This window comes from Ostrea edulis, chromosome 6 (assembly GCF_947568905.1).
Source record: "Ostrea edulis chromosome 6, xbOstEdul1.1, whole genome shotgun sequence".
Taxonomy (NCBI): domain Eukaryota; kingdom Metazoa; phylum Mollusca; class Bivalvia; order Ostreida; family Ostreidae; genus Ostrea; species Ostrea edulis.
In genome coordinates, this window is record NC_079169.1 from 88,286,208 (window position 1) to 88,358,296 (window position 72,089).

Here is a 72,089-nt window from a genome sequence, read left to right on the forward strand (position 1 = left end):
ACTATTTAAGCAAGTGCTTGTATACACTACCCTTTTCCCCGGAGTTGCCATTTTCTGACACCCTCTCTCTCTCTCTCATCGATTGTGACAGTATGTTATTTCACAAATATAAAAAAAAAATTGAAAATGAAAAAATAAGATACCGAAAAAGAAATAACCTTTCAAAAGTTATTTCTTCTCTGATTTTTTCAATTGCAACTTCTTTTTCTGTTCCTCAGCTGTTGGTTTTCCTCTTTCTTTTCTTGTGAAAATGTGATCGCCATTTGATAACTTATTATTTCCATTCTCTGCCCATAGATATTGCTGTCATAGTGCCGCAATTACAATATTCTTGTAAAACACTTTCTAACTTTTATACAAACTTTTACCTAATGCCTCGTTCACACGAAGAATTTAATTCGCATTAAAGGTTAATGCGAATTAAATCTGAACCGCGTTCACACGGAAATTTCAATGCGCATCCGTGTGAACGAGGCATAAACTTAACCAATTTATGGTGCAGAATATCTTAAGAAGAAATGTTTTTATCGCTTGTGAAGAAATTCCTGAAATTGTGATTTTAATGAAATTAATGTATTTGCCCGATTTAAAAAAAAAAAATCTTTTTAAACGTGTCGGCTGTCCTTTGAAACGAGGACAGTTCAAGGCATTAAAACGAAGACTTAATGGTTAGTGTATTTTTTCACCGTATGTGTTTGATTGTAATTTATTTTTTTAATACAGTGGTATTTGATGCTCACAATGCTTTTTGTTTGAAAAATTTCGAATTATATAGAATGCGCTAATTCCTGAATGTATGCACTTTATACTGTTAGTGTTGTGGCACAGGAAATTTTAATACATTGTGAAAAATGATTGAATAACATATCATATTTTCATTAATATGAATAAATGTGCATTGGTATTCAGTATTGCATATAGAAAGACAAAATCTACCTGTTATGAAAACTATATGATTTATATATTTTGAATTCCCCGATCCGATTATGTTCTGTTCCGTTTTCCGTTCCGTGTTTTGTTTTCGCTTTTTCCCCCCCAACGGACCGAGTATCCTACCTGTGATTTGTATGAAATAGACTACTGAAGACAAATTAACATTATCAACTGTTGACTGTACAAGAAATATTGATACGTCACATTTATTGTATTGATAATAAAATGAAGACAGTGATGAGGCCTGTGGACGTTGTTGTGTATTAAACTTTCGTTCAAAGTGTGTTCTGGTGTAGCAGTTTTACTGGTATTATACTATAATACTAAACAAACATATTTAGACCCTAACTTTCAATTCAAAGATAACGTTATGTTATTTTCAAATGATACAATTATCCTACAAAACCAATATAAAATTCAGATATTATTTTTCGTTCTAGTAAATTGAGAAGAATGAAGTTTTATATGAGAATTAAAGAAAATCACAACATTGTTTTGGAATCATTTGAAAAGTGTTAAAATCATACAGATCTAAGCCTAATTTTCTTTCTTTTATTATCAAGTATCCCATTTTAATCCTCGCCTAGAGTGCCAGGGGCCCCTGGATTGGACACATCTATAGCACAGTAATTACAAAATCATATACATGTGTCAATAATTACATGTATTAAGGAAAATAATGTTATATAGTACATTATTGTGTATAATTAGAAACGTATTAGCTGCGATAATATTGTTAAATTCAGTAATTTGATTTCAATGTTTTAGGTAAGCAAAAAGAGAAAAAAATAGATCAAGGTATTTTAATTCTACACAACAGAGTTCATCATTTCGCCTGCGCTACGCTACTAGAGGCAGGACACCTCAAATAATGGGTTTCTAGGTCATATATATAAAGGATTTATTGTTACATGATAGTATATAACATATATAGAAACACATAAAGTACAGTGGATGTAAAAAGGGGCTTCATCATCACATAGGACACCAGGGGCTTCATCATCACCTAGGACACCAGGGGCTTCATCATCACCTAGGACACTTCATCATCACCTAGGACACTTCATCATCACATAGGACACTTCATCATCACATAGGACACTTCATCATCACATAGGACACCAGGGGCTTCATCATCACCTAGGACACCAGGGGCTTCATCATCACCTAGGACACTTCATCATCACCTAGGACACTTCATCATCACATAGGACACTTCATCATCACATAGGACACTTCATCATCACATAGGACACTTCATCATCACATAGGACACTTCATCATCACATAGGACACTTCATCATCACATAGGACACTTCATCATCACCTAGGACACTTCATCATCACATAGGACACTTCATCATCACATAGGACACCAGGGGCGTCATCATCACATAGGACACCAGGGGCTTCATCATCACCTAGGACACTTCATCATCACATAGGACACTTCATCATCACATAGGACACTTCATCATCACATAGGACACCGGGGGCGTCATCATCACATAGGACACCGGGGGCTTCATCATCACATAGGACACTTCATCATCACATAGGACACTTCATCATCACATAGGACACCGGGGGCTTCATCATCACATAGGACACTTCATCATCACATAGGACACTTCATCATCACATAGGACACTTCATCATCACATAGGACACCAGGGGCTTCATCATCACATAGGACACCAGGGGCTTCATCATCACATAGGACACCAGGGGCGTCATCATCACATAGGACACCAGGGGCGTCATCATCACATAGGACACCAGGGGCTTCATCATCACATAGGACACCAGGGGCGTCATCATCACATAGGACACCAGGGGCGTCATCATCACATAGGACACCAGGGGCGTCATCATCACATAGGACACCAGGGGCGTCATCATCACATAGGACACCATGGATTGTATACATTTATATACAAGTTCTAGGCATAATTAAGAAATTGTTTAAGAAAAGAAAATTTACTTTCACAGTTCTAAAAAATAAAAGATACATTATGTAAAAATATAAGTGGGATTAATTTGATTTAACATTTCCTTAGAATGTGAGCTACATGTATATTGAGATTATACACTTAGATTTGATTTAGATAATGAGGTACATGTACACATTTGAGATTTCATCAGGCGAATGAAAATACCTTCGGAATCATTTGACAACAATGGAATGTTATGAGGCACATATGTGAGAATTTATCAAATTATTAAGAATTGTTTTCGAATTATTTGAGAACATTCTTGCGATTGTCGAGAAATACAATTACATTTGATCGAGATGAAATGATGAAACATATTTCTAACATTTTATCAGAGGAATGAAAATTCTTTTGGGTTAATGGTTTTTAATGTTTCTCTGAGTGATATTGTGTGGTAACATTAGCTGAGGAAAACCAAATATTCTTCTTCTTAGATGTCATTTAATAAAAAGGTGCACATTTCACATATCAAACGAGTTTGTTATTTATTCCAGCGAACGTTTTATGCATAATATGTATATCACTGCAAAATGCAGTCATTTCATTAATTTAACCGTCCCATATGGCATGTCAAACGTTGCAATATTTGATCTTTTCCATTTGTATTGTATAATCTTCCATTTGTGTTCTATATTTTCCATTTGTATTATATATTTTCTTCGTTTGCATTGTAAAATCTTTCATCTGTATTGTATCCGAGGGATTGTTTATTTTGATTTGTTACGAAGGATTTCATTAGTTTAGGTCCCACTTATATTTAGCCGTCACCAGCTGTAGGTGACGTACCACAAATAGACTTACTATGTTCAGTGCACAGTGGCGTAGCAGGCTATTACGTTATAATTCCAATGTTATTTATTACAAGTGTTTTGATTGGACAAAAATATAGCTGAACAAGAGTTTAGACATCAATAAATCCGAAAATGCGATGTACTCATACACGCCTGAAAACAAATAACATAGTGCGGGGAAACTATTAAAATTTTTGCAATTGTTAATAAAGTGAATGAATTGGAATTATAAGAATCAAACATTCTTTTTGAAGAATTTATCGATGTGTAAACTCCGGACATTTTACTCACAAACTTAACATAAAAGTGCTTCGCACTTTTATTCAGTTTGTGAGTAAAATGTCCGGAGTTTACACATCAATAAATTCTTCAAAAAGAATGTTAAATCCTATAATAAATCATTTTTAAAATAAGGATTGAACTAAATCGAACAACAATATGAATTACTATAAAACATCATTTTTCTATTTCATGAAAACTATTTCATAAGGAAACCCCCATCTAAAATACTAGAATGGCAATTGCGTAGAAAAGTGTTCCAAACTTCCAATATTCTATTCTTTCTTTTACTTAGCCATTGCAGCAAATTATTGAAATTTTGTTTTGATATGTAAATAGTACTATCATAACTAATATATCCATACAGCATCATTACAAGCCAAGCCTAGAAATTCTCAGTACTATCAGTACTTTGATATGATTATATAAAATGTCTCTTGCATATATACAAGAGCACTATTTTTTAATTATGTCTTCCCTTCCCAGAAGGGAAACATATTGTTTTAGTGTGTATTCTTCTTCTTTTCATTCAAAGTTTGTCCGCGCCATAACTTTATAAAGCTATTGTCTTTTGACATAGGCCTTTAATATTTGGTATGTCTATTGTAAGTTTTATTTACTATCATATGTTCACAACACTGTTCCTTGATTGAAACACATATAGGTGACTGTTCATCGTCGGAAAGCCGCGGTTGATTACGCTTCGTTCCTCTCCATCACCCGTGGGTCCATTCATTCCTACTCGCTCGTTCTCGTGAATAAATATTTAAAGATATCGTCCAATCAAAGTAATCGTTATAGTAACGGAACTCTTTTGTTTTTAAAGGTAGCATTAACTTAACTTTGATATCACAACAATTATACCGAAATTGGGCTGAAAGCGTCTTGTTGATTGGACAAATTCGCTCAGGGTGTACTATGGCCGCCTAATCAAATTGCCTCATTTTTAAAATTATTCATGAGAACGAGCGAGTAGGAATAAATGGACCCACGGGTGATGGAGAGAGGAACGAAGCGTAATCAACCGCGGGTTTCCGACGATGGTGACTGTTATGTACAGTAAATTTTAATTTTTCACTTTAATCATGATCCCTTAAAAAAGTTATTTTAACCATGGAAAATGGAAGTGATAGACATCAGTTTTAGTGTGCTAAAAATCCTTCCTAGTTTCTTTTTTAAAAAGTCTCCACAACCTGGCTCCAGGATATCTAACGGAACTCATTATTCCATACAACCCGACAAGAGCCCTGCGTTCAGAAACCGCAAATCTGTTAACTGTACCATCAGTCAGCAGTCATCAGTCACCTACGGTGAACGCAGATTCGACAAGGCTGCATCCACACTCTGGAACAATCTGCCTAGCCAGCTCAGAAACGCCAAAAATTTTGAATGTTTTAAATGTCTGTTAAAAACTCATCTTTTCTGTCAATCCTATAACCTTTAAATAGCTATGTACTGTTGAATTTAATTAACTTTGGGCACATTTGTGTTTTAGATTCCTTTGAGTGGTTTTACTTATTTGTTTTTCATATATTTAGGACGTTGTATGCTTGCATCATATTTTATACTTTAAATTGTCTTGATTTGTATTTTTTATCCATTATGACATAATGTTGCATTCATGCTTATATGTGTAAGGATTATTCGTTGTGTATTCTATGGTTTTTCTTTTAATTATCAATTGTAAATTTTAGTATGTTGTACAGCGCTTTAGAGTATTTTTAGATAAGGCGCTATATAAGTGTACTTTTATTATTTTATTATTATTATTTTTATTATTTTTTAATTTTTATTTATTTATATTTTGTGTGTGTGTTAAATTTAAAAGGGTCATCCTGATAGCTTCTAAATAAACAAGATGTATTTGTGAAACAATGATGCCCTCGTATGGCAGCAAAGAGATTATTTCTGGTACACAGAAAGATCTTGTCACAAGGAATATACACGTTAAAATATGAAAGCCCTATAACCATCCATTCATAATGACGACCAAGGTTAACGTTTTGCAGGGACATAAAAAATTCTGGATGGATTGCAAAATGTAATTAGCGCATGAATTTAATTAACAGATCTGTATTGAGAAATATGAACATCAAGTAAAGACAAAAGTTTAGCTTTTTGTATAAAAAAAAAATTAAAAATAACTTTTTGTTGGTTCATAAATTAATTTTATGTATTTTAATGAGTAATGAATGTCCCATTACCCCCCCCCCCCCTTTCCTATCACTATGAAATTCAGCAGAACGATTAATAAGAGCATTAACACGCGCTAATGAAGGAACAGTGTAGTAAGATATCACACATATGTCGTCTGCTGACGGCCAGGCCGCGAAACGAGGTTCACTCTCACTGGCCCACTGATCTACACACGAGCTTAATTACACTCGAGCTAATTAAGGGCAATCATAACTATACTTTTAATATTAACTATTTCATTCATCTCGGTCTTTTTGTCTTTGCAACAAAAATAAGCCTCTTGAAACACTTTCTGCAATTAATTAAGTTCTTTATATCCCCATTAGGATTCACTAAAAGATACGTAAACATCGTATTGGGTGGGATCGATTGGAGTAAGTTACAGGGTACGTAAACATTGTATTGGCTGAGATCGATTGGAGTAAGTTACAGGTGTATTTGCTGATTTGTAAATGAAATCATAAGTAACGGGTAGTTTGTTTTTAGTTATCGCAGCCAATTAATTTAGTATATCTTGGTTATTACGTCATTTGTTTGATTATGATAATAAATAACATGTCCACTTAAACAGATTTGCTATTTGATCATTCAATCATCAGTCAGTGACCAATATGGAGCTGCGGAGTGCAGAGTTGTTGGGTTTTTTCTCTCTCTCAAATGGGTGTTTTCATCTCAAATATTTGGATATAACATAAACGTGAATAATTTTTGCAACATTGCATAAATGAATTTTAAAACAACATAATTCAAGGAAAATAATTTTATAACTATAGCTAGTATCTTTCCCATCAATTATGAAGATTTAGATCCACGACCATATTTTTCCATTAATTATGAAGATTGAGATTCACCACTATATGTTTCCATTAAGCTACATTGCAAGCATTGTGTTTTACTCCACAGAAAAACTGAGTGCATTTCCGTCCTTAACCCACATTTGGTCACATGATTCTTTCCACATGGTTATACTCACTATAGTATATATTGTTACTTGATTATTATATAACAGTACCATACCAATGATATGTCTCTCAAGGTTTCAATAAACCAAGCTAAACTAATCCGGCCTTCCTGTGCTTATATAACAAGGAACAACTTAACCCGCCCTTCCTGTGCTTATACGAGTATATCAAGGGACAACTTAACCCACCCTTCCTATGCTTATACGCGTATAGCAAGGGACAACTTAACCCGCCCTTCCTGTGCTTATACGAGTATAGCAAGGGACAACTTAACCCGCCCTTTCTGTGCTTATATAGTAAGGAACAACTTAACCCGCCCTTCCTGTGCTTATATGAGTATAGCAAGGGACAACTTAATCCGCCCTTTCTGTGCTTATATAGCAAGGAACAACTTAACCCGCCCTTCCTGTGCTCATAAAGCAAGGAACAACTTAACCCACCCATCCTGTGCTTATACGAGTATAGCAAGGGACAACTTAACCCGTCCTTCCTGTGCTTATACGAGTATAGCAAGGGACAACTTAACCCGCCCTTCCTGTGCTTAGGTGGCAGGGGACAGTTTCTTTGGTTTTGAAACATGTGGATAGGGGGTATACACCAAAGTCAGATTATGACAGACTAATGAAAAATCATATTTCCCTTTTATGTCAATACTTGTATTTCATATTAGTGTAGTTAATAAATTATGACCCTAAATTACATGTAATCTATAAATACTGGTGCTGGTGCACAAAACATGCTCTGAGCAGGTTCCCCTTTTTTGCTTTGCTTTTCCCTCATTTGGGCTAATCCGCACCACCCCCACACCATCACAGTACCAAACATGGGGATTTAGACACTGTGCACAATCAAGAACCCTATCTGCCCTTCTCAAAAATCTACCTCTCATATGGGGCCATCCACCTTCCCTCACAGCTACAGACCTTTTGCTAGACCCTGCATGTTTTCACCAGAATTTCTTCAGCAACTGACCACGTGTCTTAGTTTCGTATTTGCACCCATCTATATGCTAGGAATCATGGTGACACCTACATGTTGTATATCAACATTTTTACTAAGCACTCAGCTACATTTGACATGCATCCTAAAATTATTGTATACATTTTTACACATGTAATATCATTTCAAATACGGGGTAATTCCATTTTTTTTAAAAGTTGACCGGGCCTATAGTGCGAAACTGTCCCCTGCTACCTTATATAGCAAGGAACAACTTAACCCGGTCCTCCTGGTTTATATAGCAAGGGACAGTGCCCCCATCCACGTATTGTTCCAGAGGAGTGTCTAAGTTTGAAAGGCAATGCACCAAATTTCTTTTAAGGGTCACTTTATATTACTTCCAAGATACCGTAAATGATTTTTTAAAAAACAAATTCAAGGTACAAAAATATGTAAACCAGTGTACATTATTTCTAAGAATCTGGATCCCAACCATCATGTAAGGTTTTTAACCACTTTACTTTTTTGAAAGATTAACACCCCCCCCCCCCCCCCCCCCCCCCCAATCTGATTAATTTTTATCTTCGCAAGGCAGACAGCACTACGAAGATGAAAAAGACAAAATGAATCTACTAAGTCATGCAAACAAAACCAAAAACAAGGAACACCACATAAAAAAACTGCACAGATAAATAGAGCACAAGCAACATATAAAGCTACTTACACTGGACCTAAGATCTGCATGATTTACAGTTACATTTGGGATCAGACCAAGTGGCAATAAAACTTTTAAACTGACATAAGGTTGTAAGATTCCTCGCTTCATTTGGTAGAGAGTTCCAGATCTTGGGAGCACTGTACCTAAAGGATGCCTATGGGAGAGGCTAAATCGCCCGGATTTGGCTTATCAGCCACCTCCGAACTCATCAGCCACCTCCGAAGTCATCAGCCACCTCCGAACTCATCAGCCACCTCTGGGCACACCGCAGCAATTCAGCTAGAGACGAGAGGTCCTGGTCAACTTCAACAACGAACAGCTAAAGGATTAACGACAGCGAACAGCTAAAGGATTAACGACAACGAACAGCTAAAGGATTAACGACAACGAACAGCTAAAGGATTAACGACAATGAACAGCTAAAGGATTGACAATGAACACCTAAAGTATTGACAATGAACACCTAAAGGATTGACAATGAACACCTAAAGGATTAACGACAACGAACACCTAAAGGATTAACGACAACGAACAGCTAAAGGATTAACGACAACGAACAGCTAAAGGATTAACGACAACGAACAGCTAAGGGATTAACGACAATGAACACCTAAAGGATTAACGACAACGAACAGCTAAAGGATTAACGACAACGAACAGCTAAAGGATTAACGACAACCAACAGATAAAGGATTAACGACAGCGAACAACTAAAGGATTAACGACAACGAACAGATAAAGTATTGACAATGAAAACCTAAAGGATTAACGACAACGAACAGCTAAAGGATTAACAACAACGAACAGCTAAAGGATTAACGACAACGAACTGCTAAAGGATTAACGACAACCAACAGATAAAGGATTAACGACAGCGAACAGCTAAAGGATTAACGACAACGAACAGCTAAAGGATTAACGACAACGAACAGCTAAAGGATTAACGACAACGAACAGATAAAGGATTAACGACAACGAACAGATAAAGTATTGACAATGAAAACCTAAAGGATTAACGACAACGAACAGCTAAAGGATTAACGACAACGAACAGTTAAAGGATTAACGACAACGAACAGCTAAAGGATTAACGACAATGAACAGCTAAAGGATTAACGACAATGAACAGATAAAGGATTAACGACAACGAACACCTGAAGGATTGCAATGCATGCCTGGTTGTCCTTACACTAGACATGTTATTGGGGCTGGTTTGTTTTTAATAATGGTTACATTTTCTAAATTATTATTATTCGGGGGAGGGAGTCTTGTTATTATTTTTAAACATCAAAACAGATGGTCAATTAATTTTTGTCTTGATTAACACTGCTAAATAGCCAGAGAGATATCCGTTCTACATACCTTGAATATTTTGGACTTATTAGCTTGTACTTAGTTATACAATTCTATACCTTATAACATTATTTAATAACGTAGATATTAATGTATATACACATTGTAATACTAACTTACATATAATAATACATGTATATACACATTTTAATGCTAACCTACGATGTTTTAGTGAAACAAAAACACCACACAGGTGTGTGTCTACGGTCATAAAAAGAGGGAATGAGATGTAGGCGAAGTCATAAATAACAATGGCTGTTTGTATTATGGCTATATCGACATTTTCTATATATTTTATATATATATACATATATCTTTGTGGTGAAAATGTTCTGCGTGTAATCGCACTCGACTAATCATGTACAACACATTCTATCGTTAGGTTCGGTAAACCACACCGGAATAATCACGTGAGAATACATGTATATTTCAAAGGTTTCTATAATTATGTAATTGTCGCTCCTTACGTAACACCTGTGTGGACACCAGGTGTGTCAAGGTAGAAATATACCTCAGAGCACGAATTGTAAAATAAATAGCTAGGTCCATCCACTCCAAGTATGTGCCGTCGGTCAATAACAGTTACGAAAATGTCTTCAAATAAAAAACTCATAAATGAAGCTCTTTCTAGAAGCAGTTTCAATCTGCGCTAAGGTCAGCGTCAGTCGGTGACGTTTGTGCATGACACTGCCTCTCCTGGAGTCAGCAACATCTCTCCCCAACATCAAACTGTAATGGTGCATCTACTACATAAACCATACCAATTATTGTTGATGTACTCGCGATCTCTCTCTCTCTCTCTCTCCCTCTCTCTCTCTCTCTCTCTCTCTCTCTCTCTCTCTCTCGCACAGAAAATGCACCCTCATAATTTAATGAAATCAATGCAGATAATTTGTTTCAAAACATTGCAATCTCATTCGTTAAGGAAATGTTGATACATTATCATCTTTTCATGGTAATGATTTAACATTAACAAATGGTTCTTTTTATTGTTATTTTTAAACATAGCTTTATTTCACTCAAAACGTTTATGTACATCTTCAAAATTCCTATTACAAGTGTGAAATATTGGATTATTCACCATTGTTGGAGGTGAAATTGTCTTCAGCAAGATTCAACAAAATGAACGGGGGGGGGGGGGGGGTACCTAATGGTGACTGACTTTACCAGGAGCACGGTCTTGGAGTATCATTACATGTTCTGTACATTGCTGACATGGGGAAATGTTGTCACTTTACTTTTTTTTTTATTTTTCCAAGAGCAGTGTGTGGGAAAATTATCGTCAAATTCCTCTGACTTAACCTATTGCGGTGTCTAAGGGGAAAATATCGCTGGATGCCGCCGACTTCACTACAAGTACAGGTTGGAAGAAATGTTGCTAAATGCCGCCCAACTTAATCTGAAGCACAATTTGTATACATGGTACCACGAGAGACTCAATAGGATCAAAGAAGTGGCAATATTGTAATGAGGTTTACATGAAAATGGTTAATAAGAGTTTTGCTGAATTTTGCTATGAAATGTTATTTTATAGATCAACAGGTTCTACACATACACTTACAACACCCTCCACCTACAGTCACGCACATACAAAGAACATAGATCAATACTAATATAGATCAATCCAGTCCGTTGGAAGAAAAAGGAGAATAAATAAATAATTTTGAAAAAAGGTGCAAAAGTTAACATGCATAAAAGCACTTAGATTTAATGTAGTTATGAACATAAGAAATAATTTTGCAATTCAAGTTATATGAATATTCAGAACTATCATGCAGGATATAGTTCAATTGAAAAGGAACACCAATGTCATGAAATTGCTGTAGAAGAATATCTCTTTGATGATTATATTTAGGACATTCAAGGAAATAATGCACATTTCCTTCAAATTCATAGCCACAATGCAAACAGTGAGGATCATCAGTCAAATAATCTTTCAATAAATGAGCATTCAATTTACTAGCTTTAGTCCGTAATTGACAGGGAATAATATGTTCTTGTCTATTGCCAAAACTAAAGTGCTTTTTGATATTTTGGAATTTGCTTCTCGCTTAGCTGCAGCAGAACTGTCACTCTCGAGGGGGGGGGGGGTGTCTTGGATATTCTAGGGTATACGTATATTCCATTTTCCTCGTTAAGGTACGGGTCTGCAGTCACATCTCACAATGAGGGAGTTATTCACCCCATCTCACAATGAAGGTGAGTTATTCACCCCATCTCACAATGAAGGTGAGTTATTCACCCCATCTCACAATGAAGGTGAGTTATTCACCCCATCTCACAATGAAGGTGAGTTATTCACCCCATCTCACAATGACGGTGAGTTATTCACCCCATCTCACAATAAAGGTGAGTTATTCACCCCATCTCACAATGAAGGTGAGTTATTCACCCCATCTCACAATAAAGGTGAGTTATTCACCCTTGAAAATTAAAATCCATAGGAGTTTAAAAATATCGCCAGGATTTTTAATTCTCATACGAGGTTTTAACAAACTCCCCATTGCACATAAGAACACCACGTCGGCGTTTTACAAGAACGGCCTACGTGGAAATTAACTTTTTATAATAAGATCTCCTGAAGATATTGTGTACTGACTGAAATACTAATTCCTTCACGTAAATATCTAAAACTCGTGAATGAGATTTAAACATTAAATAGAATTTACTAAACTCCTTTAGAAATGAAGTTTGGAATTCAAAATCATAGATAATTTACACTGTGGACAACATGTGTACCTGAATCCATCGTGATTTTTCACTGTGCATGTTAATCCTTGTAACCAAATTTATCATCAGTATTTTTTATTCATTTATTTATTTAGTTTTCGCAGGTAAAATAAATGATGGGGTGGATTTTGCCGCCTGAGATTTGGACAGATTTATATGAGGATGCGTTATTTGCACTGCAGTACTGTAAAGAAAATCCTAAACAATGCATATTTTTATCTAACCCCAGAAATCCTAGATAAGGATAGCTGTACATACTATAGTCAAACATTTGTGTCGTGTAGATTTCAAAACTACCAAGAAGCTGTTTTACGGAGAGAGAAAATTTCACAACAACATACTAGGCCGTGTTAAGTACAGGAATTCTCTGACATAATGTATTCAGTGGACACGCCCAGATGTACTTCATTGCGAGTTAACCATTTATGACAACTATTGATTAAAATTCCTAAAGTGTGGAATTTTTACACGACTGGGTCGAACTTTTTGAAGAACGCGTACTTTTGCCGATTTCTGTAAGTTAGCCTGTCACGTGACACAGACAAAGAGATCTTCGCTGCCACTGTCAGTTGATCGCCTCCAGGTATCGTTCTACATTGTCGATAGTCACTCAATCAGGCAGGTTATTACCTGTATATATTTAATGATTATTCGCTGCGGCCCTTACATTGCATGCCATCGCAAGCTAATGATCTAGATATTGCAAAAATATTGCATTCCATTGCAAAGTGTTCATAAATTGTCCGTAATTCCATAACAAAATCAAAAAGTGCTTATATTTTTTTTAAATATTAAGTTTACATTTATGAGAATCAACATAATTAACACTACGCATTTTCTGAAAATTTACATTAAGCTATCTCGTATTTAGTTTATAGCATCTGGCCTCAAGACCATAAACTGAGAATAAGACTGGAGTCTAAATTTCAGATCCAACTAACTTTTGAAATAATTTTCATCAACAAATAAATCTCTGCTAGATAAATCTTAAGATATAAATTATCAAAATTTTGACTTGAGTCTAGATCTATTCTCAGTTTATGGTCTTGAGGCCTGGTATTGATGCCGTTTGCCGTCCGTGGTGTTTCGTTGAATTTTATCCCCGTGTTTGCAGCATACCATTTCTAGAAGGTGTATTACTCGACTGTATTTCTAAGGAATGCGTGTACTGTGGAAAAAATGACTGCTATCATAGTGAAGAAATAGAAGACACGGGTCACTGCCCTTTATAAAACAGGAACTGCAATACGCGAACTAAAGGCATGCATTTCTAACAAAAACTTTTAGAATATTCTAGGTTGAAATAAAAAAATTTTTTAAAATATTTCTTTTAAATCTTGAAACATTTTAATTCTATTGTTAGAGCTGTAATGATATATAAGCTTAATGGATATGAAAACATTTAACCTCAGAATTAAGAGTCATCCTTGTATTTGATTTTGACCTTAAAGTTCAAATTCAACAGGGGACACAATCTTATCAAAATGATTAATTAACATTTGAGTTTCATACATGTACCTAATTCAGTTATATAAATCTGCCAACCAAATAATGCTCACAATTTTTCGTTTCAAAACCAGAGTGCAATTTCAAAAATAATTCCCATTTTAAGATATGAACAACAATATATTATTTTCTTTGGTGGAAATCCCGTGGGCCCCGGGTTAGAATAGGTCCTCATTACCCCCCTGCTTGTCGTAAGAGGCGACTAAATGGGGGTGTCCTTCGGATGAGACTGCAAAAACCGAGGCCCCGTGTCACAGCCGATGTGGCACGATAAAGATCCCTCCCTGCTCAAAGAACGTAAGTACCAAGCATAGGCCTAAATTTTGCAGCCCTTCACCGGCAATGGGGACGTCGCCATATGAGTGAAAAATTCTCGAGTGGGACGTTAAACAATATGCAATAAATCAATCTTTTTGGTGGGCGTTGATGAGGTGAATATTTAAGCAATGAATTATTATTTTTTGAAAGATGTAGTCTCATAACGGCAACGATGTGTGCATACAAATTTAATAACGCGCGTTATGAAAATTTGTTTGCAAACCTTAAAATCCCCTGCCTAATTCTTTGGGTAAGTAGCGATTGACGGAACAGCAAGGGAAAGCAAAATGTGATGTCATAACGTAACAGAAAAGAGTGCGCAATGTCGAATTTTTTTAAATTTTTAATTATTTTATTGGGGGGGGGGGGGGTTTGGGGGGGTTGAAATATTTCAATTCTTGAAATTGATTTTTAATTAAATATCATAAACATCAACTTACCAACAAATTTTAAAATCTGAAGTGGATTTAAATAGTTCATATCTTTTCAAATCTATCTCAATGTAAACAGCGTAGGTATAGTCAGTATAGGCGTTGGTCGGCCATGTTGTCACTTTGAGAAATCGAAAGTAGTTACTGAAATAAGAATTGTTGATAAATCCCGCACTTGGATTAATTCCTTGTGTTTGTTCACATTATAGGCAAGAATCCCGAGGGGATCCGGGTTACAATAGGTCCTCAGTGCCCCCTTCCTTGTCGTAAGAGACGACTAAATGGGGCGGTCCTTCGGATGAGACCGCAAAAACCGTCTCAGCATGTGTGACACGATAAAGATCCTTCCCAGCTCAATGGACATAAGCGCCGAGCATAGGCCTAAATTTTGAAGCCCTTCACCGGTAGTGGTGACGTCTCCATATGAGTGAAATATTCTCGAGAGGGACGTAAACCAATATTCAATCCATCAATCATCTTCTCTGGTATCGACTGAGACGCACTTGCGTTGTCTGAGATGGGAATGGACAACAAAGCTTTATTTTCATTCATCACACGTGAGACCGAGCACAGGAACTAGTAATTTTGTCTGCAGATATAATATTAGGTGTATACCATACCACTCTTTGATGTAGGAGTAATAATAATTTTATTAGGAGATGGTATGGTATAGACTTTTCTGTCAAATCGAGAAGTTTTTCTCGACTTGACACACGACAGGGGATGCTTACTCCTCCTAAGTCCTAATCCCACCTCTGGTCCAGGGGTCCGTGTGTGCCCAACTCTCTGTTTTGTATTGCTTAAAGGAGTTATGAGATTGATCCTATTCGTTATCTTCGCCTTTCACAGCTCCAATTAGTTCCGGTGAAAACGTACCCTTGTGTATGCGCAAGCTGACTGTTTCCATAACATTCGGGTTAACTTTGCTTTTATATATATATATATATATATTATATATTTTCTGTGGTGGAAACCGGGGTCCTGAGCCTACTCTTTGATTGTTTTATTTTTGGCTACATTGCATAACAAAGTATTTTACACCCAATGAAATGATCCGATAACCTCCAGTATATAAACACCATACTTTTATTGTGAAAGATGATTGATTGATTGATTTAACGACTTACGTCTGTCGCGGCCGGGATTCGAACCCCAGCCTTCTGTATGCGAGGCAAACGCTCTAACCTCTAGACCAACGCGGCGGTTTGTGAAAGACGAAAGTAAGCATAAAAATTAAGGAGATATACTACATCGTCATAATGGCTGACTTCCTCTGGAATGTAAATACCAGAATTATTCGAATGTTCCTTTTAAATCTAATTGCCAAGATTGTTAGCTCAAACGGTTAACGTGTCAATATCTATAATAATGATTCAAAAATAATAATAAACCACGTGTAGACTGCTGATCTGTAAATCGTGGATTCTAGTCCAACAGGGTTTTTCACACACACACACACACCCGCCCCACCCACCCCCGATACATGCAACTTTCTACTAAAACTGCATTTTTTTTTTACTAAATAAGGTACATGTAAATGTGAAAGTTGACAATTTCAGAAATTATCTTAGAATATTCTTGTACATACCCTTTCCTTTTCATCTGATGTGTTATCCCGCCTTAAGGTGGCAAATAACAACGTACATGTATATCTTCTCTTTATGTAAAACTTTAAAAGGAGGGAAATATGCTGTACATAATAATAATTAATAATAATTTTGGCGTCGGTTAGGCTGTCAGAATCTCGACCGAAAGGTCGTGGGTTCGAGTCCTGGCCGCGGCAGGGCGGACGTTGTGTCCTTGGCAAAGGCACTTTACATGAATTTCCTCACTCCACCCAAGTGTAAAAGGGGTACCTGGCCATAGACAGTGAAAGATATTATTTGAATGTTAGTGCTCTAGCGCTTGTAACGGCAGCTTGCACTGTATGCTTCCCAGGAAGCTGAGAAAGTTCTAGATTGATATAAGGTCTGCCGGGTTAATAATGTATTGTAAAGCGCTTTGAGCAGCATACGCTGGAAAAAGTGCTATATAAAACCAATCATTATTATTATTACATATCCTTTATTTATACAGGATTGCACAATTAGTTGTATAAACTAGTTTACATTGTGGTCCTGTCTATAGCATATATACATATTGAGAACATATATCACAAAACATGGAAACATCACAGTTTATATACATAGTACAGATAAGAACTAAATGAAAGGAGGCAATGAACACGTGACTAATCTTCTGGATCAGAATAATGTTTGAGATAAATGTCATATCATTGTTATATATATTTGACCTACACCAGAACAAGAAAACAAACGTTTACAAGATCATCCCAATAATTTCAAATTTGTTTCATTGTGTACGCAGAAAACATTTAATGAATCTAAATTTGATCATGTAATAATGACTTGCACTATGACTAATTTGTAATTATGTTTTAGGCTGGTACCAAATGCTTGACATCAATACATTAAAGCTGATAAATGTCAAGAGTTTTTGTGACCTCTAAAACAGCCCTAGAAATTCCTAAAAAGGCATTTGGAGAGATCACAGCAGCAAAAAAGTACATAGTTTGCGTCAAAAAGTGTGCACTTTGACTTTTAAGTTCAAGGGTCACACTAATGAAGTAAACCCGATACAGAAAAAGGAAAACACAAAATATATTTTGTCTTTATCAAAGCGATCAAACATTCATGCCTACCTAAGTGCTTCTTTCAGCGATGATGATATATTGATGTATTATTTTATGATATCAATGCGATGAAATTCAGGATTTTCTTTATCAAGCTTCCTTTTAAAAAATATAATCATTTTGAAAATATTATAAATATTATTCGCTGTATTTTCTTTTCAGACTGCTTGCATGGAATCAAATATGCTGATTTTATTTTCAAAAAAACATTTTCAAAATATGAAGAATTCCAAGAGGAAGGGGTATATACATGTATTGACCACAACTCAGACATTCAAAGGGTCAAACCACGGGTCCATGTTCCATGGCTAAGGTCTTTCATTATGTGGGCTAGGTAGAAGTGTCTCGCTACACGTGCATTTCAACCCTATAATAAAACTTTAATTGCTCTGTCATTTCAATCGATTGATCATTGTCAAATCAATCACCAGTGTATTCTCTCTGGCAGTGTGCATGTACCACTGTTGGGGGTATACTAAGGAGACGAATGCTTTAACTCCTGCCAAGATAATTATACAAATTACAAAGTTTTTCATGATTGTGACTAATAACAGTTCCAAATTGATTAATTGGTTTAAGCGTATTTTTATAGAACGTTGCACCCAACAATCTAGATCACTGCTTAGTATATGAAGTAATAAAAAGAAAATTTTAGATATCGTCTTTATTAATGGAACTCATAATCTAGAGTAATATTTAGAACTGAAGGAAAAAAAGACTATTGTATAGAGAAATCTCACGAATAACTATCGCCGGTTGTTGTTGTTTTTTTCAAAAGTGATTCCCGGATTGATCGAATTTTCAAAAAAGAGACAATCCCTGGATTATTTCTCACGCAATCGTATCAAAATATTCGGCCAATAATTTATGTATCTTTTCTTAATCAAAGGAGCAATGGTAAAACAAATTTGTTGCAAAAATTAGAAAATTGCTTGTTCCTCATTTCATAATTCAGGGCCCCTTTCTTTAAAAAAAAAATCAATATATGCACCCACGGGTGCATAAGCCGAGTTGCATGGGGTATATTGTAAAGTCAGGAATGATGTGGCATATTCATAATTGTGAAGAATTAATTTCAGTTTTAAACTTTTCGAGTTACTGTCCACAAACCATATTTGTCTGAAGTTTTCAATCTATTTTCGGTCACTGTGACCTTGACCTTTTTTCTCCAAAATCAAAAGGGGCCTTGCATTGCTGGTATCCAACAATATATCCAAGTTTCCTTTGATTCAAATTAAAAAAATTCGAGTTATCCTCTGGAAACCAAATTTTTTTGGAATTTTAAATCTATTTTTGATCACTGTGACCTTGACCTTTGACCTATTTTCTCCAAAATCAATAGGAGTCTTCCTTATCTGGTACATAACAATATCGTTAAGTATCATTTGATTCGGATTTAAACTTTCTGAGTTATCATCCAGAAACCAAATATTTCTGAAATTTTCATTCTATATTCGGTCACTGTGACCTTTTATCTTAAAAAATCAATAGAGGTCTTCCTTACCTGGTACTCAACAATATATCAAAGTTTCATTTGATTAGATTGTAAACTTTTTGAGTTATCACCCGGAAACCAATTGTTGACGCCCGACCGCCCGCCCGCATCACCAAACCAATAGCCGAGTTCAACTTCGTTGCAACTCGGCTAAAAATCCCCAAATTTTTCACACTTATATCATAATCTAACATGAAATGGATCGATTGTGAACTTCACCCGGTCCCTGATGAACATCTGGTTCCTTAAACAACTCTATACAATGAACCTTTGAAAATCTTTTGTTTCAATTCTGAATTCTCTTCTGGACAGCAGGGGATTAAGATTTGGATAAAATTAATTAAACTTCCTATTAGCATGTTTCCAAATTCCTAAAACATCGTTAGAAAAATTGAATGGCTGTCATATTTCCATTGTGATCCCTTCTAAGATCCGGAGGGGAATGGCGTCAACCTAGCAAAAAGATACAATGTACAACTAAACTTTGCATCAAAATTGCTTATTCTCTTCATTTATATCCCGTTGGGATCCTCAGCCCCCCCCCCCCCCGAATCTGGGTTAGAATAGGTCCTCAGAACCCCTTGCTTGCTGCAAGAGCTGACTAAGTGGGGCGGTTTTTCGGATGAGACCGCTAAATCCGAGGTCCCGTGTCAAAGGAGATGTGGCACGATAAAGACCCCTCCCGTAAGCGCCGAGCACAGGCCTAAATATTGCAGCCCTGGTGTCGTCTCTAATATGAATGAAAAAATTGAGAGGGATGTTAAACAATATGCAAACACACCGGGAATATTATATCCAGCTTATTACTATATTACTCAGGGTTATCTTCAAGTTTTCATCCCGTGGGGATCCGAGTTAGAATAGGTCCTCAGTACCCCTTGCTTGTCGTAAGAGGTCACTCAGTGGGGCGGTTTTTCAGATGAGATCGAAAAATCCGAGGTCCCGTGTCACAGGAGGTGTGGCACGATTAAGATCCTTCCCGTAAGTGCCGAGGACAGGCTTAAATTTCGCAGCCCTTCAACGGCAATGGTGAAGTTTCCAATTGAGTGAAAAATTCTCGAGAGGAACATTAAACAATACATAATCAATCTTCGAAATTTTTATTCTGAATTCAGGGACTGACTTTGACCTATTGTGAAAATAGCGAAAACTAAACTGAAGCGAAAATTAGGCAATAAACGTTATCTATAAGTCTATGAGCCAATCACGATCAAGATAATGGCGTGACGTAAAACATAATTTATACAACGTACCATTACATTTGCAAAATATCCCGACGAACAAGCGAAAATTTATAAGCAAATATTCTTTGCTATGAAAAAATGCATGTATGTATTATTCATTTTTATGAGCATCTTAATCCCCTTTTACATGTAGAATAAAAGGAATTATATTTAAATCCTGTCATTTATTACCAATACTTATAATTCAATATAACTACTTTTAAAATCGCTCTCAGAATGTGACGCCCTTGAGGTGACAGAGACTTACGGGGACATTTCTCGGAACCCGCGATTTGGCAAATTAGCTGTAAATTTAAGTGACGTGTAACTAATTACACAAAAGTATTCTTTGAATGCACCTTTTCTCATTACATATTCATATGCACCGAATTACACAGAAGAGGAAAAAAACGAAAACTCGAAAATCAGATTGCTCTCATTTTGCATTTCATTATAAGTGCATGAGTAACGCCGAGATGTTCGTTTATTTTATTTAATATTTTTATGAGGATTTATACCACAATCTATAAGAATGATAAGGGTAAACCCCTGAACAATTATATAGAGGAAATTCTAATTCAGTATGACAGTTTCAATTACTTCAGAAAAATTATCAATGAGGCGGTTGACTATCTACAAAATTCATTATCTATACTGACAATATACCATTGATCAAACATATGCAAAATGCATTCATAATTTTACAAATTGGTTTATTCTTACAGGAATTTACATTTAATCGATTTTCTTTCTTTTTATCTGTCAATCAGTTCTCTGAATATGACATATAAAGATGGAAATTGCCTGCATCACATAAAAAGCCTAGAGACTGTACGCCAACATCTTGTTAACATCTAAAAATAACAAGAGATCTTTTTTTTTTTTTTTTTTTAAATGTATCTGTGATGTGGCGTCATAAATCTTATCAATCATAGAAGAAAAAACTAATCAGCTCGCATTTAGCAACATGTGAAATGAAAACTTTCTCGGAATGGATCCAGTTTTCTCTCCGATAAATGTTGTAACAAATTTATACGAAGAGAGAGAAAAAACCCCAGGAATTCCACCAAGGACAGCGGATTACACACGTGCTACAATATACAATACTATACGCTGTAATTCACGAATGTTTTAATCTGCAGTGTGTATGTAAAACACTCCAAGAAATCAGGAGTCTGTTTTACAAAACAACTTGGGGCAAAGTCGCAAGTCTTAAATTGTATTACACTGTTATTACCTTGAGTGAATGAAGTAAAACTATTCTGAGGCTTATTTTTCAACATTTTTTGAAAAAGTATTTTGCATTTAGAGTGAATGATCTCACAATAAACTGGAAAATTCCAGAATGTAAAATTGGTTATAAGTCATAAGTTCTTTTGTAAAACGCGCCCCAGGTCCCCACAAATTTTGTTATTTTTCTCTCATTACGAAATTTTGACCTCACGAAAATAAGACATTCTACGGTAAAAAGACATTTTTAATTGATGTCAATACAATAGATGTACGTCCAGAAGATTATAGACAAACTGCAATATGTTTTTTGAATTACACATTAAAGGTAAGAAGTAATTTAACTCCCCAGGTATACCGGCGTTGTCCTTGAATAATTCCTGTGTGGTGGCCTTGACTCTGCCCACTGTCTACTGTAGCTCCGCCCACTATCTACTGTAAATCCGCCCACTGTCTACTGTTCTAGTACATATCCACTGTCAACAGTCTTAAGGACATACGTCACTTACTGGGTACTGTTTGATTTACCATGGATCTCAATATGAGTGGGGAAAAAACCTCGACGAGACTTAAAATAAACAAATAACTAAGCAACCTTGGATGTGTTTTAAACGATTGTTTTAAGCAATATGTAATGTCAATTGTTCTCAGTATCAATTATTACCTACACCGGAAGTCAATTTGACTGATAAAAGTAAACACTGCTCACATTTTTAACGACTGTTTCTATCAAAATGTGGTTGGGGTAAATTTTCAGCAATATCATTTTTTTATGGGAGTCAAAAGTGATTTTACACCGGCAATACAAATAAAGTCTGTATGAACATTTAAGATTTGGGTGTTTTGGTTGTTTTTTTTCAACGTCCGCAGAGAAAGCTGTGACCTAGTGGTTAGGGAGCGCGCTCTCACTTGTGAAACCGGAAGGTCCGGATCTGATTCTCGATCCCGACTGAAGGCGTTTAACATTGGTAGTGACTGTTTCTTTACCAAACGTGAAAGTCACGGGTCTTTCGGATGTCAATTTGATTAAAACCAACTTCCTTCTCCAAAATAAATGGATGGGACAGTTGGTCTTGGCACGAGAAAAACCTTTAACAGCTACGACCTTGAACGCATGCGTCAAACGTTGCTAACGCATATACCGCTCTGGGGGGAAAAACCGTCCATTGGGTCGTAAAACAATAAAGAAACAAAACATCTTTAAAATTACGTTATCACCCTTAATATTTCTGTGTGTCCTTAGCGTTACACAATATGCAGAAATATCCTCAGACTAGGGAACGCGAGACTGCAGAAATCTTTAATTCAAATTTAAAATTAGTTAGCCAGAATTACGAACGTGAAAATCGAAATTACATTATTTCTTTATTACATGATTACTTTCTGGTTTTGATATTTCTATAAACACGATAAACCGAAAATGGCATGATTAATGCAAGGTAATTAATATCAATAATAGTCAATATATATGACACTTCGTCGAAAAGAACCCTGAACTTAAAAGTAGTATTTCTCGACTAATTGCTAATAATGACCCGATACAGTATCTCAGAGTTTTAAATTAAGGCATTGATATATACTATGGTGTATTAAAATACTTTTTGACATGACCTAACCACAATGCATTAGGATTTTATTTCTGAATTTCCTTTCGCGTAAGAAAATAGGATGAATGAGCCACATATGATGCTGGAATTTTGAAACAGGACACTGCTTGACTAGAACTTCTATAATTAATTTTGTCATTTGGCAATAATTCTTTAGTTAGAAATACGTACGTTAATTTTCACTCTCAAATTTCCCCAGGCTTTCAAGCCTTTCTTGTGTGCTGATGTGATCGTTATAAATCACAAAATGAACACCGTGCAATCACTAATTTTCAATATTTTCTTGGAAATCAAGATCTCATAATATGCTGGGGTTTTTTCTTAACATTAAAAAAAAACTACGAAAATAAAATAGCATCCTTTTTTTTTTTAATGCAGATTTTTTTTTTTTACCATGTTACTATATACTTCAGTTTGAAGTAGTTTCTCGGTAGTCCAGTGGTAGTACGTTGCCAACATAAACGGGAGGTCGCGAATTCGTAAGTTTGAGCCCCGCTCGTGCCATGGCCGCATCAAACCTAAGACGTTAACAAAAGCAGTGATTGCTCCTTCGCCAAACACTCGGCATTTACAAGTGAGAATCACAGGTCTTTCGGATATGACCTTTAAAAAGATCGGAGGTCCCGTATCGCGGCAGACATTGATCCGATAAAGAACCCTATCTGCTACGACTGTAAGCGCTAAGCATAGGTCTGACTTAGTGGTACTTCACCTACAGCTGGTGACGTCTCCATATGAGTGATTAATTCTTAACGGAGCGTAAAACAAACAAACAAACAACCACCAACAATATGTTTCTTTCAAATTGCAATGCGGTTAATATTAAAGCATAAACTGTTCAAAACCAGGATACATGTGTATTGAATGAGATAAATGGCAATATTTAATATTGGTTTAATGTGCTCATCTATAAATCTTGGGGAACGCCGTAAAATCACCCAAATATTTCTCAGCAGTTCTAGCGGTTAACAAGGGATGCTTACTCTTCCTAGGCACCTGATCCCACCTCTGGCGTATCCAGGGGTCCGTGTTCGCTCAACTCTCTATTTTGTATTCGTTATAGGAGTTATGAGATTGATCACTCTCTGGTATCTTCTCTTTTTCATTGACTAAAATTATTTTTAAAGCTAACAATGGAATAGTTAATCACGATCTGAAGAATGTATATGCTTTGAGCAAACAATCTACTTTCTTACATTACATTTCTTACCTGTGTTCCTTGTTCATTTATGAAACGGGAAATCACATACAATGATATAAATGTATGTATTTCTCGTGTACAAAAATTTACGTAAAAGTTTGCAAAATTTAAACTATAGTTAATTTTGTTTCTTATCCAATATCTTGTATATATGTGTGTATTTTTTATTTTACTGCTAACTTACATGCTTTCAAATAACGATAACTGTACACATCTTATGTAAAGTAACCCTAAAGTTAAAGTGTGATCACGTACACCTGAATTAATGCAAGATCACATTTTTGAGCTAAACTGACAAAAATCACGTGCACGTTGATGTAATTTGTGACATCATAATGACGTATAGAACCAATGAAATCCTGGAGTCGCACCTTTGTTATGTAGGCAATATTTACAGCTTTAGTAGGATATATTTACCATTAGGATTAAACAAGTGCATAATTCTATATAAAAGATGGGTCCTTGTGCAAGTGTCTAAAACTGTGTTCCAATAAAAGATTTTTTTTCAAAAGAGAAAATAGATATTGCTTGCGTTCTAAACACCAGTAAAATGGTCTTTATCTGTGAGAATATGAAGTGACACAACTGACGATAGATACGTTTTAAGGATACTAAAACAGAACATAACTCCAATAACGATTTTCCATATTGGGAATGTTGCAGCATTTATATTCAGAATTCCTCTCGTGGTATGTAAACAAAGAACGCATTACTCGTGGGAGCCACTGAGAGGTGGATTTGTAAACAATAATTCAAATGTCACGGGGACAAAAGTGATGAAGCCGCTTAATACTACCATGTTCATAAAATCCTATACAATGATGTTCTTTTGTGGTCAAGTAACCGCAAACACCACGAAATGTCACCTTACACAAGAGTCACGCTCCGGACTCTACTATCCGGAAGAAAACGTACGCGTAACATTACAAGAAATTCCCTCTACGTGCTCAACTTAATTATGAGTCAGTGAAAAGACGGATTAAATCGTAGATTAATGTTCCCATTGTTGATATAAATACACTGACGTTACAAATTAATGAATAAGAAATTATATATAATTAGCACTGTCGTTTTTGATATAATTTTTTTTTATCTCATTCTATGTCGTCCGCATGGTTGATAACTTAATATTGGTGCAATTGTTCCAAACAAAATAATTCAGTAATTTGACCAACAACAAAAAACACCAGACCTTTATTAAGGTAATTCGTATTATTATTTGATAAAAGTATAGAAAGTGTATTTATTTCCATTTTATAATAGTTAACTAATAAATTATCAAATGCAATATATAGGTCACCATGCTTTTTAAGATGCGAGAAATTACCATTTCAGCATCGTTCTTCGTTTTTTGCAAGCGATATAGAATACAAGAAATCATTCATACGTTAAGGTAGCTCACTACACTAAAGCCTATACTCTGTATAACACCACGTCACAAGATGACGATTTAAATGTTTTGTATCGATCGATTTATATGTCTATCATCGTAGCTCGGTGGTTAAAGCATTGGGCTGGTGAACCGCAGATCTCGAGTTCAAATTCGCCAGTCTTTTATTCATATGTGTTGAAATATTTTTTTTTGAAAATCATGTTTTTATCCCAATTTGTATATTTTTTTTGCCTTTTTGGCATATATACTTATTGCATATTATCATATCTTTTATAATTAAATCAATTCGTACTGATATTAGAAACTATTTCTGGGTGTAGTGAGCCACCTTAAAATAACATATACTTTTTACTGACTAATAAAATGGCCTCGGAATATTTCCTACTAGGAATCTACATTTTCAGGAATATTTGTGAGTCTATTATCTCATTAGAATTGAATCATAAGGAATAGGTTAAGACAAAGCTTAAACGTTTTGCTGTTTGCATATATCTACAGGGGATGCTTACTCCTCATAGACACCTGATTCCGCCTCTGGTATATCCAGGGGCCCGTGTTTAACCTACTCTTATTTTCGCATTCTTAATATGAGTTGTGAGATTGATCACTGTTCGTTATCTTCACCAGTACAATACCAGCCGAAGTCCAATTTGAAGCCCATCACCGGCAGTGGTGACGTCTCCATATGAGTGAAAAATTCTCTCGAGAGACGTTAAACATGATACAATCAATCAATCTCATATCCAGAAATGGATTTTCTGCTTTGTCATTTCAGCATCTTACGTTGGTTCAGAAAGTAGTAAGTATGATTAATTCTTATTTTTGTTTGTCTTATCTTGACAGCTTCCTTTACATTCACGTGTTCTTGGAGCTCGAGAAGTCATCGATGCCAAGGACACTAGAATCAGAACGATCCCCATGAAAACGCTAAATCAATCAGCTGTATTCCCAGCAAACTCATCCTTCATCATATAATTTGATTTGTGACATGTGACGATCTTTAATTTGTCGCCTATGTGTTTATAGATTTGATAAAACACTAAATTTTACACAATTATCTACTCTATAGATAGTATATCAGCGCTGTTTCCTGGTTCGAGTTTGATTAAGTTGCTGGACATAAATCATCATATAATTCCCTCTGTGTAACACACGTCGGCGGTTATTAACATTTATAAAAATGTATTCTAAATCAGAAGTGATTTTGACATGTAAGTACCAACAACCTTGTTTCCCAGATGTAGTAGCCCCGTGAAGATCCGGGTTTAGAATCACTTGCTTGTGGTTAGAGGCGACTAAATGGGGCAGGCCATCGGGTGAGACCGCAGAAATCCGAAGCCCGTGTCACAGCAAGTCTGGCACGATAAAGATCCCTCCCTGCTCAAAGGCTGTAAGCACCGAGTGTAAGCCTAAATTTTGCAGCCCTTCACCGGAAATGATAACGTCTCCATATTTGTGAAAAATTCTCGAGAAGGACGTTAAACATTCAACCCAACCCAGATGTAGTTTGGAACTTATGAAGCACCTTCGTGTTACTTAGAAAATCTTATGCTGAATATTAAGCAATAGCGACATCAGCAAGAAATTTCATTTCAGAAGAATTAAAAGAACAATACCCTTCCCCTCAACAAGATTGGATCCTAAATGATTCTAGGTTTATGAACCGGGTTTAATATATAACCTACCTTCTATTATCTCAACATTCATGCGCCTGCACAAGTTGCAATTAGTAAATATATTAATGTACGGGTAATTGCAGAAATATATAAAAATGTAATTACAGGAATATATAATTGTAGAAATATGCAACATATTTAAACCAATGACTCTACTCTGGGGAGTTTTGTTTTCGAAAAACTCAGGGAATTGTTATCCAGTTTGAACTTGTTCACGTCGATTAAAGAAAGCAAAAAATAACCAAACAAATAAAACTGCTAAATACAAATGTAGTTTGATTTCGCTCAAATTGCAAAATAAACTCGATAAAATATCATTCGTTCGTATCAATGAATACATTGATAAATACATATTGTTTTGATTGCTAAGAGAACTTATGGGCACAACTCCAATTCGGAAGAGGCAATCCCAAAACCTGGTATCCCCTCGCAGAGTTGTGGGGGAGAATAATATAAAACTAGGTCATTGTTGTAGAAATTACACAGTTTAAAGCTCCTCAATGGACGATGTACTAACACTCTCTCACAAACTTGGTTTAATCAAATCCTGGCGAGGTTCGTCATTGGTAACTCTAGTTAACCACACAACAGATTCTGTCACGGGTTGTAATAGTTGCGATGATTTATTAAGCAATGTCATTCCTTCAGCAGCCGTAGCTAATTTCAAACACGTCTCATTGTGAAGTGACATGGTGTGTATTGTACAGTTTAATTTTCTCTCCTGAACAAAACCATGAAATTAAAACTCGGCGAATATAACCTAATCATAATATGTATATTAGGTGGATACTAAAACCGTAAAATTAAAACCCAGTGAATATAACCTAATCATAATATGTATATTAGGTGGATACTAAAACCGTCAAATTAAAACCCAGTGAATATAACCTAATCATAATGTGTATATTGGATGGATACTAAAACCGTCAAATTAAAACCCAGTGAATATAACCTAATTATAATGTGTATATTGGATGGATACTAAAACCGTCAAATTAAAACCCAGTGAATATAACCTAATCATAATGTGTATATTGGATGGATACTAAAACCGTCAAATTAAAACCCAGTGAATATAACCTAATCATAATGTGTATATTGGATGGATACTAAAACCGTGAATTGAAACATGAAAACGCGTTTTGTTTTGTGGTTGCTGTAGAATTGCATATATATGATTACCACATATTTCACAAGCATAAAATTTATAACCAAAACGATGGATGATCAGACGAGCATTATGAATAAAAGTAACATTGTTAACCATTAAACATTAAATTTATTCTGAAGTTAAAGTAAAAGAATGTGTCAAATATATTTATTCATGTGTTCTTCAAAGTCATCAGCAGATTCCAGACCGAATTTTCTCCCATTAACGTCAAACATTCTAAAAGTATTGTAAAACGATGTTGTGATGTCTTGTTAGAAAACACTTCAAGCAAACTTGAGGCACATTACAATTGTCAGAAGGTCAAAATAATACGATATTTAACTGGAATTTGTCAAAGCTTTAGCTTTATTGAAATTTATAAATACATTCTGATGGTTTTTTCTGGTATAATTACAGCCCCGTGTTACTGGCACGGAGTCCGCGATCCATATTCATAGAAGGACGACTGTATTGTTCCAATTCTACTAAATACAGCTGACGGCGAAACAGAGGGTGATGTTGTAAAACGACTTCGTAATGCCGGTACATGACCGCATGTATCCCTAACAATTTTAATGTTTTATGAAAATTATGTATGTCAAGTTGTATCGTTTTTTTTGTAATTAGCCTTTCAATCAGAAGTTCATTTACATAACAATGGTTAAATTCTACCGCCCAGATTTAGACCGCTGTTCCCTATATGGATATGCAAATAAAAATTTCAGCGTATGAGAAGGAGTTTTATTTCCTCATAATAAAAACTCCTGACCACGTGACCCGTGATGCAGAAATGTGAAAGACAAAAATCATCGAGATATCAAACAAGCGAAACAATGCAGCACAAAGTAAATAAAATCTTTAAAATATCTACATTCCAATTCTGAATTTTAGTAAAACACTGAAATTTTATATAAAACTTTCAAATGAATGACTTCAAGTGAAATTTAATGGTCTTAAACAAGGCTTATGGTTCCATTTGATACCTACTGGCTTTATGATAAAAAGTCTGAGATGAATTTTTACTTTTAACGCATGCTTTAAATCATTATTATACACCTTTATGTTAAACGTAATCTTATTATTATTAAAATTATCATTCCACGTTGTGCAGACTACGAGAGTCTGGGCAGATCTTTTACACCTTCTACTGGTAGGACTTGGAAGTTTTTAATATAGTGATAGCATTTTTTTTTTTTCGTTTGAAATTTTTGTTGATGCATGTTTCCCAGCTAAATATTTTAATTTCAGGTCTATAAAAACGCAGCACCTGTCTGTAGATGAGGACAGCACATATCTGTAGATGAGGACAAGCACCGGGTGTAAGGCCCGTCGTTATTTATTGATGCCACGATACTATTTTAAGCTCTTTGAATTTAGACACGACTGTTTACTTCGTCTGACATTTCATAACTGTGTATATCTTTAGTTCATAATTAATTATTGGTCGGCCAATTGTTATTATCGTATTATTTTTAGATACTTGCCTGATCTTAGCGTCTTACCCAGGTGGTTAATTGTGAACTTTTGAATGCAATAGCATTTAACGTTTTATAGACATTTGAATATATATATATATATATATATATATATATATATATATATATATATATATATATTATTGCCAATAGCATCCCATCCAAAAAAAGTCCCGTTTTAGAAATTGGTTTCCTTTTTCAAATTTCGTATTTATATACAATGCCCTAACCTCTACAATACAACAATCATGTCCATATTGTACTATCACAACATTTATGACAAAAGCTGAAATTGAATATGACATCAAACAAAATTTTAATTTCAAAGACTTGATACTAAGCTATGGCGTCAGGACTATAAGACTTCCTGAAAGAGTACGAGGATATTTTGGTCGGTACCATTCTGGAGAAAATGAAATCAAGTGGAACAATAGCTTGCAAATGTGACAGGTCGGGTTTTTTATTCGTCAAGTCATCCCGCGCTGACAGGCACACGGGCGCTTACTATATAATGTGGATAGCTGGTCTTATTTCGACATGTATTCTCTCAGTCCGTCTCTCCGCTAGGACGTATGGTGTTGTCCGCCAACAGGTGTAAACCGAGCTTTTAGCATTGTACTGTCGGGAGTACAGCGCCATAGAAAGTGAACGACAATAACTGTTTTGTCAATCTCCTAGTCGTATAGAGAGAAATAACAGAAGAAAAACATTTTTAAACAAAGAATTGTGTTTTTTTTGGATCTCCCTGGTCGTGCTTCTTTTTTGGATACATTTAATGTGATTATTGGACGGAACATTATGTCGAGGACTTATTAATCTCTAGAGGAAGTGAGTGAAATTTGAACTGACTGTGTACATGGTATGAAAGATATTCTTTGCCAAATGAAAACTACTGAAGGAAACAACAACTGTCTGCCTGGCAGACGAAAACCCCGCCAAGGCTCCAGGTAAGTGTAACTACATCAGTAAACCGGAAGATGGGAAGGAGGCTGAAAATGAAAGCATGGTTCTGAAACAGCGTCAAAAACCGTAGTTCTAGAACGTGTGATAGATGACATCTAAGTAGACTTGCAACAAACTTTTTGCAGTGAAAATTCACTTACGTTCAATGAATGTTATTACAGAGTCGATATATGAATTCTAAATGAACACCACAAAGCAACAGATGACGAACTCCAATATTAAATTTATATAACTTTCAAACTATTTTAAGATGAATCTTAAATAAGACAGATAGAATATTGTATAGGTGTATACATAGTGAAGATGGTATGTCCAGGAAACTGTAAAAATTTCAATCTTCATTTCAATTTTGAAATATTGGATAAACCCTAAGTTTTCTAAACACATTACGAGTCATTCATAACCATAACGTTTCGCTGTTCTTAAACATCTTACATCAAAGTTGAATCATACGAAATGTGTCGACAACTTGCAACACGGATTGACAATTCTCTGAAATTAGTAGTGAACGAAACAATTGTGGCTGAATACGTCAGAAAGTCTTATGTCTTGAAATGTTCATTATCGCGAAAGACATTGTTTGCTGGCTCTATCGTGACCTTATCTATTTCTATTACTTCCTTCAGGAAACCTCTCGCGAGGGGAGGCCCGGAATCGATTTGTAGAAGTATCTGTTTTCTTGTACCTGTCCTTCATGGTTGCAGTGTCGTCTGCATTGCATAAGAGGAGTGAGACTCTTTTTTCCCATTAAGATACACATAATTATGTCAGTTCTTGTCACAAAGAGTCTGATTGTTCAAGCTTCTCGGGCTGAGTAATGTCTGTGGGTGTGTGACTAAATTAGCAAAAAACAATACCGTCCACAGTCAAATTTGCATAATTTGACGTTTCTAAATGTTTTACTTTTGCAGCAGTCTTGCGATCTTATAATGAGGTAGTTAATCGACACTGTTTTTATTAAGCTTAATAAAATACTCTACAAAACAATGATATGACGTCATTTGTGTGTTTTTGAATACACACAGTGTGAAGATCCTTTTGGTCATTACACTTAAACCCCCCACAACCTACCAGTAAACATTTAGACTTATGTCAAAGTGAACATGAAATCCTCTTGTAGTTTATCCGGTTCACTCTTGTTAGAAGTTCTTATTTACGGCTTTGCATTATCCCCGAAACACCTTTCGGGAGAAGGAAATTGAATCTGGGGCTTTTCGGTTGCCATTTGATACAGCAGTAGTGCACGATATCACGTGAAGCCCACGTTCAACGCCTGCAGATGATTTACAATTCATGTTTGTCGTAGTTTATGAAGATGTTGATTTAATGTCATGAACAAAAAGTGTTGTGACTTGTGTTAAAGTTTACAACAACACCAGTGCCACCTTTAGATAATATTGAATCTATTTATGGGATATGAAAACACAACAGAATGAAAATAGACCTTATCAACCTAGGAAAGTGCTCCCGAGCGGCCGATTCATCACCCGTCTTGTTTATGCATTTACACAATCATAACTTTACTGTCAAAAGTGAACTCACTTGGAACATTACTATGTTCCTTAAATAGCAACAAGTTTGAGTCGAACATTCCTTAAATAGCAACAAGTCTAAATCGAACATTTCTGCCAAAATGAAAAATATATGTTATATTAAACATCAATTTCCACAATTCTGTAACAAAACATATTCGTATGTGTCCGAGCATTTCTCCAATTGTAATTTGTGCAATGGTTTACTGGTCTAATTAATTTTTTAAAGTATGTGCTTTTGAAAACTTCCTTCCCCACGGCTATCTTCTGTAGACAACTGTTACACATAAAGAATGCTAATGGTGAAAATTAACCTGTTTAATATTCCAGAGTAGTAGAGGCAGAAATTATTTCTCCTATTGAAAAAAAAGACAGAAATAGTCTGACATTTCGTATGTGTTGAGAGTGAGACAATGGCTTTGTATTTCCAGAAGATTTATGTTAAGATCAATTTTGCAGATTCAAAAAGCGGCTTTCCATTCTACTGCACACACACGTCGCTTTGATTGGTCTGTGTACTCTCAGCGTGTTAGATGCAGGATGTGTGATTGGTCAGATCATCAGCGACATCCTCATCATGAAAGGTAAATATACACACAGATATCTGTTTAGCATATCATTTTGAATTCGTTTCTCTCTCATTGTGGCAAATGTCAAGAAGGTTCGCGTTTTCTCCCCTGTTTCTTTAAATTTGCTTCAGAAAGTCAACAACAAAAAAACTCGAAAAATTCAGAACAAGAATGATTTCTTTGATTTTAATGTGGAATAACAGATTATGCATTATCGAAGTCACTGTGATAATACTAGCCAAGGAAATAGCACGACTACTTTATTATTCATAAATGTATTACAAGATGGCAATAATTCCATCACGGATGACATGATAAGCTCTCAATTTGTCATCGAAGTCGTCTATCCATTGTGTTAAATCACTCGTCACGCATGATTGGTGGCGGTAAAGTGGAACCATGTCGGAAAATGACCACGTACCTGGCCCGTGTCCTGCCTTGCATCATAAAATGTGCATTGCAACAGCACGAATGTGCTCATTATGAATGCAGCTGATAATATATATTGGCAATTAGCCATCAATTTTACTGACCATCTCTGACCAAATGTCACGACATAATTGCATCGATAATGTCATTCCTTCGGATTTCCCTTTTCTAATCAAAATTTTGAAATTTTCTTCACACGTCTTTTTATTTGTCTATTCTTTTATAATTATTGGATTCATATGATTATCCTATTTCAAATTGTAGCAACTGATAATTATTATGCATTGTGTGGTATGTATATAACCGTGGAATGAGGTTTAAATTGTGTAGATCGGTTCAATTAAAACCATAGCAAAAATATGATGAAAGTTTTAATGAAATACGAATGCTGACTAACATTCAGAGGTATATTAATTGAAAACGCACGCACGTACAGGTCATGCATACGAAGAACAAATATATGACATTGGCTTAATATATTTCCTCAAGAATAAAAATTCATGCCATTTTTTATTTGTTTTGTTTGTATTTTTTATTTGGTTTCGTTTTGGTTTTTTAACCTTTACCATGCTCGCGTCATTTCTTGTATTTCATCGTCAGAAATAAGGCACTTGTCATCAGCCGCCGTTTGTTTAATATATTTGAAATTTTTGTAAAGTGTGTTTGAAAGTTATACGTACAATACAACTGTTCAACGTTACCAAAAACCCCAATCTATATAAAATATATTTTTAAAAACATCACTTGTATTATATCCCATTTTCAACTGGTGTGATTTTTTTATATTTTTTTTTTTTGGTAACGTCAAGAGTCTGCGTGTATGAATGAAGAGTATTTATAAAATGTGATCATTTATTTGCTTTATCAAACGAGTTGAAATAGTGTATCTATTCGATCAGCTGCCAATACACATACTATTTCAACGAGTGGGATCAAGAGAGTATAAAACCACACTATTATAAATGTTCTATTTATCTCATACTAATTACTTCTGAATTTCTTCCTCTCTCTTTCACTTATTTAACTGCACGTAAGGTTACTTCAGGGCTCTGTTTTGTGCACCTTCTGGTTATACCTTTATCCAACAGGTGTTGAATAAAGGTCTCGTTAATCCAATGGTAAATATATTAATTCAGACAGTATTCTATCATAACATGATAAGGATATACACCATAGGTATGAGCTAAAGTAGAAATATTCACCTTCTTCACGAAGTCGCTCTAAACTTGCCACAGAGGTTAATAAGAAAAGAAGTACGCACATTTTACAAAATTTCAAAAACTTGGAAGACATAATTTATGACGCCATATCTGAGGACCCACAGCATTCCCTTACAGCAAATAATCCATATAAAGTTGTGCATGTACTCATTATCCAAATGAAGAAACTAAATTACATTAAAAAGTCATTTTAAGGGGCTGTATTAGATCCATACTACATGTACAAATAGGTATATAAACATGTTTTACTTAAGCAAACTAACTTAATTGTTGCACTTTAGTAAGTTTGAAATTGTGATGTCGTACAATCGAATTACGATTAACCATTCTCCTTGTAGACGAGCTCCAAGAGAAAACGTTAATGGAAAAGCATGCAAAAGACACTCTGCTGAATCTGTTCCCTGAACGATTCAACAAGACGACATATGAGAAAGCTAGTCTAGAGGAGATAATGGTCATAATGAAAGAATGTTTCGATGAACTCAAAAGAGATGGCAAAGTTACGATGGACAAAGCCTCGTTTCCGCATATCCACCAAACGGATGGTGGTGGACATCACGTGCATGGCAAGCGGCATCGTCGCGCCGCGGGAGGAAATCACCAGCATTCTTTCAAAGACCAAGAGAAATATATAAACCACCACATTCTGCACGAACTCACGCACGCCTTCCATCTTGGAAGCATGGTCATTTTGACGGTGTTACTAGTTGAGGTAAGGGCATACTTGTGAAAACTTTGCATATGTCAGATATCATCTGGCCACGAAATATATCATTAAAACATTTTATATTTTGATAAAATACTGGTATAATCATACATTTATAATGCATATATTTAAAAACAAAGTCATTTGTATTTTTACCGCCACCACCAAATTCATAGAAACAAAGAAATCAAACACTGCATATTTTCAAGAATATATTTACTGCTGTCAGTTAAAATATTCAATTTGATAGTGTGTGTGTACGTGCATGTGTGTGTGTGTGTGTGTGTGTGTGTGTGTGTTTAATGTCTAATTAAACGGCATTTATATGTATCGTAATCCAAGTTGATGTGTACAACATGTCCATTTATTTATAAACAACGCTTCGTCCACTGTCCTAATATAAATCATATCTGCCGGAGGAGTGCATTACACAATTTAATAAGGTCAAGCCGAGGCCTCCCCTATTTAAGTCTACCGGAGCTCGTCAAAATGCGCTCCTCTTCTCAACAGCCCGTATGCGACTCGTCACGGTCCATTAAATCGCAGTGCAGTTGGACCGCAACCCTACACACTAGTGCAGAAATCATAAAAAAAGAAATTCGTTACGATTTGGACGTTGAATGATCACAAAACCAGAAAGAAAAAAACACTACAGTTGTTACTCTGTCAGAAACATTAACTTGGTATTTTGAACAATTTTTATAGATGATTTATTTTTCACAATTTTGAATTTTTCGCCCCATTTCTCCTTTTAATTAATTTATTGAACACCAGCTAGTTTAAATGTTAACAGGGTCTTACTACAGTTTCTTTGAATTCTGAAATACAAATAAAAATTAACAATATCATGTGTTCTAATATTCCGAGGGAAAAGCACGGTATAATCAAGCTGCACCGTGATGGAGCACAATAAAATATACAAGATTCTATTATAAAGACCTAATCGTAAAACTAAGACATGGAATGTAATATTGCAAAGATATCTTAATGTGGAATTAACTGTTTTAAACAGACAATCACTAAACATAGCCTTCCAGGAGAATTTTACGTCGTTTTTATAGATAGCCATTCGAACACCCCCTTTTAATACCGTTCACTTTGATAGCGCAGTATTTTATCGTGCTGGTACATAAAGTCGCGGACTATTACTTACAGCGCAGAGTCTAAAGTGACCTCAAAACGGCAAACTGCTTATATAGACACAAGCAGAACAATTAATTACACCCAGGGCTTGATTTATGTGTCCGTGCCTATATGTAATTTGTACAGAATATTTCACTTACCTAGTACACAGGGAACAACTTCTGATTCATGCAATCATTTTTATGTTTTGATAAAAAATAATAAAGATAAGCTTTCGTTTACGACACATGGTTCCAGTGATACAAAGCAAGTTATGTTTTCCGTTTATTTTACAGACCAAATTAAAGATTCTAGCTATGGGAAAGAAGTTCTTGAATCACAAGATAGAGGTAAAGATTTGACTCGTTCAATGCTCTCCTGTAAAACCATCGAATGGTTAATAAGAAAAACAATGAATCATGCCATAACACTAAAGTCGGTAACTAGCTCTTTAGAGCTAATGTTGTATTGCTTTTACCATGTCCGACTTTCAATAAAAAATATTTGATTTGATTTATTTGAAAAGAGAGAAGAATATAAAGATGAAATGTTTTTCACATTTTGATTTACTCACCCTTTAAAATCGTCGTCAGGTTTTCGATGCTTTCGTGATCACCGTGTCTTGGGCTCTGGACATAGCTTTCTGGGAGGGACTGTGGGCACACCCAGAACAGGAGGCGGCCAATATCATGATCTTCATCCTACCCTGGAGGGTTATAAGGATTGTCAACAGTGAGTTATTACAGACATCTATAGCAACAGCTCCAACTCTAGAATAACAAAAATACCTTCTAAGTATGCCATAAACATATACATATGTGTGTGTTATTTTATTTCAAGGTTTTGTCATGGTTATACAAGAAAAAGACCAAGTGCAGTTGAAAATCGTGAAGCAACAGTACCGTGGTTCCGTAAAGAGAGCCAGCGATATGAAAATGAAAGTAGAGTTATATAGGGTAAGTCTGCTCATCTTTTTCGTTGAAAAGATAGGACATTTATTTATTTTTTCAAACCACTTGCACCTCGTAAATTTTAAGTTGACTCAGTGGATTGGTGAAGAAAGAAATGAGTTCATTTAAGTCCTCAGATCGACATAGAAGGATTGCCAGCGGACATGGCATACATTAAACAGAAAACTGAAATCAGTAATTAGACTAATTAAACGCAGGGCGTCGTCTAGACATTAAAAAAGGGAGATACTCTTCAAAAATATTTTCAAAGGATCAACGCTTCCTTTGTTGTGTCTCTTGGTCAATACAGAATCGGGAGCTTTGAGTCATGCTATATGTAATTTTTCGGGCAAAATATCTCATACATCATATTCACAATTCTATGCTGACAAATACTCTAATCAGAACATAACTTTCTGATCAAACTAATTCTCCTAAACTTCATCCTAATGTAGACGAATTACGTATCGATGGTCCCGATAGGTGACACGAGGTTGCACTCGTCTCTAAACGTCGCAACTCACATGTTCGACATGGATTAATTAACGCGTAAAAATGTCCGATTGTCTGAGCTCTGTGGATGTTAGTGGACATATTTGAATACATTACCTGGATAAACGCAACGATTCTCACCTGTAAACGCATCAAAAGATGTACAAAAACACTCGTTTGTTTCCAGAACGGTGGTCAGAAAGAGTCATTTCTCGTTTGTATTTTTGCCGTTGATCACAGAGCGCCGTCAATCATAATTTATACGTGGTAACTTTTTTACCATCTTCTTTGTCCAGCATGCGAAAATAGACTTGCACATTCCATTGATAGACAATGTTCGGGAAATATATGAGTTCTTAAAATGAAATAATATTCTCTGTATAAAGATTTAATATCGTCTATTATTTATTTACGGATTTATTTTGTATATCGTCTATCTATTATTTATTTACTCGTTTATTTTTGTAGATTGAATTGCGTCATCTGCAGAGTTTGTGCCGAAGACGAGGCGCTACAGAAAAAGAAATCCAAGGCTGTGCCCCGGAAGGTACACACACCCCTTAATAATCACATACACGTGTACTGTGTGATCCGCCTCACTTTGTATGACAAATTCATAGTCATTGATGTCTATATTTTGTGACAAATGATTAAAAAAAATACTGAAAAGAAGCAAACAAGTCTGCATGCATGTTATTATGTTAAATGATCTTTTAAAGAAAATATCAGAGCTACTTGCTAATTCATGAGTGTTAAATTTCAGGCAAGAGGAGAAGAAGTAGTTTATTACCGGTGTTAACACGACTAGCCTCAGTGGGTCTCCTTGGTTCAGTCAGCAGCAGTGCCGATCTCACCAAGGAGGCAGCGTCCAACGATACCTCGGACGAGGAGGACTCCGCTGTCGAAGTCACCAGCCGTCCAAATAGCAATTATAGCAACTACAGCAGCGACTGTTTAAGTCTGGCTAGAACAGTGTCTACTGCTAGTAGCGTATCAGCCTTCCCAGCCAGCACTAGTCTGGAAAACCTAGTGCACGATAATCTGGCTTATGTTGATGAAAAGCCACCGAATTATAAGGAAGTCTCCGAGGAAATAAAGAGTGAAGATGTAAGAAACACATTTTTATTGGAATTTATTATTTGATAGATTCATAATACTAGAAGAATTTAATGATAAAAATTATTTACCCTTATGTAGTTTTATCATTATTATATTTTCGTTATTATTCTCTAATCTTATTATCCAAATGTACTCACTTATATTGTATCTATTCCATGATAAAAAAAAATCTACATCAGTTTTAAACATATTTAATCACATTTCACTCACCATGTTTTATACTGAGCATTTTCAAACATTGAGATCCATTCATTTCATCTTTCAGGACTTTCATACCAAGCTGTGATTCATATATACATATAATCTGAGGACTTTTGTTGAAAAACGAGTGCGTGAATAAAACGTCACTCTCGCTGCTCGATCTGTGTCTGCAGACGACGACTGCCGACGAGGGCAACATGTATTGTGATATTACCCGCACCTCCTTTTATGTAGACGGTGGGAAGAAGTGTCCCGTGCTGTGGTGTATTGTGCTTGTACCGTGTGGTCACTTGACAGTTGAAATTCACAGATAAAATATCAAAGTTGTCGGAACGAAACCTATGCAACAGAGTCGACAACATCTTGTGCTTGGAATAGTGCCTTTGTTTCCTTTATTTAGCGTTTTAAACTATTTGTAGACTTTTTTTTTGAGAGAATGGAAATAGCAGTATTACTTTTATGCATTATTTTTATTTCTTTGGTATGATTAGACTTTGATGATGCAACAGAAGGTTTAGAAGTTGACGCTGCAGATCGATTTGAAATTGCTGAAGTCTGTTAGCAGGGATTTTAAATTAGTTATTGTTTTCAGGACGTTTATGAAAAGAACTGAATTATCAAATTTCGTGTTCTTTGTTTTCTAATCGATGTGAAGCTGTGATAATCTATTACTGAACTAGATTCAGTGTTGTTGGTTTGTTGTTGTTTTTTTTACCCGTGATGCACTATTGAATTTGGAGAACATTATTTTGTCACATGGCTATGAATGTTGTTCAAATGGCTTCATATTTCCCAGTGCACTGTCGATACATTTATCACTGTCTCAGTCGGTTAATGATACCATGTACAGCAGTACATGCATTCCGTTACTATCAATTCATTTGTTATCTTTAGAGTTTGTTGTTTTCAAACAGTTTAAAATATTCTGTACAGCAAATAGTAGTACCTGAAGATTCAACTACAGCACCATCCTTATTGTGATAGAATGTATCATAGATTATATTTTAACTTCATCAGTACTTTGTAATTGTTTCCCGTATAAAGCAGTGCTACCATACATATTGTGTGAATGATTTAATGCCTTGTTAGAACGTGTGATGTTTCATTGATATCATTTTTATAATTTTGTGTTCAAATTATTTATATTCAGACTCTGAATAAAATCAAACTTTGTAAAATTAACAATGTTGCAAGCTTTATCTGTTGTAAATACCTCTTTCGTTCTACGGTAATTAATAATCTTTGTAGGAAGTATAAAAATTCATGTCTACCCCCAGGCCATGAGGCCTTAAATTTCCCCGGTCCGGGCAGATTTTGAACACTATGGCGATAAATGATATGCAACAAGATGTCACGAGACCAACACTATCCACAGGATGTTTGTTTACTACACTCAGAAGATGTTACAAGTTACAATGTTTAAGATAGCGTCTTCTGTTATTGTTAGCAATATCTAAATCCGGATTATCCCCTTTGCGAAACCCTGTAGTTTTGTTTAATTACGGCAGTGGTTGTTTTAGCAGAAAAATGAAAACATAGCTTTCTGCAATAAAAATCTCGAGTCCCTTTGAATAATAAATTGCACGACAGGTTAAACACAATTTCTTCCACAGATCAACAGATGTGTAAACAATCAAGGAGATAGTGGACAGCCTTGCGATATACTTTTCACTGATGGTTATTTTGTCTGAGACAAAAATCATGATTCCTAAAGATCAATGTTAACCTTCATAAATGTTTAAGATATGCATCAATAGATTACTAAACACAATGATGATTATCGTATTTATATTTATCAATATTATACCATGAAAAGGTGAAAAATAATGAACAGTGATCAATCTCATAACTCCTATAAGCAATACAAAATAGATAGTTGGGCAAACACGGACCCCTGGACACACCAGAGGTGGGATCGGGTGCCTAGGAGGAGTAAGCATCCTCTGTTGACCGGTCACACCCGCCGTGAGCCCTATATCCTGTTCAGGTAAACGGAGTTATCCGCAGTCAAAATCAGTGTGCCAAGAACGGCTTAACAATCGGTATGAAACACGTCAGACAGCATTTGACCCAATGCGAGGTTGTATTGACGAACTAGATCGTTATAACGACCACAGAATTTGCGAAATGCTGACTTCAATCGAGACTGTTGAAACCCCTGTACCATCAACTTGTTTGTCAGTTTGTTTATATGGGATACATGTACAAAATTAAGAGGTGGGTAAACACGGACCCCTGGACACACCTGAGGTGAAATCAGATGCCTAAGAGGAGTAAGCATCCCCCTGTCGACCGGTCACACCCAACGTGAATCCTATACCATATTTCAATATTCTATCATATCATAAAGAATTAGAGCAATTTGTTTCAACTAATATGAAAGGTGAAAATAACGAACAGTGATCTATCTCATAACTCCAGGAATAAAAAAAATTAAGAGTTGGGCAAACACGAACCCCTGGACATACCAGGGGTGGGATCAGGTGCCTAGAAGAAGTTAGAATCCCCTGTTGAACGGTCATATCCAATGTGAGCCCTACGTCTTGATCAGGTAAATGGAGTAATCCGTAGTCAAAGTCAGTATGCTAAGAACAGCCTAGTAACATATGATATGATTTATATTACTTTCAATGTGAGGTTTGCCATTTAGCTTTGATTTGTCGAACCCTTATATCAAGGATTATTTGATACTCTTTAATTCTGGGATTTGTTACTTAACAGCTTGATGATAATTCATTCTTCTGCGATTCATTTACATATTTTACCAGTCATTTTAGGCACTACATAACATTATACAGACAGTCATTACAATGATATTAATTTTACCACTGTCTCAACCCAGACAAATGTATAACCATTCTAATTATAAATGTATAAATACAATTTCTTATTTCCTGCTTGTTTGTGATTGGCTACGTTGTTCAGAACTTTGACATAAGTAAAACATACTAAATCTGTTCTGTTGGAATGGATTAAAAAGATCAAAGGCTCGTGAACACGATCATGGTTGCAATGTTATTCTTATTAATCCAATTCCACTACTGGAGTAGTAAGTAACTAATTATAAGTCATGATAATCTGTTTTCCTATCGAACATTACAAATAATATATACATTCTTTGTAGATGAACGTATGTAAAAAAAAAAAAAAAAAAAAAGATTGGTCATTGTCAGTTTATCGGGTTTTACGTCGAAATGAGTGATGTTTCGTAATGGTTATACCTTATGATTGTGATATTTTTTGATGATATGACATTTATCTAACCACGATGAAACTTGATGACAAAACTAGAATGGTTTACTGTGTGTCATGTATTTTGGGAAAGTTTTAAATACTTTAAAAATCCAAAAATAAGAAAAGTATATGTCAATTACAATAAAAATCTCTTTTTTCTTCTCTGTAAATACCGGGCATATGAATATATGCGGGATCAATATAGGAATAAAAAGGGTTTTAAAAATTGAATAATACTCAGACAAAAGTAGCCTTTTAAGCATATGATAATATATTTCTTTCATAATATCAATTATAAAAAAAAAAAGCAACGAGGCATGAAGTTCATGTGAGGCGTGGATGTTACTTTATTTATATCAATGTTACACAATTAGATATTAGAATGTTATTTAACTGTAGTAATTTTATGCTGACCTTCATTTTCTTGGTTTTATAGATTGTACGACTGTAATCAACACTAAAATTAACCAGTAGAATGTTACTTAACTGTAGTAATTTTATGCTGACCTTCATTTTCTTGGTTTTATAGATTGCACGACTGTAATCAACACTAAAATTAACCAGTAGAATGTTACTTAACTGTAGTAATTTTATGCTGACCTTCATTTTCTTGGTTTTATAGATTGCACGACTGTAATCAACACTAAAATTAACCAGTAGGGCGTTGTATCAAAATGTAGATTTTTCTCCATTTTTTTTAAAATTTTATAACTGTCGCTAAGTCGATTGCTGTCTGATGCGTTTCATACCAATTGTTAGACCGTTCTTTACGTACTGGTTTTGACTACGGATAGGGCTCACGGCAGGTATGACCGGTCAACAGGGGATACTTACTCCTCATAAGCACCTGATCCCACCTCTGGTAATATCCAGGGGTCCATATATGAGATTGATCACTGTTCGTTATCTCCACTTTTCATTTTCACGGTTATTTATTTGATCATTCCTATTTGTTTTTAAAACAAATTGCACGAGGTCAGTTTGAGAAATTTATATTTTTTATTTTTACAAAAATACATAGCAAACTTGTTATCAATGAAATAATAGAAAATTAAGATCTTTTAATACGAAACGGAAAAGCATTTTTTTTTTTTTTTGGAGACTACAACATGGCATGCCAACATTTTCAATGGTCAAAAATTATTTAGTCACATTATCGGTATAGAAAATATCCTCGTTTGTATCGTGAACTAAAACTTATTTATTGTATGCGGTGCTGTGCAGATAATTAATATTACTTCTTCATTAATACTTCTGGCTAAAGTATACAATAAAAAAAGAAGACAACGAAAAATTCTATAAAGAATACGAAATTGAAACTGGGGCAAACACGGACCCTTAGAAATAAATTCTGCCTCATAAGAATAGAAAAACAGATCAGCTAATAAAGGAGCACAATTTATGCCCACAGGGATTCCAATAGACTGTTGGAAGATCTAATCAACAAAGACTACGTTGATATTCTCAATGAAGAGCTCTAGCATCAATATCAACTTCAGAGTACTTGTGTGTAGAATCAGATTGGTGTTTAATAAAGTAATGTTTGGATGACTGATCCTTAGATACGAGGTACGATTGTGTACATAAAAAGGCCCCTAAAAATTCTCTGATTTAAATGAGTCTTGAATCAAGCTTGATCTGTGTTTTGAATAAGTTTTAAAATATATGTCAAGTATAGTATCTCAACTTAATACTTATTTTATAGCATTATTACGTCATGAATAAGAGTTTTCCCCGCCTTTTTTTTCAAAAAGAGCTTGATAACTGTTAAATTTCATCCAGATTATTGCTTAGGAAAAGATGTGCCCATCCGTCGAGCAAAATGAAATTAATATATATTGTGTATTTTAAAGAGAAGATGAAAAATGTGTTTGAATATAAATTTTCTCGACGCAAGGGCTGTATGTTTTCTGAAAGGAAAACACCCTGAATTTGAGAAAATTTTCATTGATTTTTGCATTTTTGGCAATTTTATGCCAACTTCACGCTCCTGTCATACAACACACAAAGCAATTTTGGATCAAATTAAACGTAGTTTGAATTTGCTTATATATTCCTTATTTGAATGCCAGATTTTGGGACTCCTACTGAGATCATCTATTTTCTGGGCCAAATAACTGTAGAAACTGTCCCTACTTCTTTCCTTTTTCCATTAATATTTGTTGAAGAAACAAATATGAATATATTTCGAAGAAGCTTTTTATGATGTCAAAACGCCTATTCTTTAATATTTGCGAGAGGAATGGTCGTGTAAAATGTTAAAATGTCGATGTTTTGATGATGTTGATTTAAGAAAACGTCTTGCTAATTTACTAAACGTTCGTAGAAATTTTTAAAAATCTACGTTTTTCGAAATCACTTATTATACATATCAACTTGGATACAAGGGACGGTGTGAGAATATTAAAATTGCTATTTGTAAATATTTTTAAATTCACGGCTAGAATTTTCAATACACATGTCAATTAGAAAAAAAGATACATTAGACAAAATATCTTAGAGAGAAATTGAAATGAAATGGCCAAAATTCAGAAATGTTGCAGTTTTTAAAATTTGAATCAAGTCCGATTAAAGTTAGATTGAATCCGATCGAAATCATAAAAAAGTGATAAAAGATAACATTTCAATCAGATAACAATATCCTCAAGGTGTAAAATGGTATGCTAATTAAATGATTCAATTAATTTCAAATAAGCAACAATTTGCTTATTTCTATTTTAAAATATTGATCGGGATTGGTTTTTCTCGGGTTTGGTTCAAATTTTAAACAAAATTGCAATATTTCTGAAAATGGTAATTTCGATACAGTTTTAAAATATGTTCGCCCTAATACATATTTGTAACGCTTGACTTGTCTCTAGAAGATTTTAACCGTACATTCAATATTAGCATAAAACTTTTGTTTGGACTTTAAAAACTCTTATTTGAAAACAAAACATCATTTTTATTATTCCGGAAGAAGCATGGAAAATAATATAAAATAATTGAGAACGTGTATCACTCTTTTGATGGTGAAATCATACTTCATAAGAGATGTTTTAACGAGCCATTAAATAAATTTTTGACGCAGGTATCCACCTTAAAACATTCTAGTCTTTTATAGTGCTCAGTTTTAAATCCTTTAAATTACGGGAACTATCCAAAAATTAGGCCATCGTTGATTGTTATCTCAAATGAATTCGTTTGATAAGACGAGATAACGTTTACTTTTTTCACACAGAGTATAAAAAACAAAACAAAATATATTTTGCTATGTCCTTAGAAATCGTCAACAGAATTCTCATTCTGCGAGTAATTATAAGCGAACATCAGAAGAATAACAAAAACGCGCCAGCGACATCGTGCAAGGTAGAAGGCCTGACAACCCACTGTCCCAAAAGTCGGGAGAAGCCGATCATACAGAGTTTAAAACTGTCTGTGCACTGCGACTTTGTTAAGAAGGATTAAGGTGTCGCAGTTCACGTGAGATATAAGGCGGAATAAGTGCATGTGATCCTACAGTGGATGTTTAGTAATGCAATGTTTTTGTTGTCTGGGATATCTCAGATAGATTTTATTGTGATTTCCAAGTTCAAATTAGCTAATCACTATATCTTAATCAAATTAGATAATTAAATGATTTACAACATCTGATAGAAAGTTGTCATTAAAATACATATTCATGAACTTTGCCCAATACCCATCCTTTTGTTCTTCCTAGCATTTTACAAGTTACCTGAAAGAGTAATTGGGAGAGGGGGTGTTAAATTATCGGTAACTAGAAAGTGAAAGTGAAAGGTAGCGGGGGGGGGGGAGTTTCGCACTATAAGCCCGGTCATTTTTTTAACCCCATATTTGAAATATTATAAGTGTAAAAATGTGTGCAATAGTTTTAGGATTCATGTCAATTGTAGCTGAGTGTTTAGTTGAAAAAACTTTATACAACGTGTAGGTGTTACCATGATGCCTAGCATATACATGTAGATGGGTGCAAATACAAAACTAAGAAACGTGGACAGCTGCTGAAGAAATTCAGACTAAAAGCTACAGGTCCAGGAAAAGTATGTAGCTTAGAGGGAAGGTGGATGGTCCCATATAAAATGTAGATTTTTAAGGGTAGACAGGGTTCTTGATTGTGCACAGTGTCTATATCCCCTCGCTTGGTACTGTGATGGTGTGGGGGTGGTGCGGATTAGCCCAAATGAGAAAATCAAAGCAAAAAGGGACACCTGCTCAGGGCATGGTTTGTGCAGCTACACCTGCATGTATGGATGGCATTATATTTAATATGAAATACAAATAGTGAGAAAACAGGGTAGCATGATTTTTCGTTAGCCTGCCATAACCTGAGTTAGCTGTATATCCCCTACTCGCATGTTGAGGAACAAAAAAAAAACAAAAAAACAAGCTGTCCTCTGCCACCTAGAGAGAACACGAAGGATAAGCGTTAAGAATACAGAGAATGGATTTTTAATTGTCGCAAAATGTAAGTCAAATCAAACCGTGTAGCTGATCATTACTTAAAGCTTTGGGGATATGAACATTAAGAAATGTATAATACTTTTCTAATGCGATATAATCTATAACGTAACCCAGTCGGAGTTCTCGGGGGTGGGGGGGGGGGGGGTGGGGGGGGTGGTATCCGTTTCAATTTTAGCTTTTATGAAATATTTGTATCCACGCTATTTGAATACAAATGTACGATAAGGATTGGAAATTCAATCACATGACCTATATGACATGCATCACAAGGTTTTTAACATAAGTCACAAGATTTCGAATATACATGAAATACGTTTGTTATCAACAAGCTTTCCAAATACGCATCAAATGTTTTCTGCATGTATGTCACAAGATAAGTATATATATATAGAGAGAGGGCCTTCACGATAACATCTATCTTGTTGATTATTCAGATTCTGCTTTTCGTTTGGTTATAAATCACTTTATGTAAATTTTCAATGATTTTATTGTACTGAAAGAAGCTTGACTCATGTGTACTTAGGATTGCATCTCAACAATGGCGTCCGGGGTCACTGCTCCCATCGCACATTATACATTTCATTACTTTTACAAAAGTCTATGAGATTATATCCAAAATTATTTACATGAGAATCTTGATCTTTCCTTTCAAGTGAGATATTTCAACTTTCAAAAACCTGTGAACGTGCAGCTACACCAGTACAATAGATATCTTCAAATGCGTTAAAAAAATCATCAGGCAAAACATAATCTCGTAAATGACCAACTCGGGCATTAAAATCATCCATATGACACATATTAGAATCTTTTGCAATATTGATAACCTCCTGTTCAAATTCTGTACAACATTCCGGAGAGGAAAATCTACTACCTTCAGGGGGAATGTAAACTACTCCACATATCAAATCCTCATCGTAATCTGAAAACAGTTTATTTACTTTGAACCACAAAACGTACTTACAATCAGTCACAAAACCGGGAATATCTACCTTGTTAGAATCAGCAGTTTTTGGCATACTTCAAGTCAGCAAAACCCTCACCTTTACCAATTCTAAATCCTACTGTACAGATTTATAAACTTTAGATAAATCACCTTTACCAATTTTAAACCCTGTCATGCAGATTAATAATGTTTATCCTAAAAAGAATACAAAATTAAGAGTAAAGCACGCTATCCAACGTTAACCGTACATTGTGACGTCACATAAGACGCGACATTTTCTCTCTTTCAAATCAAACAATTATAAACAACAATACACAAAAATTCAGTGAACGTATGTAGAGATTATCTCTATTCATTTGCTGATTTTCTTATTTTGTTGATTTTCTTATTTTTTCCCTGGACACACCAGAGGTGAGATCAGGTGCCTAGGAGGAGTAAGCCCCCATGGCCTGGCCGGCACCTCCGCCGTAAGCCCTATATCTTGATCAGGTAAACGAAGTCATCTATAGTCAAAATCAATGATTCTCACTTCTAAATGCCGAGCGTTTGGCGAAGGAGCAATCACTACCTATTTTAACGTTTTAGGCTTGACGCGGCCATGGCACGAGCGGGGCTCGAACTTACAACCTCCCGGTTACGAAGAAAATGCTCGGCATTTGGAAGCGAGAATTAGTGGCCTTTCGGATATGACCTTAAAAACAGAGGTCCCGTGTCGCGACAGGTGTTGGCACGTTAAAGAACCCTCACTGCTACGGCTCTGGACGCTAAGGATAGGTGCAAGGTCTAAATTTGTGGTATTTCACCTACAGTTGGTGACGTCTCAATACGAATAAACAATTCTCAGCGGGACGTAGAACAAATCTTCATTCCTTAGCAAGGTTTCATGATCCACTGCTCAAGTTTGTGATCTGGAATTCAATATTTTGAATTCAATAACCTTGATGATGATTTATGATGTACGCCTCATGTTTGGTAGTCGTCAATAAAGCATTTGAATTTGAAATTCAATATCACATGATACAAAAATAATCGTGGATTTTGATAAAAAAAAAAAAAAAAAAAAAAAAGTTTTGAAAAACGACGTTTTTGTTCCGAAGTTTGAATTTCGAAACTAATTCTTACTTTCACATATTGTTAAGTTGTTACAAAATCCAGAACAAAATGTCCATCAGATTCTACACACCTAACTAGATTTGTAATACACAAATAATTCCAAGTCCTGTGCACAAAAAATGAAATTGAAAATAACATATTCAGCAAGTTGAATAATGGCAAAATAAGTTTTATCTGTTTTCAAATCACATGAAAGAGTGAACAATCTCCCTAATATAACTCTTTATATTGAAATTAGAAATAGTTGCAATTACATGAATTCATTATCAACCGGTATATCTCTGTATTCTTTTCAATTTTGATTGCATGTTCATTTAGAAATAATATCAAACATGTAGATATTTGATACTAAGAGTATTGGCCATGACCTGACAAATCTAACAGAGTTAAAGATCAAATGTGAGGATAACGAACAGTGATCAATCTCATAACTCCTATAAGCAATACAAAATAGAGAGTTGGGCAAACACGGACACCTGGACACACCAGAGGTGGCATCAACTGGTCAAGTCTGAATGACAAAGCTCTGAAATCCTTCAGTGCTACCAAACACCATTCCCATGGGGATCCGGGTTACAATAGGTCCCCAGTACCCCTTGCTTGTCGTAAGAGGCGACTAAATGGGGCAGTCCTTCGGGTGAGACCGCAAAAACCGAGATCCCGTGTCACAGCAGGTGTGGCATGATAAAGACCCCTCCTTGCTCAATGACCGTAAGCGCCGAGCATTGGCCTAATTTTGGCAGCCCTTCACTCTCAATGGTCACGTTTCTTTATGAGTAAAAATTCTAGAGAGGGATGTTAAACAATATATAATAAATCAATAATTCAAATACAATATCAAACATGTATATATTTGAGGCTAAGAGTATTGGTCATGACCTGGCAAATCTAACAGTCAAAGATAAAGTGTGGCATCATCTGGTAGAGTCTGAAAGACAGAGCCCTGAAATCAACATCAAACATCAACTGGTAGAGTCTGAATGACAGAGCCCTGAAATCAACATCAACTGGTCGAATCTGAATGACAGAGCCCTGAAATCAACATCAAGTGGTAGAGTCTGAATGACAGAGCCCTGAAATCAACATCAAACACCAACTGGTCGAATCTGAATGACAGAGTCCTGAAATCAACATCAACTGGTAGAGTTTGAATGACAGTCCTGAAATCCTTCAGTGTTACCAAATATCTTATGTCAGCTATTTGCGAGTATACGATTGGGCGACCTTAAGAGATAGAGGCATCTTGATGAATTTAACAGTTCCAGATTTGACGATCTGATAATCATCTGCTACATGAATTTAATGCCAACTAGGCCAAAATTAGCACACCGCCAAAAAACTCTATATAGTACCAACCATGAATACAATAATCGACACATCGTTAATAACACAACGGCTTCAAAGTAAAAACGCATACTAAATATGAAAAAGAAGAACTTGATACATTGTCAGAATGGGTTAAAAGCATAAGAGGGATATTAAAATCCCGCATTAGATACATGAAAACAAAAGTACGTACCATCTATCCTTCTGTGTTTAGTAAACCAGAAGTGATAAAAGAATTAGATAGGTTACATGAGGAATATGTTTTGGTTCCAGCTGACAAAGCTAGTAACAACATTGTCTTTGTTTGTAAGGCTCATTATTACAACTGTATTTTAAACGAACTTGGCATTAATTCCACCTTTGGTAATCATATTTATACTCCAACTGCCCTTTCAAAAGACGAAATTCTTCAAAACCATGCTTCAGTTTTAGACACATTTAATATTCCAGTCAATGGGTCGAATGAATATGAGTTACCGTACCTATACTGGATTCCTAATTAAACTACATAAAAACCCTTACAAACAAAGATACATTGCTGGATCTAGTAAGTGCTCTACCAAGCCCCTATCTTTGCTCCTCACGAAAATGTTAACAGCTGTGAAGGAGAAACTTCAAACTTACTGTGCGACTACATATGCCAGAAGTGGTGTTAATCAAATGTGGATTCTAAAAAATTCTAAAGAACTTTTAGTAAACTTGAAATCACAGAATTTTTCCCAAATCAATAGCATTAAAACCTATGACTTTTCAACACTATACACGACCATTCCTCACGATAAATTAAAGACTAGACTTTTTGACATCATAGACAGTTGCTTCTTCAACAAAAACGGAAAAATTCATATCTAGTGATCAGTCATTCAAAAAATTACTTTGTTAAACACCACTCTGATTCCACGCACATGTACTCTGAAGTTGAAATAAAAAATATGCTAGAGTTTCTCATTGACAATATCTTCGTGGTCTTTGGTGATCAGGTCTTCCAACAGTCTGTTGGAATTCCCATGGGCACGAATTGTGCTCCTTTGTTAGCTGACCTGTTTTTATATTCATATGAAGCAGAATTTATTCAAAAACTTCTACGTGAGAAGAAAAAATCTCTCGCTGTGACCTTCAATTCGACTTTTAGATATATCGATGACATTTTGTCTATTAACAATGATAGCTTTCATTCATATGTCGATTTGATATATCCCTGTGAGCTCGAAATAAAGGACACCACAGAGTCGTCCACTTCTGCTTCATACTTAGATATTTTATTGAAAGTAGACATTAACAGCAAACTGACAACTCAACTGTATGACAAACGGGATGATTTCAGCTTCTCCATCGTCAACTTCCCACATTTATGTAGCAATATTCCATTATCACCTGCATATGGTGTTTATATATCTCAACTGATTCGATATGCAAGAGCTTGTTCTGGGTATAGTCAGTTTTTAAATCGAGGTAAGCTACTGACAAACAAGTTGATGGTACAGGGATTTCAACAGTCTCGATTGAAGTCAGCATTTCGCAAATTCTATGGTCGTTATAACGATCTAGTTCGTCAATACAACCTCGCATTGGGTCAAATGCTGTCTGACGTGTTTTATACCGATTGTTAAGCCGTTCTTGGCACACCGATTTGACTGCGGATAACTCCGTTTACCTGATCAGGATATGGGGCTCACGGCGGGTGTGACCGGTCAACAGGGGATGCTTACTCCTCCTAGGCACCTGATCCCACCTCTGGTGTGTCCAGGGGTCCGTGTTTGCCCAACTATCTATTTTGTATTGCTTATAGGAGTTATGAGATTGATCACTGTTTGTTATCTTCACCTTGCATACTGTAAATGTTGTTTGTTTGTTTGTTTTTTGTTAAAAACAAAGTCTTCCCAACTTTCCAAATTAAAAGTACTCCAAATCACGACTCCCTCCCCTTAGTATCCAGCATGGTATACATGTATAGATGAGAAAGCATGAGCAGGGACATAGACAACGTTAACTGCACTTTGTGGAAAAAAGATGGAGAAGGGTTACATAACTACGTAATACGACCAACAAATACCTATACCATATCTATAACACACATCTATAACACAGATCTATAACACACATCTATAACACACATCTACAACACACATCTACAACACATATCTATAACACACATCTACAACACACATCTATAACACACATCTATAACACACATCTACAACACACATCTACAACACACATTCACTGCCGGCTGCGGTAGCTCATTGGTAAAACGTTCACGTCGAAACCGCGCGGGAAATCGTGAATCCGAGCCCCGCTCGTGCCATGATTGTGTCGAATCTAAGACGTAAACATAGCTAGTGATTGTATGGCATTTAAAAGTGAGAATCACGGTTCTGACGGATACATGACTTTTTAAACGGAGGTCCCTTGTTGAGGCAGACGTTGGTACGTTAAATAGTCCTCACTGCTACGGCCCGGGGCGCTAAGCATAGGTGTAAAGTGGTATTTCACCTACAACTGGTGACGTCTCAATATGAGTGAAACTTTTTCAAAGGAACATAAAACAAACAACCTAATACAACATATCGGCCATAACACAGCTCATTCTGTCAATATTTGAATGAGTGTTTTAATCTGAGGTACAATAAATTGAAAAATCAGGACAATTGTGTATCATGTTACATATAATGGTATATGTTGTTGATTTATGGTGTACGCCTCATGATAGCATTTGAATCTGATAATCACAAAAACAACACAGTAAAAACAAAGGCCAGTAAAGCCTGGAATTCATAGGCACGGCATGCTTCGCTGCTTGTTGCTGAGGAAATATGACGTAGGTACGGCATGCTTCGCTGCTTGTTGCTGAGGAAATATGATGAAGATACGGCATGCTTCGCTGCTTGTTGCTGAGGAAATATGACGTAGGTACGGCATGCTTCGCTGCTTGTCACTGAGGAAATATGACGTAGGTACGGCATGCTTCGCTGCTTGTTGCTGAGGAAATATGACCGTCACAAACCACGCCTGTTGTCTCCGTTCAATCTACAAGGTAGGGTAGGCACCCCCGGACTCGGCAAGCGTGGCTAGCGTTGATGAGGAAACATCTACTTGCCTTTTGAAGTGTTTGCTATCAATAGATTGAGTGACATGAATTAGTTACATGTATGTAGATCGGTTAGCTGTATATAGTTTAACGTCCCACTCGAGATTTTTTCACTCCTATAGAGACGTCACCACTGACGGTAAAGGACTGCAAAATTTAGGCCTATGCTCGGCGCTTGTACGGCCTTTGAGTAGGGAGGGATCTTTATCGTGCCACACCTGCTGTGACACGGGACTTCGGTTTTTGCGGTTTCATCCGAAGGACCACCCCATTTAGTCGTCTATTACGACAAGCAAGGGGTACTGAGGACTTATTCTAAACAGCATCCCAATGTGAATGAATTCGTTAGATTTTTGTGATCTACGGGCGTAAATTTTTTTTTTTACAAACACTGAATAGTATTATTGCCCACAGACAGTAAGATACGCAACGGCCACCAGCAAACATGCATCCAGTAAGTGGCTGACCCAAATATATATATATATATAAATGAGGAAAATAATGTCTGCCCAGTGAAGCTTATTTCTATTTTACTTCTTAGTGCACTTGACGTTGGTTGTATTTCGTTCATGGGGGACAGGAATATGAATCAAGCAAAACACGTTCCTTATTTCTTTCCGTGTTTATCTTTTACATGTAACGTCCTAAAATGGTGGTAGGAAGACCTTGAATACGTCATCGTAATCTACCATTAATGCAGCAGGTCGCGGGCGTCCCCGTCACATTGGTAATTCCGTGCGTAGTTGCTTTACGTATTGATTTTGAGCGGGGTAAACCACGTTTTTACATGTTGTGCACGGACCTATGATTTGTGGAGAACAAGGCCGCTTATGACCCTGATAGTTTTACGTTTGTCTTACTAGACTGCGGTACCGAGTCGTTTGCACAGTGGAATAGATATTCTCGTAAAACCGTCTGGCGGTGTGGTTTGGTTGGTCAGACCGTGTAAGCAGTGGACGAGAATAGAAAAGATAAATAATTTACGTACATTGTTTGTTTACTTTAAGCTGTGTTCTATCTAGTAGAAAAGTCGTTGAAATCTTTTAAGAATTAAATTTAGAATAAAATGATTTATTAGCGAGGCTGTGTGATCATTCCATATTATCTCAAACGAACAGAAATAGTTTTTATGATCACAGTAGAAATTTTACCCCCGCTAAGAATAAGAAAGTGCTCAAGCATTGCCTAGAATATTTCTACCCAAATAGGATTTTTTAAAAACCTTTGAATGATCTTGAAAATTTGGCATGAAATTGCTATAGATGGTTTGTACTTTAAAATGAATTGTAGCCAATAACTTTAAATCACCACATTAGTTTAAAATAACCCCTCCCTTTGGTAGAATATTACACGTTTTGTCTCGTGTAAGTGTGGAGCTGTAAGACGGACAAGATATGTATATTATAATATCGTATCAGAGCAGGTGTAATGAACTTTCTACGAAACAATTTAACTTTTTTTTTTATTACAATTGAGAAACCAAGCAAACGAAATTTCTAGCTTAAGCGTTAAATCAGGTATTAGCATGTTATTCTGATTTATATGCACAATGTTTTGTGGGTTTGTTTTTTTTTTTTTTTTTTTTTTTTTTTTTTTTTTTTTTTTTTTTTTTTTTTTTTTGGTCGGGTTGGGTTTTTCTCTCTCACTTATCTACCCATTTTATCTCATATTTTTGCACAATAACTGCCAAAAGATAATTATTTGATACTTATATTTACATTTTTCTATATACCATGCATGCTGTGTTTAGTTTTTTTTTTAATAAACTGCTTATTCTTTATAGTACTAGTACAATGTAGGTAAAATTTTCAGAACTGACACAGCTGACTCGGTATATATTAATTATACAAAGAGTTTTGTGCGGTATTAATATTACCCGGGTTTTTTGTTGTTTTTTTTAGAGAGAGAGAGAGAGTATTCGCTCTTCCAATGTTTTAAGAGGAATGTAAATAACATGATAAAATGTATGGCACGTCACACGTTGCAATATTTGGATTATACACTAAAAATCTAACATACACAATACTGCAACGTTTGACATATCATACAAATGTAAACGTTTCGGTTTGGGCTATACTTTAGGAATTACAAACAGTACTGAGATCTCACTTTATGAAATGGTCAAGGTGTTTTCTCTTATTCTCTAGTATAATTCCAGATAGTTTGATGCAACACGTATGTTAAATCTTATAACTCGTTGAATGATAATACTACGTTTTCGTCCGATTATAACACAGTCCGATACCTTATTATGAATATTAATGATATTACTTAGTAAATAAACGTCCAAGGTGTTTGTATTAAAGAGTTATACCGAGAATGTAGACAAGGGCTGGTCTTCTAATGAACTCCATTAATTACCCCTCGTATATCTCAGCCTCAGTGTTTCATCTCTTTTTTCATCTCCCAAAATATAAAAACCAAACTAAATTTAGAAATGGGGGTATGAACTGCGCCGCTTATTATTATTATTATTTCTTTTAATTTACATTCTATTTTCACTTCTGTTGGAATTCACGATGGATCGCTAGGTTGTCCTTGTAGGCTATCCTTGAGTAAACATTAAGTCGTACGTCTGTCCTTGTAGGCTATCCTTGAGTAAACATTAAGTCGTACGTCATTTCATAATTAGAATTTATCCAGATTAATACGCGCATTGTTCACAAATACATCGCATTCATGAGGAAATAAATAGAACTATAAAGATTAAAACACCGGAAATGTCGATATTCAGTAATGGCCACGGTGCTGACGAGGTGATGGTCGATGTAAAGAGCAATTCATAAAGATTAAAACATCGGAACTGTAGATATTCAGTAATAATCACGTACTCGATGTAAAGAGCTTTTCTTTAGGTAATACAAGCGCAATCCTTACCTGGTATATACAATTTCAATTCTTTATTGTCCTTGAATTATACAACTCATCAGAATACATCTAGTACATGTATATTATGTACATGTATATACACAATATATCTAATTGTATAAGATAAACAACAGGTGAGTAGACAGGAGAAGAAGAAATTACAAATATAAAATAATATATATGTAATCACATTATGAGATGCACATGTTATTAGAAAAATATAATTACATATTGGTTTACAATTCTAAACTTCGTATTTTCACAGCTTGTACTAAGAATTTTCCCAAGTTATTGAGTTCTCTATAAGGAGCTTAACTAATTTAAAGACACTTGGTTTTGTGTAATAAAAACCCTTAATATATTTCTTTCTCAAATCGTTGTAAAATGGACATTTCAGGATAAAATGAAACTCATCTTCTATATCATTATAATCACATAATTTAAAAAGCCTCGCAGTCCTTAAAACATTGTTATATCTGCCTTTTTCAATATTCAAAGAATGTGAAGACGTTCTGAATTTAATGATAATTTTTCCCCTTTTAAGTTGATTGGTCTTTTGAGATATTAATGTAAACAAAAGTTGTCTTTTAAATGTTGATAAAGAACACGGTACAAAAACTGATATTTCTAGGATTCTTTCCAGTGTTTAACCGACATTCTTGTTCATAGCTGGTTATAAATTAGCTGCAAGTAGCTCTCTGAAAAAATATTTTGACATAACAGAGAGCTACAGAGCCACCCCTTATAAAAACCTTCGATTTACGGCGCACAAAAAGCTGCGCACGGTTGAGGCCTTATATCGTTGTATTCTTGAGTTGCTGTCTCATAAATTTAATATCAAAAAATTCTTAACATATTTTCCTACTATACTTGTTTCTAAACATACCTTCAAATATTCATTAAAGCCCCATACGACCTGAAAACTCCCAGCTTCAAATGATTTCGTTTGTTGATGTAGCCATGTTAGGTAGCCGGTCAATTCGTACCCTGTTGCTGTTGGTATCTATTCATAAAATTCGTTATTTGCTATGTATTCGCTCTTCATTTATTATCAATACGAATAATTTATAGAAATTAAAAAATAAAGTTTTTCTAAAGGTAAAATAAGCTCTTGATTCATGAAAATGCTACTAAAGTCCTTAACACTCGTGTGGCAGGGATGGAGACCGAACCAGACTAATGAAAGCCGCATTGCTGTGAGTTTAGCTATTTGAATAATTATTATTTAAAGGCACTGGGGTGATATATTATTTAAAATATTTAGCTAAAATATTTGTGGGGATATTAGTTCACATCTAGACGTTATTGTGCAAGTATGGAAATTAACCAGGATCCGAATTGACCGGCTACCTAACATGGCTACGTCAACAAACGAAATCATTTAAAGCTGGGAGTTTTCAGGTCGTATGGGGCTTTAATGAATATTTGAAGGTATGTTTAGAAACAAGTATAGTAGGAAAATATGTTAAGAATTTTTTGATATTAAATTTATGAGACAGCAACTCAAGAATACAACGATATAAGGCCTCAACCGTGCGCAGCTTTTTGTGCGCCGTAAATCGAAGGTTTTTATAAGGGGTGGCTCTGTAGCTCTCTGTTATGTCGAAATATTTTTTCAGAGAGCTTCCCATTGCTAGCTTACCTTTAGAAATCTCTCTCTACGATGTACAAAGATCGTAGGGTGTTTGTGTGTGTTTTGGTTGTTGTTGTTTTGTTTTTTGTTGTTTTTTGTATATATTTTTATTGTTTGTTGGTTTTGGTTTTTTTTTTTTGGTTTTTTTTTTTTGTGGTTTTTGTTTTGGGGGGGGGGGGGGGGGGTTGGTACACACCCGTTTTCGAAATAATTCCATCAAAATAACACTAGTAACACAGCCAACAATGAATTAGGTTTTTTGTTTTGTTTTTACGGAGGTCAGTTGAAATATGTGTCCAATGTATGCAAGGTCGTAAAGCTGTCATTTTTGTGGCGTACTGACATTAAGATTCCGGACGCTTGCTTCAGGGGGCAGGAGCTTATTTTTGGACATGCACTTCAACAACCGCACAATGATGGTTTATTTTAACTATAAATGTTGGTCATAACAAATACGATGTTCAGCATTCCTGTGAATCCGCTATTGATGTTGATTATAATTCCAATTAAATTATTAGCACAGACGATTTTCCCCCTGTATACTCCAGGGTCAGACGAATATACCTTTTTGTAGAGACCACCGTCGTTGACCATGTCACCTGCACTTTAACGCCGTAACATAGCACCCCTCCCAATACATATAAATTTCCAACATCACCCAACGGCGTGTATGAAGGACATCCTCACAACGCAAGGGGTCCTGCGGCCACGGGGTATATTATTATGATAATAAAGCCTTTATTTATCCAGGATTACATATTTAGCGATAACGCTAGTTTTCAATATGGTCCTGCATATAACATACATACAGACAGATATTAGTAAAATAAACACAGATTAAAAGAAGTAGAATACATATAAACTTAAGAAATAATTATGAATGTAAGATAAATAGGAACAAATGAAGCTTTAAAAGTATGGTGATAATCTCTAAGATAATTTCTCTTAAAACACACAAGACTTGTTGAGTTTCTTATATTTTCACTCAAGGCATTGTGCTCCCTGAAATGCTGAAAGATCTTCTAAAATATTCTGTTTTTGCCCTTTGTATATACAATATATTTGAATTAGAATTTCTAGTTTGCCTCTGACTGACTTCTGATACATATTTAAAAATATTTAAATAATCTGGCATTAAACCATGTAAAACGTTATACACTAAAATGACTTTTCTATAGACAAAGTAATTTGATAGAGGCAACCAGTTAAGTTCTGTAAACATGACATTAGATGTTTCAAAATTTCTGATGTTAAGAATTACCCTTGCAGCTCGTTTTTGCAATATAAAAAGCTTCTTCACATTTTCAGGGTAGACCCAATATACCGTTGTCAGGGTGGGCTGCACTTTCTGTGTTTTAAATGAATCTTTTGTCTGATTGTTCTTTTAGTCGTCTGCTAGTAAGATAAACCCTGTCATTATCGAGTAGTGTTGTATACAGTTCTGTAATCTACCCAGCACGTGCTGATTCACTCCAAGTTCTACAGTTTTTACATGTATGTTGCAATTCTCTGCCCAGTCTCAAACGAACAGAACATATTTAATACCCTGATTCAAATCCATAACAACACTGATTATTGGTAAATGCCCCAAACTTGCACATTTCGAATGAAAAAAAGAAAGGGAAAAAGAAAAGCTTAGGTACATTCAAATATATAATCATCCAATACGCAGACACTTCTGTACATTATCATGAACGTAACCACATTTGGTATTTTCAGACCCCACCCCCACCCCACCTATCGTGTTACCTAGCAGTCTGTCACTCACACCAGCATTGGCAGCTGCGGTGGCACCCCCATACCTCAGGTATGAAGACCAAAGTTAGTTTTATCCACACCCGAACTTTCCAAAACATCTAGTAATATTTTTTCAGCCCTAATGTATGACAATGATCTAGTGTTTCTTGACTTGAAAATACCTGATTTCTTACCCAAAAAGTAGAAGCCCTGAAATTCAAGCCATCAGAATCTGGAGAAATGTCAGCAATCTGAGGGTACAGGTTCGACATATGATAAGGACATGAGACTATAACATTACAACCATGTTTGTATTTATCAGTTTTACTTTCTGAGCGAAACAAAGATCAGTGGTCATCATAAAATTCCACGTCAGAACGGTTCAGACCAACACATTCTGAAAGACGCAAAGTTACATATCTTTAATAAACACATACATCTCTCAACTGATTAAATACACAGAAGTATGTTCTGTGTGTATGCTCAGGTTTTAAATCGAGGCAGTCTACTGACAAAATTGATGTTACAAGGGTTTCAACAGTCTCGTTTAAAGTCAGCATTTCGCAAATTCTATGGTCGTTATAACGATCTAGTTTGCCAATACAACCCATCATTGAGTCAAATGCTGTCTGACGTGTTTCATACAGATTGTTAGGCCGTTCTTGGCACACTGATTTTGTCTGAGGATAACTCCGTTTGCCTGATCGGGATATGGGGCTCACGTCGGGTGTGACCGGTCAACAGGGGATGCTTAATCATCTTAGACACATGATCCCACCTCTGGTGTGTCCAGGGGTTCGTGTTTGCCCTACTCTCAATTTTGTATTCTTTATAGGAGTTATGAGATTGATCATTGTTCATTGTCTTCACGTTTTCATGATATTCGGATGACAAGTAAACTGTAACTTGAAGATTGGTCCTCCGGAGAATTTCAGGAGTTATCGTTCTTTCTAGGTGACAGGTCATGCACTACCTCTTTCCATAACCGACACTACTAATGGTGAATGACAATGATCTGTGCCTGCAATATCGTGAGACCTGGGATCGCGTAAAAGACTTAATTAACCTTAGCAACTGAATTGAACTGTTTAAATAAATGAATAAAAAAAAACCCAACGAAACATGACAATCATAGGCAGAAATGTATTGTACCTTCGTTTTGAGAGGAACAATCGTTCATTCAAGAATTGAAAGCATAATGATATTTATGACTATTGATTACGGTCATATTTTGAATTTCACAATGAAACCTAACATCCCTCCGATACGTGAAATGAACGACACTTTCCAATGTGGAACATATCTGAAAAATTCCCATTAGCATCTCATATTTATAAATCAAGCATGACCTTCTCTGTCTTATAACAGGGTCCGTGTCACACAACAGATTCAATAGACCATGACTGATTTACAAAAGAACGTACAACTAAGACTCGAAATGTTCTAAAACCTTGTCAACTTCGTTAATTTTGTTGAGATTATACTGATATAAAAATACATAACTGAATTCTTTTTATTTACATTAAAATCACAATATGATTGATATAAAGATTAATATAAATTGCAAACGAAGATTTTGGTCTTAGTCGTAAGTTCCTTTGTAGATCGTGGTCCAGGTCACAAAGTACACATGTACTAGGACCGCGGCATTTTAAAACAATCATCACTGGGTACAATTTCAATAAGATCGTGACATTCTACATATGATTTCTATTTTCTGCAGTACGGAGATTAGCGGGAAATAATCGTCTTTTAGATTCGGAAAAAAATAAATGGTCCAATGGGAATGGTATGTATGAGTCACGTGATGGTGAGTTTGTTTGTTTTTCGAGGTGCGCTCGTTTCATAACCCGTCTTCTCGCAAAGAAACACAAAAAATATTTGAAATATATCGTCTATTTTCATATATTTGTCTATTATTTTTCATACTTGATATTCTAGTGCCAAGTCCCTGTATCGAGCTGGAGACGGCGCGCACTTGCGATTTTGACACGGTATGGGACACAGTTTTCCAGAATTATTTCTTATAAAACTGGTTTTACTTTTGGCGTTTCCTGGCCGGTCATATCATTAATGAAAGGAATATTCAGTTTGTTTTTGTTATCAGTCATAATTATTGTCAGGATAATTTTCATACAGTACATCATATTTTTTGGTTACAATTTCATATTTATTTTCAATAAAATACGAGCATCTAAGTACGAAGCAGATATGGAGGACTCTGTGGTGTATGTTTCTTTTTTGAGTTCACTAGGATTTATTGAATCGACATATGAATATATTAAAAGGAATTTCAGAACCAGTGCAGTAGTGATAATAAAATCAGACGCATCGATGTACTTCCAGAATTGTTAAGAATTTGTTTTCCTTATAGGAGTTATGAGATTGATCACTGCTCGTTATCTTTACCCTTCAAATGATGTTTTTATTGTTTTCATTCCTTTAGAATATATTTGATGTTCAGAAATGCTACCATAATCAGTACTTTTACTAGCCCTGTGGTTTTCATACATCATGGGGTTAATATCGTCATACTTATCACATTACTTGTTGACTGGCAGCATTGAAGAGGGGTTAATGTTTCCTCCAATGCCCAACTGATTTACAATGAACATAGATGTCTAAGGATGGGGGCGTGCGTTTTTCCCCAATGCCACGACAAAGCTGCTCGGTTGACTTCCGGCCGCTGCAGGAATGTTGCCGTCAGTAGAACGAGGAGCTCTGTGGACAGAGAAGCATGGTTTGTGATGCTGGAAGCGCTTCTTCTCTTTGATAGCACGTAAACCCCTATTTTTGACTTGCCGAAGTTTTTGTCGACATCCGAATCTGAAGCAATGTCATAATGCTCATCTTGATTTACAATAGCACAACTGGCAGGCGAATAATCTGCAATACGAATATACGCTAAGAGAACTCTCACAGAGAGCCAAAAAACTCGCTTTTTTCTGCAAATCCGATATTATTTCTTCGTTGAATTCGAATTGAATCTTGTTTCCTGAAGACTTCAATGAAGACGCTGTCCTCCGCGGCCTTTTTGACTTTTTAAAGTTCTTCCTTGAATTTTTTGTATATTACAGGTGTGCTATAATTTCTTCTCTGTATCCACGTGAAAAGGGTTAAAAATGTTGTGTGATATTTTTTTCTTGAGTTCAGGCAGGTTATGTTGATGAAGTTATCTGTTTATTCGGATTATGGTTTGGATATATGCACACACACACACACACACACACACACACACACACACACACACATATATATATAATATATATAGCGGTGAGCCAGCTTAGAGTATCCAGAAGATATTAGTATTTGTAGCTTTGAGACAATAATGTTCATATCCGTCTCTTGAGGCGTCGGTAAAAGCAGGTGCGTTAAAGTTAGCGCTAGACATGCGCACTCATTCACCACTCTAGAAAAACCAGTCTAACACACCCTTATTACTAACAACCATTATCAAAGGGAATTAACTCTCACATGATGAATAGCAAGCCAATGTGGTAAAAAAAAATACAAATTAAATATCGATTATTATAATGAATATTTTATATCTCGTTACACACGCCCAACAAAACGTTCTATGAGTGGAGAAAAGCGTGTGAAAAACGCTGACCAAGGTTCACTGTTATTCATATTTGCACATGCTTTGGTTTTGACACCATTCATTCAGTTGATACAATGATTTTAAAAAATAAAGGAACAAAAAAGTGAAAAATTGTTTGTTTAACATCGTCTTCCGATATTTTTATACAGGGCAATCTTGTTTGTTTTTATCATCTCGCTTATTGACATCGAAAACGAGGACAGGAGTACAAAGTTTGCGGAAAACTAAAATAAGATGCAGGCTTCTACACGTGTTTCCGTGTGGGGACATGGGATTTATTAGTATCTGGTGTACAAAGTGCTCGTTTAATTTATAAGCCCGACCTGCACAGTTTGACATCGGGAGTTTGAGTGCTAAAATTACCGCTATTTGACAAGCGGAATCTGATTTACATTTGCTTCCGTGTTTTATTTTTGAAGAAGAAAAAAACTTACTTTCTATTTAGGATACCGTAATATGAATTTGAAGAAAGTTTGGTGAAATCAGAAAAATCACAGATCAATTTATACTTATGTAACCACGTAATGCATGATATATAAGACTCTATGCAAAGAAGCTAAGTTAATTCTCTCTCTCTCTCTCTCAGCTATTTTCATTGTTCAGGTAACATCAGTCAAGTTCGTGCACAAGTGAAAACGTAATCGTATTCAGGAGACAAAGAAAGAATTTTATTTCTAATTGTAAACAACACATTGTGTATGAAAATAACATTCTGTTTTTTATTAGAAATATCATAATTTCAAAATTACATATATGTTACACAGCTGAATAAAGGACTCCTCAGAAAAGTAAATGAAGGAAACCAATGGACTTGCAATTACAGCAAACTTTAACCAACAGTATTCCCAGACGGCAATATTAAGATTCCCTGCATATGATGTTTTAATCTATGAACTGATTCGATACGCAAGAGCTTGTTCTGCGTATGATCAGGTTTAAAATTGAGACAGGCTACTGACAAACGAGTTGATGTTACATGGGTTTCAACAGTCGCCTTTAAAGTCAATATTTCGCAAATTCTATGGTTGTTATAACGATCTAGTTTGCCTATACAACATATCATTGGGTCAAATGTTGTTTGACGTGTTTTATACCGATTGTTAAGTCGTTCTTTGCACACTGATTTTGACTACGGATTACTCAAGATATAGGGATCACGGCGGATGTAACCGGTCGATAGGGGATGTTTACTCCTCCTAGGCATCTGATCTCACCTCTGGTATATCCAGGGGTCCGTGTTTGCCCAACTCTATATTCTTTCTGAACTTATGGACATATATGTTCCACATGTTACAATAATCATCATCATCATCATTATCAGACCAAACACAAATTAGGACGATCTGAGGACTGCAAAGCAACAAAAAAGAAAAGCGGAAAGATGCTGGAAAACACACAACTTGAAATTCATCAATTTATCTAGCGGCCGCCAGATAATAAGTGGCGGCCGCAAGTTAAATCATGTGGCGACCGCCATTTAAATAAATATTAATTCTATACCCTGGCACCTATCGGCTTTCGTAATCAACCGATTCCAGAGCAAGAGCTTGTTCTGCGTATGATCAGTTTTTAAATCGAGGCAAGCTACTGACACACAAATTGATGGTACAGTGGTTTCAACAGTCTCGTTTAAAATCAGCATTTCTCAGATTTTATGGTCGTTATAACGATCTAGTTTGCCAATACAACCTATCATTGGGTCAAATGCTGTCTGACGTGTTTCATACCGATTGCTAGACTGTTCTTGGCACACGATTTTGACTACGGATAACTCCGTTTGCCTGATCGGGATATTAGACTCACGGCGGGTGTGATCGGTCGACAGGGGGGGGGGGGAGGGGGGGTGTCCGTGTTTGCCCAGCTGTCTATTTTATATTGCTTATGGGAGTTATGAGATTGATCACTGTTCGTTATCTTCATCTTTCATGTAGAAATCTAGGCTACTTGCTCACCAAGGCTAAGAAAGGATTTCTGTTCTTCAAATCTCGAGGAATGTGGACAAAATCTGAAGGCTTTTTTCAAAATCATCAACCTTTTGAGGCCAAAAAAACCCCAACAAAGTCTTTTACCAACATCTACCGTGACTTACTTTTGACTTAGTTCCTTCTCTGCTCCTGGAGAATAGGCCCTCTAACACTCATTTTCCAGTTTTTCCTGTCTTGTGCAGCTCTTGCTGTTTCGGTCCAGTCTGTAAACCCTAGCTGCTCTCTTTCTCTCTCCACCATTCTTCTTCACGTTTCCTTTGGCCGACCTCGGATAAAGTACATCGGATAAAGTCTTGTTGAACAATAGTGACATCGATCAGAGAAACCTTAACACAAATACGGATGCTAAGTAAAACTACTTGGATGCAGATTTACCATATAAAGGTCCATCTCTAGCTTTGTTTTAGCCACAGAACAAGAACTCAAATCTATCATTACAAAAGCTCCCAGTAAATCACGTGAACTCGACCCTATTCAAACGTCTCTTCTCAAGAAGTTTATTGAAACATTGCTTCCCTTGATCACCAGGATAGTCAACTCCTCTATTAACCAAAAAGTCTTTCTATCTTTATTTGAGGAGAGGCTTGTTCGACCTCTTCTAAAGAAACCTGGACTTGACAAAGAGGTTTTGAAAAACTCCAGTCTCCAATCTATCTTTTAATTCCAAGATTCTGGAGAAAGTTGTGGCTAGTAGAACTGGCAGTCACCTTGAATCATATTCTATACGGGATCCACTTCAATCCGCATAGCGTGCTCAACATTCTACGGAAACGGCCCTCGTTAAAGTACATAGCGACATCATGTCGGCGCTCGATCAACAATCAACGGCAGTCCTTGTCCTTCTTGACTTGTCAGCAGCCTTCGATATCATGGACCATGAATTACTACTTCAATGCCTCTCTATATCCAGTGGAGTTAATGGTAATGCCCTAGAATGGACCAGATCCTATTTACAAGATAGACACCAGTGTGTTACCATTGGACCTATTAGGTCAGATACCCGTCAGTTACCTTTTGGTGTTCCTCGGGGATCTGTTTTGGGACCCAAATTATACTGTCTTTACGCAAGGCCCATAGGAACAATATGGTGAAGTACCATTGCCACGCGGACGATACACAAGTCTACATGACAATCAGACCAGAAGAAAACTGGTTAAACTACGTATCATGGATATATAGGATTTTGGATGACATTGGATTTTCTAAAATTAAATCAAGACAAGACTCAACTAATTCTATTTTCAATGAAACAAAACACAGACTGTGTCCCTACGCTACATTTCAAGATGGGGGACCATACTATCAAGAGTACAACATGCGGGAAAATTTAGGCGTATTTTTTCTTTATTAACATCTTACAATGGAAAAACAAGTATCATTAGTCGTCAAATCATGTCACCATCAGATTTTTGACATCGGGCGGATAAGACACTACTTTAAAACAAATGAAGCCTGCAAAACCTTGATAAACGCCTTTGTAACATAGAAACTGTCTATATTTTGGAGTTGGAAATAAAACATTGAACCGGTTGCAAAATATTGCTGCTCGTCTAGTTACGAGGTCGCCGAAACAGTCACACATATTTGCGATTCTGGCGGAAATTCATCACCGAGCCCAATTCATGATTTTGATTTTTGACCCATACATATTGTTCCTTCCATGAATCTGCTCCGTTATGAATCGCAAGTCTTTTAAATGAAAGGTAAAGATAACGAACAGTGATCAATCTCATAACTCCTACAAGCAATACAAAATAGATAGTTGGGCAAACACGGAACCCTGGACACACCGAAGGTGGGATAAGTTTCCATAGGGGGAGTAAGCATCCCCTGTCGACCGGTCACACCTGCCGTGAGCCCTATATATCTTGTTCAGGTAAATTGAGCTATCCATAGTCAAAATCTATGTGCCAAGAACGGCCTAACAATCGGTATGAAACACGTCAGACAGCATTTGACGCAATGAAAGGTTGTATTGGCAAACTAGATCGTTATAACGACCACAGAATTTGCGAAATGCTGATTTTAAACAAGACTGTTGAAAATTCTGCACCATCAAAATGTTTGCCTGCCTCGATTAAAAAACTGACCATACACAGAACAAGCCCTTGCGTATCAAATCAGTTGAGAGATATAAACAACATATGCAAGTGATAATGGAATATTGCTACATAAATATGGGAAGTTAACTATCGAGAAGCTGAATACAAGCCAAGTCGACCATTACAGTCAGAATCGAAATCACTTGTGGTGCCAAAGATCAGAACAAAAAAATGCAGACAACGCCAGCTCAGCTAGGCTGCAGCATATCTCTTGAAGTTTTCAAAAAAGTCTAAAACTCATTTTTATCAATTAGCTATATTTAGGCTCTAATATGTAAAAGCATTTAATTATCGATCTTGATTATAGCGTTTTATTTTGATAATTTTACAGACATAAGATCTTTATGTCATTTAATTTCATTTAATTGTGTTTAATTGTTGCATTCCTCTTCTAACTCTTGTAAAGCGGCTTAGAGTGTTTTGTTTTATATAAGGCGCTGTATAAATTTTATTATTATTTATTCATTTATAACACGTTTTTGTAAATTAGAAAAAAGAAATTTGAAATAAAGCAATATCAAAACCCACTGATGTTGATGGAATCAAGAGCTCTTGTCAGAAGAACAAAGGTCTTTCTTTTCAAATTTATACAAAAGCAAAACAGTACAAAACATTACTTAGTGAAAGTGTGTTTCTAAATATATTATTATCCTTCAGAATACTACAGTAAAACAGTCAATTTCCTTGGTCGAGGTGAGGTCATGTGAAGGGAGACAATTCGTGATATATCCCTCATGTGCAGGGTGACAACTGTGTTGTCTTCCTTTAGACAATAAATTTTAATGACGAAAGCGAGATAATTCTAATAAAAGTTAATTAAAAATATTCGGGATTGTTAATTAAAGAATTCTAATAATGACGTCAGTACCAACATTAGCGATCACAAATAACAAATGAAAAGATAGATATTTCCATTGTACATAATGCAATTTTGCATTTCGCTTGACGTTTACATTTTTAAGCAATAAATTAAATGTTTTCTTTGTTGTTTTATTTGATGATGAAGGTATTTAGCATTGTAGAAAAAATTCATAACCCGCGCAAGAGCAGGCACCCGACTCTAACCTGATTTTTTTCTTATGTCTCCCTGCTAAAAAATCCATAATTGTACAATGTCAAAAGACCTGAAATCGCTTATTTTAAAGGGTCCTAAATTCAGAGAACCTCGGTCTTTCAATTTGCGACAGAATTCCATCTCCCCAGACGATGGGCTAAATATGAAAAAGAAGAACCTCACCCTACCTGGAAAAATATCATTTTCTGCCATTTTGGATTAAACCCCGAGTGTTTCATTTTTATTTTTTTTTAATTGAGCCAATCAGAGGATTTCCTCTGAAAAGAGGAAGAATTATTTCTGAAAAAAGAATCGCTCCTCGAGACCTTTGCCAGTATTTTACTGAAGACATATGCTGGGAGTAAACAGACTTTCGTCTTTTAAAAACTCTGTATCTTATACTATAATCATGATCATGGGTTTATATCGTCTCGCTTTCGTATATCACCTCAAAGACTCTGAATAAAGCAAGGATGCTGGAGAAGATTGGAATCTATTAAATGTAAAAACAAGGGCAGCCACCTCAATCGACTCATTTCTCAATTTCATAACTTCAAATGGTTCTAATCCGCCACTCTATTTTTCATTTGGTACATGTTATACCAATATCATACACACAAAATAAAATATAACTGCTCGCTCAACTATGATTTATACAAGCGTAACATTATTAATAGTCCTCTTTGTTTCTTGCTTGTAAAAAATATACAAAAGCTACAAGATATAAAAATTCTTTTTAATCGACTATTCGGAATTGATTTGATCAACATAGATACAAACCTACTATTATGAGGTAATGCAAATTTGCCAATGCAAAGCAATACCAGTGTTTTTGCTGCTGTTTATAAAATCATAGACGAATCCTGTAGATTTATTGTGCTGTTATTTCACTTGCTATTGATCTGTTGCATCCAATACGCATGGCATGTGAAAAGCTGATGATAATGAACAGTGATCAATCTCATAACTCCTATAAGCAATGCAAAATAGAGAGTTGGGCAAACACGGACCCTTGGATATACCAGAGGTGGGATCAGGTGACTAGGAGGGGTAAGCATCCCCTGTCGACCAATCGTAATAACCAGCATATTGAAAGAACTTGTCTCCAATCTGTTTGAATAAAGCAAGGCAATCAATACCAAATTACTTCACCTCACGAGAGACCAGCCTCAGATTTATCTCTGATGGGGAGAAGGGGGGGGGGATAATTTTCATCAAGATATTGGAAAGAAACTGTTCAGCCAAATTTACTCTGTTTGCCCAATTTTAAATACCTTTACCCCTGTTATGAATATGATTACCCCAAATTTTAATTACATACTAGTATTTGTAAAGAATGCTGGTGTGTAATCCGACTGGTTTGTGATTCAACTGGTCTGTAATTTATATTATATAATAATAATGATTGGTTTTATATAGCGCCTTTTCCTGCGTATGCTGCTCAAAGCGCTTTACAATAATCAATGTACATTATTACCCCGACAGACCTTTTATCAATCTAGCCTCCTAGGAAGCATACAGTGCAAGCTGCCATTACAAGCGCTAGAGCACTAACATTCTAACAATATCTTTCACTGTCTATAGCCAGGTACCCTGTAAAGTGCCTTTCCCAAGGACACAACGTCAGCACTGCCGCGGCCAGGACTCGAACCCACGACCTTTCGGTCGAGAGTCTGACGGCGTAACCACTACACCACCGACACTACAACTGGTGTGTGATTCAAGTGGTGTGTGTGATTCAAGTGGTGTATGTGATTCAAGTGGTGTGTGATACAACTGGTGTGAATGTAATGACAATACTTCTGTCATTGAAGAGACAGTTTTAAATGACCTACTACATGTAGTGACTAGAGGGATTCATGTGTAGCATAAAAATAATCATTTACCTGTGTATCAGTGCAATTTTTATTTACACAGGTATGGTGTATATGATTTTTTATCTTTATTTCACTCTCCATAATTTAACATTGCTCTATGTGTCCTTCTATAGACAGCCTATCACCTACAGCATCACATAAAATATATTGGCATCAATCACAAGGCTTAATTAATCCATGTAACTGCACTCTATGTACTCATATAACAGAGATTACAATACTGTCTATCACGATATTTCATACATCACATGGACGACTATTGACCAGTGACTTTTGGAGGCAAGTAACTTGTATGTTAATCCTTTCACACAAAAAAAAATCTATACCGTAAACAAGTACATAAATAACTTCAATAATAAGGAAAAGAACTGATTTTTTTGTTTCATGAAAAAAACTATCACACTTTTGTCCAGAAGAGTTATTAATAGAGATGGAATAATCAAAATATAAGAGATTGGATTTCTGTAATTTATTTTTTAGTGGCAAATATACAGCTCTTAAAACATTTGGTTGTAAATGTAAATATACTAAATTTCTATTTGAATTGAAAATATGCTTGGTTTCACTTGTAATAGATAGGCTGAGACTTTAAAAATGTCAACTACATGTAATAAACAAAGAAGTTTCCCTTCATTTTTCAGCAACATTTAAACAAACAGCAAACTGTATTTTCAGTAAAAAGTTTGGACTTTAATTAACTGGTTCAAATAATTTGATTAAAATACGTAAATTAGAATTACATTAAAATCTAGAATGACAAAATACACCTTAAATTTCATACACAGCGTCATGCTCTACACTACAAAGTTTCACATTAATACTTAAGTGTAGATGTCTCTGTAGATGATATGTCAGCACAAAAAGTGATGAGGTAATACACTGGTTTTTTAGTTACAAGTACACAAAAAGTGATGAGGTAATACACTGGTTTTTTGGTGACTACCTCTATTACAAGTACACATACATGCAGACATTTAAAATCTCAACCTCTCTATTAGATTTATACGGCTACTGTCTCACAACAAGTAACACTATATATAAAAGCACAGAAGATACAAAAGCATTAGTTTGGTTCTGCGGTGCCACAGCTAGAAAAAAAAAAACAAGGAGAGGAAAACTTGAAAGTAACAACACTAGACTCTACAGATATAAACAGGTTTTGGTTTGGATATTTACTATTTCAAGCAGTACGCAAACATGAAATACATACATGTACCATCACTTATTATTATTATACATTATACTTATGATAGGGGGAAGGTACAAAATGCTCTCAGACTGCATCTATGCAAATCAGATGCTAATACGATACAAAATACAAAACAATGAAGTTTGGATTCTCTAATGCATGTGGTTAGTATCCATTTGTATTGCTGATTTATAATCTATCTGGCAGCGTTTTTCAGATCTCACCGTAAGTTAAGAACATTCAACAGAACAGCAGAATACTTATTCATTCAAACCTGACCTAG

General features: G+C 35.6%; 2 protein-coding genes across 3 annotated transcripts in view; one reads left to right on the forward strand and one right to left on the reverse strand.

Moving 5' to 3' along the window:
* Positions 1–30,826: 30,826 nt before the first annotated feature.
* On the forward strand, positions 30,827–40,777 carry LOC125645924 (uncharacterized). The gene is made up of 9 exons (XM_048871944.2): positions 30,827–31,239; positions 33,247–33,371; positions 35,344–35,717; positions 37,130–37,183; positions 37,427–37,565; positions 37,674–37,789; positions 38,744–38,822; positions 39,039–39,382; positions 39,660–40,777. Exons 1-9 carry the CDS (start codon positions 31,154–31,156, stop codon positions 39,678–39,680), a joined length of 1,338 nt encoding a protein of 445 aa, XP_048727901.1. The 5' UTR covers positions 30,827–31,153; the 3' UTR covers positions 39,681–40,777.
* Positions 40,778–71,071: 30,294 nt separating this feature from the next.
* Positions 71,072–72,089, reverse strand: part of LOC125645932 (protein Hikeshi-like) — a 145,465-nt gene continuing 144,447 nt past the window's right edge. For both annotated transcript variants that reach the window (XM_056142551.1, XM_048871955.2), the window contains one exon: positions 71,072–72,089. This exon is cut by the window's right edge and continues 412 nt beyond it. The gene's annotated coding sequence lies outside the window, so the exon portion shown is untranslated.

Coding starts and splice junctions, on each gene's coding strand:
- LOC125645924 (XM_048871944.2), top strand. CDS start 31,154: ATGAAAGATATTCTTTGCCAAATGAAAACTACTGAAGGAAACAACAAC. Junction 33,372..35,343: donor CGACATCCTCATCATGAAAG/GTAAATATACAC, acceptor TTCTCCTTGTAG/ACGAGCTCCAAGAGAAAACG. Junction 37,566..37,673: donor GGTTATAAGGATTGTCAACA/GTGAGTTATTAC, acceptor TTTTATTTCAAG/GTTTTGTCATGGTTATACAA.